General features: G+C 47.2%; 2 pseudogenes across 2 annotated transcripts; one reads left to right on the top strand and one right to left on the bottom strand.

Moving 5' to 3' along the window:
* Positions 1-37118: 37118 nt before the first annotated feature.
* LOC309662254 (nucleoporin p58/p45 pseudogene) lies at positions 37119-40710 on the bottom strand (annotated as a pseudogene). Its single transcript has one exon. The product of its transcript is annotated as a nucleoporin p58/p45 pseudogene (transcript).
* A 154-nt stretch (positions 40711-40864) lies between these two features.
* On the top strand, positions 40865-58966 carry LOC309662253 (nucleoporin p58/p45 pseudogene; annotated as a pseudogene). The gene is made up of 3 exons: positions 40865-40878; positions 47066-47294; positions 55259-58966. The product of its transcript is annotated as a nucleoporin p58/p45 pseudogene (transcript).
* Positions 58967-72089: the final 13123 nt, after the last annotated feature.

Below are 72089 nucleotides of genomic sequence, written 5' to 3'. Positions count from 1 at the left end.
TACTATTCCAACACTTGTCCTTTGGTGCTGACAGAACTTCCTGGCTGGAACACAATCATGGCTGGAACCTTGGCTGGAAAATGGCCCTAAACATCTTTGCACTGTGGACCTCTGATGGCCATAAATTTTTCACTTGAATCCTTGGAATCTAGACAAGCATGCAGGTTTGCTGCTTTTCTTATCAGTAACTGTCCATAACATCATTGAGTTTACAGAGTTATTTCATCATTTCAGTTAAGAAGGAGAACTTAGTGCTTCTAATTAGAAAAATGATGACATACAAGAAAGTCGTTTCAAACCCAGTATGAGGCACATAGGATGCATCTTATAATCAAGGTTCTTATTACAAATAAGCACTAGTTACAGCCTCAGCAAATGGGGTATGGAGCCCCTTTCTGAGCCCCCAATTTAGTATCTTAATGGAGTCAACATTTAGCACCCTGGAGAGTACTTATTTGAGAACCTGCAGTTGACATATTTTTTAAAAACTTAAGTTATTGCCAATAACTCGTCCACGGAGTCAATTATGCAGTATGATCAATCCACTTGGTTCTTCCACTATAATTACGGTGGTTACACACAGGACGGCTGCAAGAACACCTCAAGCAGATGCGCACCTCCTAACCAGCGAGCGCATGGCCGCAAGACTCCAGGCAGTGACAGAACTCCCAGCCTCTTTCTTAAGCACTTGACTTCCGACTACCCCAAGCACGTCTTCCCGGTTTAAGGAAAACTGCTCCGTGACAAAGTACTTTACACAATCAGCACGGAACTTCACATGAAATTTAATTTCAAGATTTTGTGGAAACACCCCAGAATTGTATAACTTGATGGAAGAAGCAACTGTCTCTACATAAGCTTTTTTTTTTTTTTTAAGAAAATCATACAGTCATTAGTACTGCCCTGGTTTAGAAGCATCCTGACACACAGGAATTTATAAAAGCCTTCAACCCATAGTCTCCGAAACATTTCTCTGTTATCCTGAAAAGGACTGCTAGACACACGCCGGTTTTTACTGTCGCTCCCGGGCTTAGGGAGTCTGTGAGGACAAACCCGAAGGGAGGCGGTTCCAGCCGGATTAGTCAATCAGTCGGGGAGCCTCGGCTGCGGTTCCTAAACTGTTTCCAGAACACTCGGTTATGCTGGGGGTGGCGACGCGAAGGCTTCCAAGAACTTTTCGTTTTTGACTGAGCCACATTTCTGTTTTCCCCCAACAGTTAAGTTATTTAGAAGTAAGAGGGTGGAGGGGAGTCGTCTGGGGCAGGGATAAGAAGAGATGTCACACAGACACGCACGCACGAATCGGTATCACGAACTGGGCGTCCAGAGCTGAGCTGTCCCCTAAGTAGCGGGGCGCTCGGCCGGGGGGGCCCCCAGCCCGGGCAGAGGCCCCCCCCAAGACGGAGAGGAGCTCAGGAGGACGCCCGCCGCGGCCCCCGAGGCCAGGAGCCGCTCGCAGGGAGACAGGAGGGGCGAACCCCCAACCCCCAACCCTGGAGAACCTGATTCCCACGGGCCACGGAGCCGCTGCACCTTCACGACGGGGAAAGGCAGACCCTACAAGTTTCCGTCTGGGATGCTGGGCCGGGAGGACGGAGGGTCAGGGGGTCTGCGCCCGCCCGCCCGCCCGCACGAGCCGCCCCGGGAGATGGAGATGGGGACGCAAGAGGGAAGGGGGCGCCGGGTGAGGAGGGGGCGGAGGATGAGGAGGGGGCACGGGGAGGGAAGACGGGTCGCGGAGGAGAGACAGGGGCGCTGAGAAGGGGAGGGCCTGGAGGGAGAAAGGGGTGCAGAGGGGAAGGGGGCGCAGGGAGAGGAGGGGCGCGCGCAGAAAAAACGGCCGGGAGGTCCGGCACTCACCCTCGCGGGCACTAGCAGGCGGCCGGGGCGCCCGCGGGGGGCAGCCGGGGGGAAGGGTCCCTCGGCGCTCATCGCCGCCCACTCGGCGGGACCAACGCTCCGGGCCGCGCGAGCTCAGCGCCGAGGACCCGCGCGAGCCTCCTAGGGCCCCGCGGGCGCCACGTCCACGCCCCTCTGCGCTTCGGCGCCGCTCGGGCTCGGCTCGGGCTCCGCGGGCTGCGGCGGGAGGAGCCGAGCACCGCCCACCGCCCGTGAGCACCGCCCACCGTCCTGAGCACCGCCCACCGCCCGTGACCGCCGCCCGCCGCCCGTGAGCACCGCCCACCGTCCTGAGCACCGCCCACCGCCCGTGACCACCGCCCCCCACCCTGAGCACCGCCCACCGCCCGTGATCACCGCTCGCCGCCCGTGAGCACCGCCCACCGCCCTGAGCACCGCCCACCGCCCGTAACCGCCGCCCACCGCCCGTGACCGCCGCCCGCCGCCCGTGAGCACCGCCCACCGCCCGTGACCGCCGCCCACCGCCCTGAGCACCGCCCACCGCCCGTGACCACCGCCCACCGACCTGAGCACCGCCCACCGCCCGTAACCGCCGCCCGCCGCCCGTGAGCACCGCCCACCGCCCGTGACCGCCGCCCACCGCCCTGAGCACCGCCCACCGCCCGTGACCACCGCCCACCGACCTGAGCACCGCTCGCCGCCCGTAACCGCCGCCCGCCGCCCGTGAGCACCGCCCACCGTCCTGAGCACCGCCCACCGCCCGTGACCACCGCCCCCCGCCCTGAGCACCGCCCACCGCCCGTGACCACCGCCCACCGCCCTGAGCACCGCCCACCGCCCGTGACCACCGCCCACCGCCCTGAGCACCGCCCACCGCCCGTGACCGCCGCCCACGCGACGCGCCCGAGAGGAGGGGCGCGCGGCTGCCGAGGGGCGGGACGCGTCCCGGGCTGCGGCGCTCCGGGGGAGAGCGGGAGAGGTGATAGCCTCTGGGGGCTGCCGCTCCCCCGGGCCGGGGCCGAGCGCTCCTGACGCTCGGCGGCCCCTCCCCGCCCCTGCTCCCCGGTGGATCTGACCTGGGGCGTCCCCCCGTCCGCAGTCGGGTGCCTCCGGGCCTTCCCCTCCCTCGGAGGGTCGCAGGGCAGCTGCCTGCCGGGTCCCTGGGGACCCCTCCGCCGGGGTCTCCCCGTCACGTGGAGCTGGTGCTGGACCCTGGGGACTGTCCAGAAGAGGAAAGGACGCCTCTCGCGCCCGCGCGCCCCACCCGCGCCCCGGGCTGGCGGCTCGGCGGCGCCCGTGTCCTCGCTGCGGACCCGGCGACGCCCCGGGGCGCGGGGCTGGGCGCACCTCCGGGCAGTGGGGCAGCAGCCGGTCGGCGAGTCCCTTGCTCTCTCAGGACAGTATCAGGCTGCGTAGACTCAAGTCATCCTCGTTCAAGCGTAAATGAAAGTTTGGCATAAATCTCAGGAAAACACACACACACCCCCCCCCCCAAGCTACCAACCTTTACGAAGGGCGTGGGTTTTCCTCCCTTTCCACATCCCGCGTCTCCCGGTCCCGCAAACTCTCAGGGGCACAGACGCGCGCGGCCTTTCATCTGCGGAAGCCCTTTCGCTGTCCTTCCGAGGCGGGAAAGCGCGAAGGCCGAGGTGGCAGCACCGGCGTGACCCGTCTCTGCGAGTGGGACGCCTGACGCATGGCGGGCAAGTGGCGGTGGAACAGACACGAGAGACGCTGCTCCTTCTGACGGTAACCTGGTTTTTTCGAGCTTTAGCGGGAAATAATGGATGGATAACAGTGTGTAAATTTAAGGTGTACAGAGTGTTGACTTGATCCACTTATACCGCCGTGTGATTACCACCCTCGGTTAGCTGACCTTCACCAGGTCACATAATTACCATTTCTTTTCAGAAGTGGGAAAATATTCAGAGCAACTTTCAAGTGTATAATACAGTCTTGATAACTAGAATCACCATGCCATACATTAGACCCCCAGAATGTATTCATCTTATAACTGGACAGTTTGTACCCTCTGATCAACACCTTTGCAGACCCCAACTCCCCAGCCCCTGGTACCCACCCACCTACTCTGTTTCTCTGCGTTGGGCTTTCTTAGATTCCATATTGAAGTGAGATCATACAGCATGTGCCTTCCTCTGACTTAACGGAATGCCCTCAAAGTCCATCCATGTGGTTGCAAAACGGCAAGATTTCCTCTTTCTGGTGGCTGAATAATATTCAGTATACGTACATATAATATACATACATATACACATAGGCACATATATATCACATATATACATATATATCTGACATATATCACAATACATATACATACACACAGGCACACACCCCCACGTCTTCCTTATCCATTCATCCGTTGCTGGACACTTGGGTTGTTTCCATGTCTTGGCTATTGTGAATAATGTTGCAATAAACACGGGAGTTCATATACCTTTTCAATACCCTGTTTTCCTTTGGTTATACACCCAGAAGTGGGATTGCTGGGTATAATAATAATTTTATTTATTTTTCGAGGTACTTCCATGCTGCTTTCTCCATCTTCCTATGAGCAGAAAACTAGTGTGTGTTTTTATTTTATTTATTTATTTTTTTTAAACTGAGGGATTTTTTTAAAATTTATTTTATTTATTTATCTTTGGCTGTGTCAGGTCTTCGTTGCAGTGTGTGGGCTTTCTCTAGCTGCGGCGAGCAGGGATACTCTTCATTGTGGCGTGCAGGCTTCTCATTGCGGTGGCCTCTCTTGTTGTGGAGCACGGGTTCTAGGTGTGCGGGCTTCAGTAGTTGCAGGACCTGGGCTCAGTAGTTGTGGCTTGCGTGCTCTAGAGCGCAGGCTCAGTAGTTGTGGCGCACGGGCTTAGTTGCTCCGTGGCATGTGGGATCTTCCCGGACCAGGGCTCGAACCCGTGTCCCCTGCATTGGCAGGTGGATTCTTAACCACTGTGCCACCAGGGAAGCTCCTTGTGTGTGTTTTGAAAACCATATTTACTACAAAAGAAGTGTGTTTGCATACGCCATAATTTCTCGATGTTGTCTAAACTAGAAATTCACTAAAGAGTAAAAAAACTAATAATTATTTAAGAAAAAAGAGCATCACATGATCATTACCATATTTCTATTTTTAAACCTGATATTAATATGAATTACAACTAAAACTTACAAGAACTACATTGTAGAGCAGGTATCACTTTTTCCCAGTCTTCAGATAATAAATTTTACTGCTAAATTCATATTGTTTAGGAAATTTGTTCATATTTGTGTGCTAAGGAGTTGAAGTGAGTACTATTTTTGAGCTTTTTTGGAAAAAGTGACATTTCACTTTAAAAAGGATGGTGTGATATAATCGACACTAATATGCTACTCAAAGAACGGGAAGGGAAGGAGGGAGGGAGGGAGGAAGGGAAGAGAAGAAGGAGAAAGGAGAGAAAGATTCCACAGCAGTGGAGGGGGATTCCTGTAGGAAACCTCGCCCAGGGGAGCCATGGCTGTTGGAGGCCCTTGAGAATCGGCCCATCCTCGGAGGACTCAGAAACTGACCAGGGCTATAGCACCAGGGTCCTGGGGCCTGTGCAACTGCAGGATAACGCAAGGGCTCTTAAGTCACGGTCCAAGAGTGGGTTTTAGGCAGGTGATCAGTGAATGCCTATAACTGTATGTAAATATTTATATCTTTTACCGCTTTTTTTTTTTTTTTTTTTTTAAGATTATGGGCACAGAGCCACCTAGTTCCTAATGTGTTACCTAACACTCTTTTTTTTTTTTTTTTTTAATAAATTTATTTATTTATTTTTGGCTGTGTTGGGTCCTCGTTTCTGTGCGAGGGCTTTCTCCAGTTGCGGCAAGCGGGGGCCACTCCTCATCGCGGTGCGCGGGCCCCTCACTGTCGTGGCCTCTCCCGTTGCGGAGCACAGGCTCCAGACGCGCAGACTCAGTAGTTATGGCTCACGGGCCCAGTCGCTCCGCGGCATGTGGGATCTTCCCTGACCAGGGCTCAAACCCGTGTCCCCTGCATTGGCAGGCAGACTCCCAACCACCGCGCCACCAGGGAAGCCCCCTTTTACCGCTTTTAATAGTCAATATTTTTTTCAATCATTCACACATTCAACAACAATTGATTGCTGACCGATGTCTAGATGCCTTAGTAGATATTGGGGATGTGATGAATGTAAGACCACCAGGTCCTCACGGAGCTCAGAGTCTAGTGGGTCACGGACATAAAATTACTGCCTCCCTTATTTGAGGGATTACAGACATTTTATTACCCATGTAATAAAAATGTCCTTCCCAAATCAGGTTCTTAGCTAACGTGTTAAATATCTTTGAGAATGTATGAGTGAACTCAAAACTGATTATGTCACCGTATCCTTACCTGAGTAAGAATATTTGGAGAAGATATTAAATATATCGAGTAGGCATTGTAATATTCAAATATGTACCTGAATTTTTAGAATGGTCTCCAAATAGAAATAAACCATGAATATATTTAGTTTTGACTCATAACCAAGTCCCAAATCTTATCTTCAGTTATATAAGTGTACAGAGGCTCTGAGGAGAGAATTGGTTTCTGAACACAAAGATACTTTGATTCTCATAGGCTTAAGAAAAATGAATAGAAATTTGAGCAACACGATACGATTCTCCTCAACTTTTGCTGTGACAAAAACAATTATGAGGCTAGTTTCTCATTTAATACTTTCTTTTTCTTAATAAGTACATTAGAAATGTACAAAGTGTATGAATTTTGAAAAGTTTGAACTTCTGATTTATTTACTTTTTCTTGCAGAAAATTGCTTGCAATCTACAGGTTTTGGTTTTCTTTTTTTATAAGAAAGTGCTTTAGTAAAACACCCACCTACAACCAAGAATATGGGATTCTTTTGTTTCATAGTTTAATAAGATAATCATTCAGTTACCTCCTTCCTTATTTATTAAAAAATATGCGCTGGACTTGTGTTATGTATCAGGCTTGTGCTACACGGGACCAACACGATGGTGACACAGACCACATGCTCCGGTCCAGTGTGCAGAATACAACACAGGAAGCGTAAGCAGAAACAGCGGGAGCCAAGGGGTTTGGCATTAGTTGGCAAGTGAGTACGGGATGCCCGAGATTCTGTCCAGTCTCCTCAGTCTCCCCTCCCTCAACGCCATGGTCCTCACCGCCCACATCTGCCCCACCAGCCCCAGGAACCAACCACCTGCAGTCCCACTGTCAGTACCCCTCCCGCCAGCTCATTTCCTCTGCACGTCCCCTGTGTCTCACTCTACACTTACAGCCAAATAATCTGCTGGCAACCACTGGCCCCTCCCTCAAAAATGACTTCAATTTCTTCCTTATTCCATTTAAATTATAAAATCCACCACTGTCCTCAGTCTCTTACAAACATTCCTAACTTCCCCCAGTTTTTCTCGCTGTCATGACTTGCCTCGTGAAACCACAGACCTGGTTAAGCCCAACTATCCACCTGTCCCTTACCTTTCCCCAAACACCTGAACCCCATGAGGGAAAACCACAGAGCCCTGCCGACCGGTCTGTTTCCATCCAGGACCACATCTCAAGCAGGCACGCAGTCACTCCTGTGGTTCGGCCACCCCTCCTGGTGGGCTTGACTTCCAGGCTCTAAAACAACTTCCCTCCTCCCTCCTTCCCATATTCTCTCTCTCTCTCTCTCTCTCTCCCCCTTTCCCTCCACCTCCATTCACTCTGCTGCAGATATTCTCTCTAATTCAAAGAGAAACTAGAAACAATTAGATAGGAGCTACCTCATGTGTCTCCCACCCTATAATCAAATCCGCCCACCTTCTGTTCCCTCCACAGACACTTCCTGCTGCCCGTCTCAGGGGACATGCCCTGCCTTATGGAATAGTCCGCCCCACCCCAATTGCTAAGGAACCTGTCACTTTCCCCTTTTCCTGCAGTATCCCTTCCTCCCCCCCATACCCCCTCCCTCATCCTCCGGAGGAATTGCCCATTTTCAGCTCCCTCCCACACCAGATTCTCAAAGAGCTTTAACTCCCCACCTCAGGCTCTCCTCCATCCTCTCCAGCTGGCTTTATCCACCTGCCACCAGGAGTCAGCCTCCTTCAGGGCTCCCTGACAGCCCCCCTCCACCCAGACATTCAGGGTCCCGCACGGATCTGATCAAACTTGAGTGAATATCAACCTGAAAAATCAATTAATGAAAAATGACGAAGTCTTTGTAGTTACTTGAAGGCCCAGTTACAAGTTGATCCTCAGAAAATGAAAACCAGAGTTCTTTTTCCTGGAAATTTTAAGAAAGGGGCCAACAGTCAGGATTAACCTGGACAAAGGGAAACATATACTTTCAGTTCCATTGCTCCTAAGCCAGGTCAGTGGTGTTTCCCTGCTCCTCTTTGGAGAAGAAGGCCTGGTCTCTGCGTCTTCAGAAGGCACAGCGGCGGAAGAGGCACCGTCCCTATCTGCTCACAGGACAGCTCTGTGGGCAGCCGTGCACTTACCCGGTCATTCCAATAACTTTCAGTGCTGGTATCATAGTCCCAATCTGAGGAAGAAAACCAGGGCTTGAGAGGTTGATATGTAAGCCTTTGACTCAGCAATACCACATGTATGAATTTATCATAGTACGTGATAAAAAGAATTGGGCACACACACACACAGATACAGCACTGCTCATTCCAGCCTTACTAAGACAGAAGAATATCAGAACACCATCTTTATACATAAAAAGGGATTAATTAAATAAAATGTCATCCGTACACATTTTTTATGAAGCTGTTACCAAGAATGAGGTATATTTACATTTATGTCTAGTAGACAGAGTCTACAATATGTTAAGAGAAAACAAAGTTATAAAATGTACATACTGAATAATACACTTTATGAGAAAACGTAGTAGCATTTACGTAATAGAGCATGCATGTAAGTAAGGTGTGCTCTGGGGCAGGCTCAGGAGAACCCCAAGTCCTCCGGGCGAGGAGAGGCGTGTTGGCAGCCTGGCTGCAGTCAGGGTACCAGCGCCTGAGAAGGAGGTGTGTGTACGCGCGTTGGCATCTGTACTCCCATAGACGTGGGGATGGTGGCTGCCTTGGAAATGTATGTGATTATGAAGAATACTTTTATCTCATCCTTCATAAAATTTGTAGTTTTCACTTTTCAAAGAGAAAAACTAGTACCTGTATATCAATACAGTTCTATATGCTATCAGTACCATATAGCTTTATATGTAGTATACATATGGTGAATACTACATGATAAACACTATACAGAAACACGTTTTTTCCTTTGGAAAAAATACATGTGAATTTATATTCAACTGAACTCTACAGCAAGTTTCCAAACATGATTTAGTGTGCATACTGTTTCATTGGGGACTATTACTTACAACTCCTTATGAAATTTTATGTAAAATACAGATTTTTATTTCAAGTCATTTATTTTCTTTGACTTTCATTAAAATATCAGTATTTTGTAAGTCTCTCTCTATACACACACACACACACACACACATATATATATAATATGGGAAAAGTGGCAAGTATTTAACACATCATGAATGTTTTTGCACAGAGAGTGAATATCAATTGGGATTTTCTCCAAAAACAAAGATTTTGGAGCATCTCGGGAAACTCTGAACTCTCTGATCCATGGTGAGTGGCTACAAGATATTGACAAGCTTTGATTCCCCTGTGAACCTCCGAAGGTTAATTTACCCATAGCTCCACCCAACTGAATAAATACTCTTGAGATTGTTTATACAAATCACCACCACAGAAGTAACTCCCACCTCAGACGTGGCCCAGCCGTGATGCTTACTCCCCACCTGGTCCCGGAGCTGGTCCCTCACTTTCCACTTCCCTGGTGAGGTGACCTGGGAAGAAGGATGCAGGTAATTTGCAGAGGTCACCTGGTCTGAGGGCAGGGAGGGAGTCACACCCAGTAGTCACGTTTGGAGCCCCGGCTCTGAAACCCCTCCATATTGACCCTGGAGGACACGCATTTTTCAACACGAGATTGTGAGGTTTAAAAGAGACAATTCCCTTTCTCTTTTAAAAATGACAGTGAGAGTAGATTTATTTTTATTTTAAAAGTCCTTTTGATAAAAATAAAATAATATGTTTTAAAAAGTCATAAAATATATGCCAAATATACCAAATGCAAATACTCAGTTGTTTTACTCTCCCATTAAATTTTTTTAACATCCTTTTTTTCATTTTTTTGGAAGTATAGTTGACATACGATATTATAGTAGTTTCAGATGCACAACAAAGACATTTGACATTTATTTACATTACGAATTGATCACCACTATGTTTAGTAACCATACGTCACCTTGTAAAGTTATTATAATATAACTGACTATATTCCCTGTTCTGTGTATTACATCCCCATGACGTATTCATTTTATAACTGGAAGTTTGTCCTTCTTAATCTCTTTCACCTACTTCACTCATTCCCCCACCCCCATCCCCTCTGGCAACCATCTGTTTGTTCTCTGTGTCTGAGTCTTTTTTCATTTTGTATTGTTTGTTCATTTGTTTTGCTTTAGGCTTTTCTTTCAGATTCCACATATAAGTGAGAACACAACATATTTGTCTTTCTCTGTCTGACTTATTTCCCTAAGCATAATACTCTTTATATCCATCCATCCTGTCACAGATGGTGAGATTTCATTCTTCATTCTTTTTTATAGCTGAGTAATATTCCATTATTAATATTCTGGCATATATAAATATATATATATATATTTCACACCTTCTTTGTCCATTCTTCTGTTTATGGGCACTTAGGTTGCTTCCATATCTTGCCTATTGTAAATAATGCTGTAATGAACACTGGGGTGTGGATATCTATTAGAATTAGAGTTTTCATTTTCTTCAGATAAATACCCAGAAGTGGAATTGCTGGATCCTATAGTAGTTCTATTTTTAATTTTTTGAGGAACCTCCATACTGTTTTCCACAGTGGCTGTACCATTTACATACCCACCGACAACGCACAAAAGTTTCCTTTTCTCCACATTCAATCCTGAGAGATTTACCAGCCTTTATTTACTGACATGTACATCACTACTTGTTTATTATTTTATTTCTACGATTATAATTTTTCTCTAATCTACGTATAGTTCTGTTTCAGTGGGATTTCTAAAAGGATGGAAAATGTGTGAATGATCACCCTGTCATATTCTAGGATTGTTTTTATTGCTTCAGATTTAGGTTGATAGGCTTGAGCTGGTAATACACAACTCCTCTTAAATAATCGACATTGGTTTGTTGAGGGACTTTCTTTATATCACAATAATTCCTCTTCTTTTATCTCCATGCCCATCCCCTATCTTACATGCATATTTATTTATATATGTATTTCTTTAGAATTATGTAGTGGGGGGTGTGTGTGTGTTATTTTGCTATAGAAATCATTCTATTTCTAACATTCTCCACCTTACTATGTTTTTAGAACTATTTTTCTAAACCTAGTAAAATTTTATTTTATTTTTTATTGGAGTATAGTTGCTTTACAATGTTGTGTTAGTTTCTGCTGTACAGCACAATGAATCAGCTATGTGTATATCCCCTCCTTTTTGGATTTCTTTCCCATTTAGTTCACTGCAGAGCATTGAGTAGAGTTCCCCGTGCTATACAGTAGGCTCTCATTAGTTATCTATTTTATACATAGTATCAATAGTGTATATATGTCAATCCCAATCTCCCAGTTCATCCCACCCCCATCCCCCGTGGGTATCCATGCATTTGTTTTCTACATCTGTGTCTCTATTTCTGCTTTGCAAATAAGTTCGTCTATACCATTTTCTAGATTCCACATATATGCAATAATGTACGATATTTGTTTTTCTCTTTCTGATTTACTTCACTCTGTATGGCAGTCTCTAGATCCATCCATATCTCTGCAATGGCACAATTTCATTCATTTTTATGGTTGAGTAATATTCTGTCGTATATATGTACCACATCTTCTTTATCCATTCCTCTGTTGATGGACATTTAGGTTGTTTCCATGACCTGGCCATTGTAAATAGTGCTGCAATGAACATTAGGGTGCATGTGTCATTTTGAATTATGGTTTTCTCCAGGTATATGCCCAGAAGTGGGATTGCTGGGTCGTATGCTAGTTCTATTTTTAGTTTTTTAAGGAACCTCCATACTGTTCTGCATAGTGGCTGTATCAGTTTACATTCCCACCAACAGTGTAAGAGGGTTCCCTTTTCTCCACACCCTCTCCAGCATTTAATGTTTGTAGATTTTTTGATGATGGTCATTCTGACCAGTGTGAGGTGATACCTCATTGTAGTTTTGATTTGCATTTCTCTAATAATTAGTGATGTTGAGCATCTTCTCATATGCCTCTTGGCCATCTGTATGTCTTCTTTGGAGAAATGTCTGTTTAGGTCTTCTGCCCATTTTTTTGATTGGGTTGTTGTTTTTTTTGAGATTGAGCTGCTTTAATATGACATATAAACAATGCATTATCTCAATTACTTCATAAAATTCCACTATTTTACTTATCTAATTGCCAGATAAATAAATGCTAAATCTTTAGTTTATCTATGAATTTTGCTGCTATAGCAACCTTGTGATTAAAATCCCTTTCACTTTGTCTCCTTGTGGATGCCTGAGGAGCGTCTTTGAAACATGTATATCACTTAGTATTAACAAATTACACAGAAAATCCTGTACAAAATTTATCATTGTTGTTCATCCTTCCCACACATTAAAAAAAATCCAAACCCAGCCTTCAAATCTGTCTCATAAACAATCGCTTTGCTTGCCCAGCGATCTTTTTGCCTGTTGCTGCCATTCTTCCAAATTACTATACTTCAGAATTTCAGATAATGGGAACTTTGATTGTAAAATGAGTCAGTGCAACAAATAAAGAACAATGGAAAACTCATTGCAAATTTATTTCTAAAGAAGGAGGACATGAATTTTGAATGTTGAAAGGTGTTTACAGTTTTTGTGAAAAGGCTTCAGAACGTGGAAGCTTAACTCCTTTTCTTAAGTGGTCAATGATTTGAATTAAAAAAGTGGAGCCCGAAATGTTGCACTGCTCTTTCAAAACTTTGCAGAGTGTTAGGTGTGATGCATGATAGTGGTGTGCTGGGGAGGACAGAAATTGTTGCTGCATGGACCTAATGTCACCACCCCACAGAATACCTTCAATGGTAACAATAATTGATTTTAGGGGCAACTAAGGTTCTCCTGAGCTTTCTATACAATGGGCCAGAAGCTAAGTGTCATCTGTGGATGAGCTCACGGTATTTTCTCTGGAGCCCTGTGAGCTCAATGCCAGTCTCATCCCATTTTACAGATGAGGGGTGGAGGCCTGTTTTGGCCCAGGGCTGGTGAGCAGGGGCCTGCGGTTGGAGCACAGTGTGTGGCCTTAGCACGGAGCCCTGCGTGCCGTCTGTGCGCCTGACTAATGAATCGACGTACTTTATTCCTTGAACTTCGATTTCAAAGCCAAAATCCTAACGCCTACTTTGGAGAGTTGTTATAATGACTAATTTGTCAAATGTCTGGTGTCATCTGGAATATAAAAGGAGCTCAGTAAATTTACTCACTACAATTATTACCAATTTCATCAATTGCTATGACAATTAGTCGTATTGTAGACATAATAGCTGCCATCACAGATAGACTGGGAGTCCTGACCTGACTCAGAGAAGTGTCACATCCTCTCCCCTTAAACACAAATGACTTCTCCCTCAGAAAGTGTGCTGTAACGTTAAAAAGAAATCAATCTACAGTGTTGCCCACAATCCTTTGCTTTTAATGGGCTCTTCATTTCATTACGTATTATGATAATTCTGCTAATTCGCCCTTCAGTAAACTACAACGTGAAAACTCAGTAGAAGAAAGTATTGTTTGCCTTAGCAAAAATTAGCCTCTGGCATACAACCAGACACAAAAAACTATCTATTTGGCGTGGGATTTGCAAACAAGTTTTCCTAATAGTAATTCTCAGACTCTGTATTAGAGCCCCTTCTACTTTATGGAAAGTAATTCTGATCTGCTGTGAGTATAACTCCTACTTAGTTGTGGCTGGAGCTCACAAAGGCAGCCTGTTCTGTAAGAGTTGATAAGCTTATAAGCAGAACACCAACCCCCGTAGGATTTTGTTAATTTGGAGATCTTTAATGTTCTTTAATTGCCTGATAATATTTTTTGAACTGATTTTAAGAATTACCTTTTAAAAATCATTTTCCCCCCATTTCCTTGGTTAAGATGGTGGAAAAAATAGAAAGGACTGAGCTATACTTTTCTTGAGCTAGAAATTGCCATCAGCTTGATTTTTCAGATGTTGCATTACTATGAAGCACGGTTATTTCTCAACACGCTTTTTACATGCCGAGTAGGAATGTGTTAAGGTGAGTGTGGAGGAATGCTATTTTACTGCCCTAGAGGGTTTTTGTTGTTGTGGCTTTGTTTCATTTTGTATATTTTTATAATTGCCTAAGTCCAGCTGAAAAAGCATAAGATATATGGTTGTAGATTATAACACGCAGCTCTGTCCTGCAGGCAAATATTGCCCAAAGTACAAATAAATGAGAGGTCTTTTATTAGAAAAAATACATAACTATAAAATGGCTAATACATTTGCTCTGTAAATTGAGAATAGATATTCAGGATAAATTCAGGCAAGAAATCCTCCTCCCAGATACTTCTGTGCTAGCTCTTTCCCTCATTCTGTAGCCATTTGTAAACACCTTTAGGCTGGTACTTATTAAAAATGATCTTGTGTTAGTGTAAATTATGCACACACACTCACACGCACACACACTCACACGCACAGATGCACATACATACACATTCACGTGCCCTGGAAGTGAAGACAGGCCTGGAGGTGAGGACAGACTGGGTCTGGCAGTGTCAACAAAGGTTCGTCCTAAAGGAACCCCGACCACTTCTGCCAACGCTCAGTGTCCACGGTTAGTCCTGTGGCCCCTCCCTGCCCAGGTGGGCACCGGCCCTGTGCCCTGGCCGGCAGGAGCAGTGACCAATTCCAAAGTCACCCAGGTGCGCGGCACAGCTTCCCATGCTTTCACAGGCCGAACGGGCTCCTGCACGTCCCAGGACAGCAGGACGGCCCCTCAGACCCTGGGGATGGAAGCCCGACTTGGCGTCAGGAGGTTTCACGCTGCTGCCTCTCGTTCAGGTCCTGCTGCGGCAGCTCTCGGCCTGCAGACCTGGATCTGCTTCTTACGGAGAAGGTTCCCTTCCCTCCTTTCCTCTCCGTGCAGCCGGACAGGAGCAAACTCACCGCCTTGAGCACCCTCCGGGGAGAAGCGCCCAGGTCAGGGCCCTCCGCCCGGGAGGACGGGTCCTCAGTGAGTCCCCATTTTGTTCCCTGACAGACACTCCCTTTTGCATGCGACCTGCGGCTGCACTTCGGGGACGCCTTTGGTTTTGCATCCTCACCTCTGGCGCGGCCTGTGACCCCCAACCTGCCTCCCCCAAGCCTGCCCCGCTGTGGGAGAGTGATCGAGCATCATTTAAATTCTCTGGCACTCGCAGACCTTCTTCAGGCTCAGGGTTTCCTCTACAATCAACTATTTCAAACTCTTGGCGAGCTTCTTATTTGGGGCTCCTTGCGACAATAGCTACACTCTGGTATTAGGGCCACCCAGCAGGTGTGTGGGAAGCACATCTTTAGCCCATTTCCTGGAGACAGACGTGTAATTGAGGAGACGCCGAGGGTACCATCCCACCATTGAAATTAACCGCCTCCCTGCCAGGCTGTGCATCACAGGTTGGCCGCTAAAATTGTCTACATTCCAACTTCTGTAAGTGATGGTCTTACTAAGTATTCATCACTGCAGAACAATTTCCCGTGGTCGCTGTCACAGACCGCCACAACCTTGGTGGCTTTCATTGGTTCATAAACTGGCCCCATCCCCAAGAGGACAGGGAGAGACCGAAGAAACTGGCAGACCTCCAGACTGGGGGGTGGCAGGTGTAACCAGCGGGGGGCTTACTTATGAGGCTTGCCTTGGACCGCAAGACAAGTGGCTATCTGCACCCACCAGCCAGATTTTAGACGTTTATAGAGGGCTTACCTGGGTTCCATCAGGTTCACTGTCTAGACGGCCTCGACCTCGAGGCTGTGTCTAGGGTGGGGATGGTGCAAACATCCCAAGGTCAGGGGTGAGGAGCCCCAGTTGCCCGGGACCAACTCGTGGGTCCTCTCAATTACTTTCTCCATCAGCTTTGAAACAGTACAGATCTAATTCTTACAGTTCTGCAGGCCAGGGTCCAAGGGGGTTTACAGTCTAACAGCCAGGTGTTGGTGGGCTGCCCTCCTTCCACAGGTGCCAGGGGAAGGTCCAGCTCCCAGGGGCTGCCGTGCTGTCTGCGTCCTGGCCCTCCTCCCACCTGGGCCAGGAGCACTGCCTCACCTGCATCACCTGGACTTTGACATGTTGCCCTCTCATCACATACGTGGACTTGTGATCACACTGCCCGCACCCCCTCCCTGACAGTCCGGGATGACCTCCCTTCTCAAGGTCAGCTGACCACTGGCCACAGTTCCGTCTGCAACCTTCACTTGCTTTGCCACGTTACGCACGTAACCACAGGCCTCGAGCAGGACGTGCATGTGTTTGGGGACCAATTATTCCACCTGCGGCTTGCTTTCTTCCCTCCATGCTTTTAAAATAATTTTTTTGGATCACCCTCAATGGACATCCCACTTGTGGTCCCATTTTTTATTTCAGTCAGGGTAGGTCTACAGTATTAACCACCACCCCCAAATCTGCATCCCTCACACAATGAAGATTTAATTCCTGATCCGGCTGCATGTACACGCGTGTGGGCCTCACCAGAGGAAAAGAGGAAAAGAGCCCTGACACCACTCACACTGGCCCTGAACGGGCATCCTTGCCCAGATCTGGTCATGGGCCCCTCTGCCACCGTCTGATATTGACACTAATGACACCACATCTGGCACCTTGTTTTTGCTAAGACAATATTTTAGTTCTTTAAGCAACCTTTAAAGCTATCATTCTGCTCTTGTTATAGATTGTGTTGTCAGCTTATGCTATGTTATCTTTCTTTTTCATAATATGATTTCAATTAATATACTGATCTCTCTAATCTTCAGATTTCTTATTCTATTTTTTTCAGATATGTTTTCCTTAATCCTTCTTAATTGTAAGGTTCTTAACTCCCGTTTTTAATCTTTAATTCTACCCACTGCTCTCATTTTAATTTTTCTCTCATTAATATTCTAACTATTTAATTATAATATTGTATCATTCATTTACTGAGTTCCTAGGTTTTTATCTTGAAGTTCATTTACTTTAGATCTCGTTATTATTTTTCTTTTACCCAACCGTTAGTCTATTATGCCCTTACTTCTCTTATTTTCAAATTGTACTAATTACCTTTACTTTGAATTTTATTTTAAATAACTCTTTTTTTATGTGTGAATATGGAAAACGTAGTTAACGGATATTACTTCTCTTCATCACAGCTTCTTCTTTCTTTAGGGAAGGAGCTAACCTTTTCCATAAGGTAATTCATGGTCCCTCATACGGTGGTCATGTTGAAACAGTCATTTCTACTGCACGATCCACGGCCTGGTGGGTGGAAGTTTACCCCTCCAGCTTTACAAATTTACATCACAGATGTAAGAAATGAGGAGGAGGAGACCCGTAGAGAGAGAGCAGACATTAAAAATAAAGAATGGAAGTTGTTTACCCAAAATTTTCTTTGGGAACAAGCCCTGGACTGAATCTCTTTCAAGGGTTTTGTGCAATACCTTTTAAAGAAAGCAGAAAACTTCTGCACCCCAGGCTCTGGGAGGGGAAGTTTCGTTAAAAGGCACCTGTTCTAAATGGTTGTCTTCTGCCTTCTGTGTCCTCATGCTGCTTTAACAAAGCACAACACACTGGGCGGCTTAGAACAACAGACCTTAAGGTCTTATAAGTCTGGGGGCTACAAGCCCAAAGTCAAGGTGTAGGCAGGGCCACGCCCCCCTGAGACCAGCCCCTTCCGACCTTCTGGGGACACCTCCTGGGAAGCATAGCTCCAGCTTCACGCGGCTTCTCGTAAGGACACCAGACCTACTGGATTAGGGCCCATGCCGCTCCAGGGTGACTCATCTTAGCTAACAGTACTTCCATTGACCCTGTTTCCAAATAAGGTTGCATCCACGGATATTAGGGGCGAGGACTTCAACATCTCTTATGGAGACACAGATCAATCCACAACATACATCAAGGTGCTGATTTCCAGACACCAGATTAACACCGACATCAAGTCATTTGTGGTGAGGAACACGCTGGCGAGAACTTCATCCTGAAACACAGAAGCTGGCGACTCATCCGTGGCCGAGGCTGGACTCTGCACAGCTGGTGCGAGTTTTTTTTTTTTTTTTTTTGAAGCTTTGGAAGCCATTTTATTTTTCTTTAATCATTCCTTTACCTCAGTTAATTTTAAAATCTTATTTTGCAGAGAGGCAATTTTAGGCTCCTGATAATATTTGGAAGCCTCAAAACACCAGTCAAAACAAGCATTCGATTCAGTTTTGGAAATTTTAGAGCTATGGTTGTCCAATTCAGTTTGGTTTTTTTTTTTTAACATCTTTATTGGAGTATAATTGCTTTACAATGGTGTGTTGGTTTCTGCTGTATAACAAAGGGAATCAGCTATATATATACATATATTCCCATTTCTCCTCCCTCTCGCGTCTCCCTCCCATTCTCCCTACCTGAGTTTTAACTGGTGCCCCTGAGGCTGCTGGTGGGGAAGCAAGCAGAGCGCTGGCCGCGAGCCGTGTGGCCGTGTGGACTCTGAAAACCACAGAGTGCTTCAGATGCACAAATGGGAAGGTCAGCAAAAAGGCCCTGGAATGTGGACAACCCTTCACTTAATCTCATTCTTTACAGCCAAACCCATTTTTTTAATACCTACGTGAGACAGAAAAGTGAATGCATTCATTAGCATGACCCAGAGGTAGAGCCCGTTTACAGCATATAAAAACAAGTGCAAACTGAATTCTATTGTTCCAAGATCTTTGCTTAACTGATGACCTTGACAACTATTTTGAAGGTCACGCACCACAATACATAATTACTCTTGCCATAAAAGTGTATGTCGGAATCATAACTGTATTTAATTAAAAGTGTACATATTTTTTAATCTTAAAGATGATATAGGTGTATTATTAGTTTATCCAGAGTAAATCAGTGTAAGAAATTTAGAAAATTTAAATTATCTAGATTTGTCATGAGAAAACTCAGACCTCATAACAGCTTAAATGAAAAATGATAATATATTGCACAGACTTTTTAAATCAAAATTATCAAACCAAATTGATCTGTCCAAGGCTTATCTTCGTTTGAATCGATTTCTTATAGGAAAAAATACTTCCATGCTAGCAGTTTCTCAAAAGTTTGTTCTTTTTATTTTTTTTCATTGAAGTCTAGTACACTTCAAGTGTTAGCAGTTCCGTTTTTTTTTTTTTTTTTTTTTGTAAATGTTCTTGGAATTCAAGGAATATTAGATTTATGCAAACACTTATTAGTCTAAAACCAGCCGGAGAAGGGCTCCTTTATTTCAAGGGGCCCCATAGTCTAATTTATTGATTACTCTGGAGGCAGGACTATCTCACAGTGGCAGGTGAGGCCTTTTTCTGACTACAGGTGTGCAGACTCGCAGGGCACCTGCAGCGGCTTCGGCTTCTCAAGTTCAGCCTGGGGTGGAGAAACACAGACACACCGCAAGGCACGTCCGTATCCCTCTCTGCCGTGTCCAGACAGTCCTTGTCCAGACACAGACCAGACGGCAGACTCGCAAATCCTCCGCTGTTGCTGCCGACGGACCTCGTCACAAGCCGGCTCCTTGCCCTCCGCTGCCCCCAGCTGAGAACAAGTCATCGAGCACGCCCGACCAGGACCAGCGAGGAAGCCTGGGGAGGGCAGGCCTAGCGTCGCTCAGGCTGTGGCTCTGAAGGCCCTTTGTCCACAACCAGCGGACTTTGAGTGAAGGAGACTTTCCTCCGTAATGTGGGTGGGAGGGCTTGAGAGCAAAAGCTGCGGTCTCCCAAAGAAGAAATTCTCCCTGAAACACCCAATCCCGGCTGCTGGCCTGCCCTCCAGACTCCAGACTGCCTCAGCCATCTCCCTCTTTGTTCCTCTCTCTCAGCACATGTAGGGACCCAAGGTTTCAGCAGGGGAGACAAATCGAATTGACTATCTGACCTTCGCCGCACTTCACACTGCCGACTTTATTCTCACCACGGACTGTACGGTTTATATCTGGTAAGTTGTACGGAGTCGGGCCTGAGTTTGCTTCCTAGGGCTACTGCTTATCAGCTCTGTGCTCTTAATGTATTTCACATCTTCTCCTTTAGTTTTATCACCTGTAAAATGGAGGCGAATCCACTTCCTAGAGATTTTCAAATATTGACATGAAGCAGTGCAGGCAAAGCACTTAGCCATGAAATAAGCATGTCATGGAGCAAGTGCTCAGGAGATGTCAGCAGCCCTCACACCTCCTGCTGCTGTTGGTCTGATTACATGTGCAATATAGACGTATTATTACCACTTGCATCTCTTCCAAAAAGTTGGGATAAATTAAATGTCCAATATTATGTTTTAAAGCCTCACTAGAAAGAATCTGATGGATTTGCTATTCTCTGTTCCCCCAATTTTTGTGACTTTTCTCTCCCTACGTTTTATGATAAAATCACTGATTTGTTTGTTCAGTAATTCTTTGCAAATAAGACTAACAGAAATAGATGTTCTTTCACTGGGCAAAGGGGATCATAGGAAGGAAGTTTATTGATTTTGGCTATTTTGTCTTTGGGGAGGAAAAACGTAATTGTTTCTTGGCAGAGTTTAGTCTGCTTCCGTCCAGGGTCGCTGAGCCTCACTCACCCGAACTCTGAAGCCGGGAAGAGAGGAGACTTAACCCTTCAGAGGTCTTGCTGATACTGAAAAGTGCCGTGATGCTTTGGACAGAGGAAGGCCAGATGTAAGGGCCAGAAGAGAGAGAGAGCCCCTTTGACTCTGCTTTGAGGGTTATCCTGACTTCACTGCATCCTCTGCACTGCTAGGGATTTGCCCTGGAGCGCGGAGCAACTCGCTGGACCATCGTCGGGATCTAGCTGAGATGGGGAATCAGTGTCTCTTCCCATCACGGGGAACAGTGAATAGCGAAGCCTCCTGGAGAAGGGACGGCTGTCTCGGGGGCGTCCTCCGAGGTCCAGGGCGGCAGTGCTGCTGTTGGGTTCTCTTCCTGATTAGTTCTCACTTGGCAGTTCCACTGAAATGTCAGAGTAGAAGCTCCTTTCTGAAATACGGAAACGGCGTGAGCGTGGGTAGACCTTGGTCTCCCCACAGCAGCGTGGACAGTTTTCGGCATCAGAGCTTACAGTGAGCACAAGTCTCCCAATCGCTGGGATGGATTTCCCAGTTCAGTGGTTACAATTTTCCAAATGACTGAATTTGACGTACAGTTTACCCAGAACCGACAATACCTTTCAGGCTTTTTGATAACAAACCTTCTCAGTTTGGGAATATAGTTTACTTTTTCGACACGGATTGTTGAAGGCTGATTTAATTTGTCTTATTTAGTAGCCACAGAAAAAGCCTAAGTCCTGGGCTTGTTTAATTATTATTGCTCAGGTCAGCATTTTAGGGGAGAAATAGGCTTTTTGCTGATGTTTGAAGGAAGATTCTGTTATGCCGCTTCTGTTAACCATGGGACAAGTTAAGGAAATGTCTCTCTTTCACGTTGAGTACCCTTAAGTTTACTTCACTGAAGCTAAATATCCTTCAGAGCAAGGAAGGTCCCTAACCCTTGATTTACTTGCCTGATGTTCTAATATGTGTTTTTTGTTTACATCCTCACAAGCATTTTGACCTTTTCCATTTAACAAACAAGGGCTTTATGTTTTCACTTTAGTTTTCCAACACCAGGTATTTTATGTCAAATTCCTGGGCCTTTGACAGCAGCTGTTACAACCAGTAACTGTTGTAACACTGTTCCCTTTCCAGGAGAGCAAGGAAACTGTGCCAAAAAGATTGATTTGCTGATATTTTGCTGTTATAAGACATAGAGTTAAACTGTTAGGAGAAATTCCCAAAGCCAAAAGGAGTTCTGCAAATATCAGCCAACTGCCCTGAAACGTATCTGGCTTTATTAAAATGCCTACAACTCTCCACCCGCCTAATCTCATGGAAACAGAAGTTTGATCTCCTTACTAAGTATGACTTCACTACAAATGTTTTGCATGGCTTTATTTAAAAAGTATCAACATTTAAATAGAAGAATCAGTGTGAGTTTTTCACTCTGATTTAATGGAAATGTCAAAGAAAAAATAAAACTATCAAATCTGTACTATTGGAAAATGTCAAACTTATGGACACACACACACACAAAACCATTTCATATATCTTATCTCATTATATATTTCCAACAGCTTTCGGATGTAAGTAGAAAGGCAGACAGAAGATATATAGCATGGTAAGAACATGAGCCCTCGGGGATGGAAGACCAGGGCATCTTACCAGCAAACACTGAGTTATAAATTTAACGCGCTTATCACCTCCTGAAGCTCCACCTGAAACAGCGCCACTAACTTCCTTCTTTCTTGTCGGATGCTTTACCAGGTCCAGGTCCGGGTGACTGGAGGTGGTGGTGGATGGGATGCGTCTATCCTCACAGGCACTGGGGCAGGGCTGCCACACGGACACACCTTCTTTAGGAGGCGAGACCAGACCTTCCGTTAGGATGAACTGCAATCTTATCACTCATCTCAGTACTGTTCGCCAATTCCTGGACACAAGCAGAAAACCAACGTGTACAGTTTCTTGAGCAGCCTGAGAACTGAGTAAGAGATTTTGGTTGTGCTGTCATTGTTCATTTATGTGTTGATTTCCTCAGGACACTAAGCCTTTGAAGTATTTTAGCTCTTGAATTCATCTTTATAGACTCATTAATTAGCAGACACCTAGCACAGAAATAAAATCACAGAATATTTGTTAAATAAGTAAACACATAGGATTTTTTTCTTTTTCATACATTAATAAGGCAACTTGTTAGATCTGGACTGGGAGAATTGAAATAAAAGTAAATAAAATGTTTAGAAAATCTAGAACTTAAACAGTAATACTAACAATATATTGTATTAATTGATCACATATTTTTAAAGTAATTACTTTGTGCTGAGAGTGGTTTTCGGTGGTACAGATCCAATGGAAGCAAGATTGATTTGATTTGTGTCCTTACCCTTAGAGAGCTTACGATGTAGCCACACGGCTGTTTTATTAGGATGAGTTATCTTTACCAGATGGAGGTGAGATCAGCACCATAGGAATGAGCAATATATTATTTGCAATGTTTTGGTGCCTTGAGAAGATTCTGTGCCCTTGCGAACTCACACTAGGATATCTTTTCAGCACATTTGGACGCTCAGTAGGAGTTTGGAATATATTTCCTCAGAAATAAACCCTTGACACTGGACTAGTTACAGAGCAGGGTTGTGTACAGAGCAAAGCATAGGAAATTGGTAAAAGGTTCTTCCAGGACACGGTTAATCCTACCGTTGTCTGGACCAAGATCTGGGCTCTGCACCTCTTCCAGCTCCCATTAGGGTCATTAGCAGCTCTCAGGATGACGCCGAGAGGATCTAAAAACTGAAACGTCAGAGCTGGAATGAACTTTAGAAATCATCTGGTCATTTGACAGACCAGGAAACCCCAGAGCCAAGAAAGTTCCTGCCCAGCCCGTGACAGGCCCTCTTGGTCATGGGTTTGGAACTTTCATTCCCAGCCCTGCCCACTGTCTGAGAACTCAGAGTAACAGATGCCAGCGCACGCATTGCTGAGACAGAGCCAGAACAAGTCCCCGTCCCCCCAGCTCTCCATGCCCTCCTGCTCAGAAACAGATAAGGCTGCCAACCCATGACTTCCCTCCCACCCCGGTCTCTAACCAGGGTAGCCTCTCTCCAACCAGGAACTGAGAAGGTGGCTCCAGCCTCCCAGGAAGGGGAAGCCACCCTGGAGGGCATGGGAAGACCCAAGCACTAGAGTCCCCCCATCACCCTTCTCCAGGGGAGCAAAGCAGTGTCATCAGTGCAGGTGAACTCGGAGACCCCAGCCAAGCCAGTGGTCAGAACAGCTGGGGAGTGCAGATAAGGAAAGCAGACAGCAATAACCAGGGCTGGATGCAGCTTCAGAAGCACAGCCCCATCCATCTCCTTTGTGTTTCGTCTTCTCCTACCTTTTCAGTTGAACTTCAAGATGAGAAGGGGGAAAGTCAGACAGATAATTAACAACCCACAGCAGAGAAGGGAGACAAACCCCTCCCTGCGGTGGGCAGGGAAGGAAGAGAACCACTTAGAGTAGCAAGTACTGTGTATTTACTACTGGGTACCAAGGATGTCTGCTCCTCACAAGGGCCCTATGAGGGGCATATCCTTATCCCTACCCTACAGATGAGAAAACTGAAATTCAGAGAAAACCCGATCCAAGGTCCCACAGCAGCCGAACAGCAGAGATAGGTCTGAACCCGGATCTGACGTCTGACTTAGAGTGCCCTTTGCTTTTACACCTGTCTGGAGCAAAAGCCCCTGAAGCCCCCACCAGTCACCTGTGTGAATAGGCCAATACCAACACGTGGGGCCAGCTGAGGTAGTGAAGACCTTTCTCATTGACACCAATTCCTTTTCCCTCGTAGAAAGTCGATCTTTGCCAGAGCCCCGGGTTAGGAGGCAGGGAGCTGAGTTCTTGTCCTGGCTCTGGTCCTGACTCCACTGTGTGAGTCAGGGCTGGCCACCGCACATCTCTGGGCTCAAGTTTTCTCATCCGTAAAGCAAGTGCACTGAACCAAAAGATCAAAGTCCATTCGGACTCTAAGAGTCTCTGCTTTTGAACGAACAGCCTAACAGACCAGAGCAGAAGGCTTCAGGGCGGAATGACTTGCTTCCTAAAGAATCTCCGCCGGATGTGAAACTGGTCTGGACGATGGCTACAGAGGCAGAGGCACAGGGCATGACCTGGGCCTGAGGGTAGCCATAACTCCCTCTCCTCCCAGACTGCCCTCTGGACCCTGCGGCCAGCATCTCCTGGGTCTCACTCACCACAGAGCCTGCAGAGAAACAGCGACACGCTGCAGAAGAGAAAGAGTACGAGGCAGGAAGTCAAGAGATCTGGGTTCAAGTTCTAACTCTGTCACTACCTAGTTGTGGGGGTCCAGGCAAATGACCTCCTTTGGCCTCCTTTTCCCCCAAATCAGCCCACATCGGGGAAAGGAAGAGGGATTAGTTACCCGAACCAGAGAGTGGAAAGCTAGACTCATCCAGCCAGGCATTTCCCAGACTGCTCTAAAGAGCACTGCCCCAAGAGATGTTAATGGATGAGCTCAGAACAGATAAGTCTGAAAAACAACCCATATCCCCTTTTGGAAATTCACAAGGCACAATGGCATAGGAAGCCTCTGAGAAGTTCTGCACTGAGCAAACGTGTTCACCTTTGTTCCTTCAAACATCCTTAAGCCTGGAACATTGTTATCAGGGCACACCTAGTTACCATCCTGTGGCGTGCTGGCCAGGCCACCTTTGATTTACAGATTGACCTCAGGATGATTCATGTCCTAACTCCTCATATCGTAAAACCCCTGTCCTCACCCCCAGCCCCTCAGAATAGTCACATTCAGTACCAGGCATGCCCCCTCACTCTCAGAGCCAGCTCAACGCCCGGATCCTCTGCGAGGGGCCTTCCTCTCCCCTGTCCCCAGAGCCGCTATAATCTCCAAAACGGGACTCACTGCCAAGGGCTGGGGGACATCTCCAGCACAGAGCCAGGAGGCTGCGATCCCCTAACATCGCCTTCATGTAATAGGAAAAAATACCAATCGTTACATATGAGAATAAGGACTCATTCTCATCCTCCTCCCTGACCCTCTAGGTACCTGGCACTGTGGCCTGTGGACTTCTGGGCATCATTTCTACTTTAAAACAAGGCCCAGGTTTTGGCCTAGATCCCCAGAATCAGGGTTGGAAGATTCTGTCAAGGCCATCTCCTCCACAGCATTCCCAACAGAATACTCCAGAAAGCCCACATCAGGGTTAACCATACTGTTAGCAGAGACCTTCTCCCCAAGTTGCTGTATGAGCTTCCACTCTGGCCCTTCCAGTGTGTGTCCCTTGCCTGGGGCTTCTGCTCTTTCTGAAGGGTACAGGGTGACAAGTTTGGGGGATGGAAGTGCTCTTCCAGCTGAGCCATTCCCCTGGGAGGAGGCTGAGCTGAGGTGGCTATTACCCCAGCTCATGAAGTGAGGTTCTCCCCACACCTGAGGGGTACCCTGTCATTACCTCTCTGAGGTGCCTGTTTTTACAGGTGAGGCCCTGAGGTCACGGCACAAGATGACAGGAAGCCAGGGCACTTGACCCCGTGTGGTCCCACCACTACTTTCTAAGTTTGAAACTGGGTCTCGGGGTCCTCATGGCTGGAGAGGTGGGGAGAGCAGGCAGGTGAGGAGGGAGCATGGCTGCCCCCTTGCCCCTGACAAAGCAGCCCCAAGGAAGCACCTGGCTCCTCCTGCCACCACCGGCCAAGCCAAAGGCGCCAGCTTTGAAACCAAAGCTCACCAGTGAGATGAATATTTCAGAGCCCCAGAGAACTGGACACCCGAGGGACCTTCCATGACATCTGCCTCTGACCCTGGTTCCCAGGCCTACCCGCCTCATCCCATGTCCAGGTTCCTCAGGGGGAACCCCAACCCCTGGATACCACACAGAGGCCACCGTGGGGTCAGAAGGGATAGTGACCCCCAGCGGACAAGAGCTGGTGCAGAACCCGCAAGATCAGGGCCGAGCCTCCCAGCAGCCTTCCTCCACTGCCCCTCCCGCTGTCCTCTGTCTCCACGGTTTTCCCCTTTCCCATTTTCCTGTTTGGTTTTTACTCCGACCCAAAGAGGCCATGTGGAGGATAGTATTGATACTTCCGGGTAGCTTTCTGAATCCAGTCTGAGGGCAGTGGCTAGAAGGGGGTGGACTGAGGCAAAGTCGTGGTGACAGAGGTGGCAGGTTCCCCACGCGAAGAATGGGGGCTGCTCATGGCTTCCACCCGGTCCCCAACTCACTCAAATACTCAGTCACCTGTCTACACCAAAGCTGCCACCAGGGCGTGCAGAGCCAAGCCGAGGCCAGGCCAGGCCCTGGGCCGCCTCCCCTCCCCCTCCCACCAGCTTAAGGCCGTGACAGCCTTTATCCCACTCACAGCTGGCCACCCTGGGGCTGGCACTGTGGACACGCCCAGCGACAGATACGCGCCAGGAAGCGGGGGACAGGACACCCTCAGACTCTGGCCCGATTGTGCCCACAACCCGCGGCTCGGCTCCCAAGGCTAAACAGGCGCCACTCGCCCGCCCGGGGCGCACAGGGAAAGAGAAACGCCAAAGGTGAGGGAGACAGAGCCCCATTCTGGCCCGCTGCGCACTCCAAGAAAGTTTGCGACCCCATCCCAGCGCCGCCCCAGCCCTGGCCGGGTCCCCGCCGGCCCGCGGCCCCCCACTCCCGCCGGCCCCGGGCCCCTGGCTTGCCTGCCGCTCCCGACGGTGCGTCCCCGGCCTCCCGGTGTCGCAAGTTGAGTACCCCCTCGCCGGCCTGGACTGGACTGGTGTTCCACGCCCCGCCCCGTCGCGCAGGCCCCAGCCGGGCGCTGGGGTCCGCCCCGGTCCCGCCCGCATCCGCCCCGGTCCCGCCCGCGTCTGCCCTGTTCGCGCTCCTCCCAAGTCCCTGAGAACTTCCTAGTGTCTTTGGATTTTAAGGCATTACGTGATCATTGTTGGAAACTCAAAACTACAGGAAAAGATCACTTCTTCCCACTCCTCCCGACTCCCAGCGGCAAGCGCTTGCTTTTGATGCTTCTTTGCCTATATATATCTACGTATTTGACTTGTTTTATACGATGTTTTGCTTGTCGCTTTTTTTTTTACTTCACATTTTTGCACGAACATTTTTCTTGTCACTAAATATTCTTCAAAAGCATAATTTTAAAGCCACAAAGTATTCTATCACACAGCTATTGCTGATTTATTAAATCGGTTTCCTACTTTTAAGGACATTTAAATTGTTTCCCATTTTTCTCATTATGAAACATAAATCAGTGATGAACATCCTTGACAAGTCTATGCTTTGAAGCCAAATGTACTTTTCAAGTTTTAAACTTCAAACGTCCAAATGCAGAGATAGATGGAACTTAGAACCTCTGCCCCTGGGAACTAAGACATTGCCTGCCTGAAGTTACTTCAACCAGGAAAGCAGGTGTTTTAGAGTCAGAAATCCTGGGGTGTAGATCACTACAATCAGTGCACAACATTGTGTTGGGGGCTTTGCACCTGTAGTCTCAACCCTCACAGCCACTAACGGTAGAATGTACTAGTCATTCCATTTTACAGGCAAGGAAATAGGTTCTGGGAAGTTTTGAAACGTTGCCGGAGTTTACGTAGTTCCAAAGTCCATGGTTTTTTTCCATTACGCCAAGGCTACCGGTAGATGAACGGCTTTGTTTAAAGTGCTTATCTCGTGCTAGTAGCTGCAGATCTGCACTGCACTGAATGTTGTTCACAGCCTGTTGACACTTTTCCTTTTTGAATGGGGAGGGGTGTGACTTGACAAAACACAGCTTGAAATGAATGCGGTTGGACAACCTCGGGATTCCAAACCCATCACTAAGCACTTTTCTTTACATTATTATCTCCAGCGGCCAGTCCTGCTCTTTCACAGAGCAAGGCTTAGGAAGGAGGAACCTGTGGACTCATCTGGAAGCTCATTTGCATACTAAACATAAGTGAAAGCAGTGTGTTTACTACTAGAAAGCATAGTAAGCAAGGTTACCACTTGGACTGTATTGAGACCAATTAAAATAAAGGTGTTGTTTAAATTGCCCCCTCCACACACACTGTGTATGTTTGTTTGTATATAACTTAAGTAGGAGTTACTCAGGGGCACTGGTGGACATTATGGTGGGCTAACTCCCCCAGCCACCCCAACCCTTCAGTGTAAGTTCGGTTTGGGGTCAAAGACCTCACTTTAGGAAGTCCCCTCCCAAAGGGAGCAAGAACGCACCGGGGCAAGTACAGTTCTGCTCAATATCAGTTTACCCCTGGATCACAGGACAGAGCCCTCATGAACTGCAAAGCCCTGCCGCATCTGGCCGCGTCTCCTGACATCCCTTCATGCTGCCTGCACTTGGGCCCCTTCTCCAGAAAGTACGCTCCACTTTCTAGAACTGCTACAATGATTTCAAGCGGATTCATTTTCCAGCCAGCAATCACATCCACCCCCTGGGAAAGTGGTCCGTGGGGATGCACACAGACAAGCCCAACACAAGCCTTGCTCCATGTTCTTTCTCCTGAGCCCATTTTCTGATCATGGAATCAAGATTGTGTTGACTGAAAGAAAAACACACAACGTAAAACTTGTGAGTTAAGTTTTATTCGGGGACCTTACTAAGGACCATAGCCTCTCAGATAGCTCTGAGAAACTGCTCCAAAGAGATTAAGGAGGAGCCGGAATATACAGGATCTTTTTTGCTGGGAAAAACATGTATTCAAGCATAAAAAGGTTACTGCTGATCACAAAGAACAGATATCTCAAGTTGATGATTTTAGTGTTCTATGTATGGGAAGATGCAAGAATCTGGGGTCATTAAAATTTTTTCTTAGATATGCATCTTAACTATCTAAGGACACTGATATCCAAAGCACAGAATGCCTCCTGTTGTTTTTTTTTTTTCCCCCACCCGGAATTCCCCTCAGGGTGCACTGTTGGTGGGTGACTGCAGTGACCAATGGCTTGATCCTGTAGAACTGGAATGGCAAGCAATGTTTTTTTCTTGACAATGATAATCCTAAAAGAACATCAGAAGCCCCAGGCCCAGGGTGACCATTCACAATAGGTAGTCAATAGTGATGTCTCCTTCTCTGGACCCCATTGTATGCCTGGATAAAAGGGATAGGGCCTTATCTGCAGAATCCTTAGCAGATTATTAATTAAGGCCCTACTGTCTGCCAAGCAGACAGGAATTTCCGGTTCTAAAGATGACAAAACTGAAGGACACAGCCCTTGACCTCAAGAAACTCACAATCTAAGGGAGAGAGTAAAAGACCAGATAATTACAATTTTGTCAATTTTACCAGTGCTGGGATAGAGGAGTGTTCACTTGGTTCTGTGGGATCCCAGAAAAAGGAGCATGGTGTGGGAGTGAGGGATGTTTCAAGAAAGACTCTTGAGGGGGAATTCCCTGGCAGTCCAGTGGTTAGGACTCCAGGCTTCCACTGCAGGGGACCCAGATCGATCCCTGGTCGGGGAACTAGGATCCCACAAGCCGCACCACATGGCGGCTGGGGAAAAAAAAAAAAAAGAAAGAAAGACTCTGGAGAGGCAGTAACACCTGATTCCATGTTGGTGGATGTTTAAGAATCAGCCTAGCTCGTGCAGGGGCAGGGAAGCAGGTTCTCCAGGCAGACAGAACAGCATCTGAAGCAAGGAGCTTAGGGCCCCTTGTCCCAGCAATCTTGGATGGGGCGGGTGGAGTGGGGCGAGAGTGGTAAGAAATAGGGCTGGGCAAGGAAGCAGGGGTCCAGGAATTGAAATTTTACCCTAGGGCAACAGGGAGCCAAGAGACTGTCAACAGCCATCTAGAGGGAGGTTGGGAGGACAGGGGAAGCTTGGTGGTACCCCTGGGTAAAGTTGCCAGCTTCAGCAAAGAAAGATGCAGGACGATCAGTTAAATTGAACTTCAGACAAACAACAAATCACTTTTAGCATAAGTATGTCCCATTGCCCCATACAATGTTGGGAAATACTTACACTATTTATTTGTTTCTTATCTGAAGTTCAGATTTAAGTGGGTGTCATGTATTTTTCTGGTGACCCTGCTCTGGGAGGAGAGTCAAGTCAGTGGCCGCAGGAAGGTTGGGGGATGAAAGGCATCAGGCTGATGTTTATTTTAGGGATGGAGTAGCCTAAGCTTAGTGATTGATGACAGGGGGTGGAGTGGTTCCCTGGAGCCCAGATGGACCCCAGGGAGTGGGTGGGAAAACTTGACTGGAGTGGGGGTAAAACCGAGCAAAGGGCTCGCCTGCCCACGGCACGGAAAGCCAAACACTGACAGCTGGAGTTTGCAGCAAAGTAAGGGTTGATTACAGGGCGCCAAGCAAGGGAGTGGAGTGGGAGGCAAGCCTCAAATCCACTCCAACTTGGTCTTTGAGTTAGGGGGCTTTTTAAAGGGGAAGCACAAAGAGACTGGGATTAATCATCATTTTATGACATTTCTGTGACATTTCTTAATCATAGTTTTGGGAGTCGCGATGTCTCTTGTTTACAATTCTCTGCCCAGGTGATCCATGACTCCAGGGTCCATTAGCTCATCATGCCCAGAAGAAACAACCTGAGTTTGTATGTTAATGATGATATCCATAATAACAATTTTAGTATATTAACGATGTTACCGACAACAGCAATTTTAGTCATCTGACTCGATTAGTGTTCGGTTAGCATAGAATTGAAATCAGAGGGGACAAGAAAGGGAATGAAGTTTTGGATAGAGAGGTTAATCATAAAGTCAGTAAGGGAACTCAGTTTTAGGGGGACTTGGTTTCAGAGGATCCAGAGAAACTTCTCTGCTGCCCAACCCCAGGGCTCCACTAACTGGTTCCACACATTCCTCCTGCCATATGCCCTGTTACTTAGAGCTTATGTGTTACTCCACCCAAGAGAGGTCTTTTCATTTATCACTAACTTTCTCAAAGAAGCTGCCCTTTTCCAGAAGGCTTTGTATTACTGAATTGAGGCATTTAACCTGGCCTGGAGTAAATATGCCTCTTTCTCCTTTTGGAAGGCAAGGACAAAGTCTCATTTATCTCTAGGCCTCAGCACAGCCCATCCCCATCATCCATGGAATTTAAGGAATTCTAATGCTCTAAATTGGCATCAGGGCAAGGCTCTCAGGCAGGAATGACAGATATTAGAGTAGGGGGAAGGACATTAGAGTTCTTTCCCCTAAAAATTAGCCTTAATATCCATAAACATTAGTTAGCACTTTCATAAAGAAATAGGGAGTGGGAAGAATGGTGGATTCAATGTCCCAGGAGCAAGAGCATGTCCCAGCTTTGCCAGGAGTGGCTGTGAGGCCTGGGCCCACCTCTTTATCTCTAATGGGTTTAATGGGTCTAATTGTACTGCTCTTTCCTATCTCCTACGACTTTCAATGCCTCAAATGAAATCATCTATGTGAAAGGCATTGAAAATGGCACACAGTGATGTTGTTAGTGACTCTACCAGACTAGACAGAGCTGGAATCAGGTTAGATAAGAACTTCTCCTTCCCAGGAGGAAGGCTGGACTACAGAACCAGCCTGACATTCACCACACCGCGATGGCCAGGCAGGGTGCAGGGTACAATGCTTTCCAATCTTCCCTGACCATCAGAATCACCCGAGGGGCTTGTGAAAATATATAGATTTGCTTGGAGAGTCCTCTTTCTAGATCTCTGAATCAGAATCTTCAGGGAATGTGGAAATGAATCCCCGAAGGAGAAAGTAATTATCAGCCAGCTTTGGTGCTAGACAGACCTGGGTTCTGTTTAAATTGCTTAACAGTGGTTTTGTGACATTGGTCATATTACTTCTCTGAGCCTTGGTATCCTTATCCATATAAAAGGAGGTGATAGTATAGGACGGTAAGGATTTAAAATAGCAGTTTTAAAGTGCTTGGGACCTAGCAGAAACTCAATTGCTATTGTTGTTTGTGAGATAGAAACCCAGTGACTCAGTGATTAACACAACCTCAGTTTGGCCAGCTATATGATTTCGTTTGGAAGACTAAACAGGACGTAGATGGAGGAATTTGCGGTAGCTCAAGAGGCCCAGGTTCCTTCCAGCTGTGTCCTCTCACACCCTGCCCATGGCCGCCCACCGTGGACCTCTGCCTTCTGAGTCATCCCCACCTGTGGGGGGGTTCTCAGCTTTTGCAACCCCCCTCCTGGTCAGATTGAGAAACCCTTCCTCATATTTCACTTGCATTTGTCTAAACAACTCCCCTCTCGAAAAAAACCCAACAGCCATTTCCTCTTATTTCCAGCCCAAGATAATAGCTGCCCTGGAACCTCTCATTACCATTAACTGCATCCGCTATGATCTCAATTTCAAGCGCCCCACGCTCTGACCACCATCTCTCTTTCCAGCTCAAGGACCCTGCCGCCAACAACTCCGTGCCCACATTGGGACTGCCCATCTGTGAACTGTCTTCCCTGTGTCTCCCAGCCTCGATTCCCTCCTTAACCAGCTCAGATCCATCATTAGAATCACTCCATTCCGTTACCCCTCTCTGCCTTGTGGTACTCAGCAGGCAAAACTGCAGCTCTGCACCCACATACTGAAAAGGAGGAGAAAAACACGCAAGGCACTGACTGATCTCACTCTGAGTTCAGAAGACTTAGGTTCCTCTCCTCCATTCATGTTAACATTCCCATCCACACTTTCTCCAGTCTCTTCAAAACTCCAGCACCTGCTCCACAGCCTCACTCTCAGCCTTGACTTTGCTTCCTATGTCACTGAGCAAAGAAAAGAACTGCCACCTGTATCTCCACTTGGCTATCTAATAGCTGACCGCTTCTCAAAATTTATGTGCAAACAGATCACGTGGGGATCTTGTTAAATGCAGATTCTGCTGCAGTAGGGTGGGTGGGGCCTGAGAGTCTGCATTTCTAATGTGTTCCAGGTGATGCTGGGCTGCTGGTGTGGGGACCACTCTCTGAGTGGTGAGGTCATGGGCATCTCAACCTTAATAGGTCCAACATTTAACTCCTAATCCCTACCCCCATCCATAGCCCAGTCTGAATGAGGATTCTCGCGGCTTCCTCCTTCTCCATCAAGGATGCAAGATGCACAGGAGGGGATGGAGGGAGGGATATCAAAAGGAACTCCAGCTTTGTGAGTGCTGTCCAACAGAAATATGGTGTGAGCCACATGAGTAATTTAAAAATTTCCAGTAGCCACACTTAAAAAGTAAAAAGAAACAGGTGAATTTAATTTTAGTAATATATTTATTTAACCCAACATATCTAAAAATGTTATTTCAACATTTAATCAGTATAAAAAATTATTAATGAGATTTTTTTCATGCCAAGTCTTTGAAATCCAGTATGTAGAGTACACTTACAGCACATCTCAATTTGGATGTTCAATTTTCATCAGAAAGATTGAATCTTTATCTAGATTTTATAAAATGTAGAGTTGAAAAAGTGAATTGACATACAAAGTTTGTTCCAAACATATTTGAGTGTTTTCCAGTAACTGGAACAAGTATCGATTTTTATATTTAAATTTAAATGAATTAAAATTAATATTAGATTTCTCAGTTGCACTAGCCATATTTTAAGCATTCAGTGCCTAGTGGCTACCATATTGGACAGCACAGACCTAGAGCAATTACACTGTGGTCATCAGTTGGGAGAAGACTCTTGGGGTCAGGGTCTATGCTGTAATTCATCTCAGAGCCCACCACCTCAGATGCATGGCCTAGGGCCTGCACTCAGTACTTTTTCCTGGAAAGAATTTATTCCCCAGTCAAAAATTGACCTCTAGGAAGACACGATCAGTTTCCAAACATGACCACTAGGGGGCAGGATCTGGCTATCATCCCTTGGCAAGGAAAGGGGGACCCTTAACAATTTTCTAGGTGGAAGATCATTCAGCGCAGCGTTTTTCATGCTGCTGGTCATGACCCATTAGTAACATCAATTAAGTGGGTGATACCTACATTCAAAAAAAGACTAGAAAAAAATGAGAATATAAGCATTGCTATTGTTCTGTGTAACTTTGTTTCAGTTTTATTTATATATGTATTGTGTATGGGTCTCCATGTAAAAAAAAAAAATGTCTTTCTTAACTGTGAGTCACGGTCAAAAAAGTCTTAAAATCACTTTAATCTCCCTTGTCTACAGATAATGCAACCAAAGCCACAAGTTGACCAGTGTTGAAGCTAGAAAATGGGGACATGAGAGCTCCTTCTCTTTTCTCCTCTTTCTTCACATGTTTTACATTCTCCATAATAAAAAGTTAATTTAAGAAGAAACTGAGCTCAGAACAGTGAAATGTCATCTGATGGGCTCACAGTTAGGAATGGCAGAGCCAGGACTCAACCCAACCCTTTAATACTAATTTAGCAGGTATTTCTGAGGGGCAGACTATGTGTCAGGTGCTGTGCTAAACAACGGGGAGACAGGAGTGGATGAAATAAGCACAGCCCCTGCCCGCCTGGAGCTTGCAGACCAGTCGGGAAGATAGACATTAATCACTAACCTCACAAGTAAATGTACTGTTACAAACAATAATACCTGCACTGAAGGACAATGGACTCAGCACCCAAGAGAACAGCACACGGGGACCCCGCTTAGATTGGAGAGGCCAAGGCAGCTGCTCTGAGAAGCTGGCATCGAAGAGCAGCCTGAGTCACACAGGCTGTGTGTGTGTGTGTGTGTGTGTGTGTGTGTGTGTGTGTGTGTGGTATGGGTGTATATATGGTGTGTGTGTGGTATGTGTGCATATACTGTGTGTAAGTGTGTATAGTGTGTGTGTATGGTGTGTGTATGTATGAGTGTGTATGATATGGATGTGTGTATGGTATGTATGTGTGTGTTTGGGAGTGTACATGGGTGGTATATATGTGAATGTGTGTATATGTGTATATATGTACATGTATCATATGGGTGTGTTTATGGTATACGTGTGTATGTGATATGTGGGTATATGTATGAATGGTGTGTGTGTAGGGGTATATGTGTATATAGTGTGTGGGTATAGGTGTATGGTGTGTGTGTGTGTGTGTGTGTGTGTGTGTGTGTGCAGTGACAGGCATGCTGTTATTATTCCCTGAGTGAACAAGCTATGTGAAGGCGGTGGAGGCTACTCGAAAGCTGAAAGAGCTTGGGGTGTTCCAGAAATTTCCAGGAGACTCGTGTGCCTGGAGAGTGGTGAGCACTGGGCATGGCCTAAGAGGAGACGGGGGAGGTGGGCAGGGCCAGATCTGCAGGACCTCCTGGGTCTTGTTAAGGATTTGGGGTTTTACCTTATAGGGAAGCCATTGAATCGTTTTGAATAGGGGAGGGACATGATTTGGGCTGTATTTTAAGAAAACCCTCTGGTTCTGAGTGGAGAATGGGTTGAGGGGTGGAGCATGGGAGCAGGGAGGCCGGTTAGGAGCTGTCTCAGTGAGTGGGTGAAAAGTGGTATCCGGCCTTCACCTCTGAAGGGTCAATACGCCCCCAAACCCACATATCTTCTTTGGCCTCATTTGGCTGCCTACCTTCCATTTGTCCCCAAACCCATCTCCACCCTTCTCCACTGTGCTCAGGGCTGGCCTGGGTGGACACAGCAGGGGGCCCTTTGTCCTCCAGCTTCAGCTGGGTTTGGCCAATGGAGAGCCCCACAGGAGAGGGTCGGCCAGGAGCCAGTGGGGCTGGGGTATTTGTTCGTCTCCCGCCCAAAGGGTCATCCCACAACCAGAGGTCAGAGGTCACAACTGCAGTCAGGTGGCCCTGTCCTCGAAACTCTGTCCCTCCAAGTTCCATAACTGCTCACTCCCCGCACCTGTCAGGACCTAGAGGTGGTGACACAGTCCCACTGTCCCTAGCCCTGGAGAACTGCACTGTCCCTTGTGTTTCCTATCCCCTGCCCATCACCTGTAGAGTAGTCCTTCCATAAAGTTCTCCTCCGGTTACCACTCTAACCGAACCACTTCCTACCCCACTCCCTACTCCACTCCCTACCCCAGCTGGCAAAACAGTTTCAGTGGAAAGAGCCTGGACTCGGGTCAGATAAAACCAGGACTGGACCTGGCTCTGTCATTTACTAGCTCTGTGTGGGGTAGTCACAGCCTCTCTGAGCCAGTGTGTTCATAGTAATGTAAGGACACCATTATCTTAGGACGATGAAATAACACATGCGAGGGCTTGGTGCATGCCTAGGGCGTAACAGACAGTCACACACGCTAGTTCCGTTCTTCTTCCTTGCCCCGCACCGAGCAAACACTTATGCCTCTGTAATGGGTCGGCGCTAGGTGCTGGGGTGACGGGCACACCAGGAAGCACAGGGCACCACTTCTGCCTGCTCGGAGGCCACAGTGGCTCCCCCAGCTCAACTCCTCCTAATTCAAAGTGGAAAGTAGTGAGGGTAACATTTCAAACCATTCATTTCTTTTCTTTTTTTTTTTTTTTTTTTTTAAGATTCAAAGCAACTGACACAGTAAATTTTATTGTTTACATAATGACAGGCTCTGGACAAAGTGGAGACAATGGACACAGTGACGACACATTTAAACTCCTGTCACAAATTGATCTGTTACAAATTCCCAATGGTCAACATATTAAAATGTAAAATATATAAAGAAAAAAACACAAGAAATGTAAATATCCAGATTTTTGCAGCACAATGCAATGTCCTTTTTAAAAAAAGTTTGTTGTAATTGTGTATTTAATTCTGACAGTAATTCAAAACACAAAACCACATGTTTTCCTACCCTTCCCCAAAACCTGGATCTGGGGACCGCAGTATTAGGGAAGTATGCAAAAATAAAAACAACTTTCATGCTCAGAAACAAAGCATTTTCCTTATTTTAATGCATCAAGGCGCAAAAATTTCAATTCCAAAAGCCAATCATCGCTATATGCATATAAATAAAACAGATTTGACAACACTTTTATAATCAAACCCAACTAACGTTATACTAAAATATATGTGTGTGTGTGTGTGTGTGTGTGTGTGTATATATGTAATACCTATTTTAGAAAAAAAGGTGCCTTGGTGAAAATGATTCTGAAAATATTCACTTGATGCACATTATGTACAAAACCTTCTATATAAAAAAATTAAACTATTTTCAATGAAATTCCACGTTCACATCCCATCTGAAAACTGCACTTGAAAGATAAAATAGGTCTACCTAACGGTTTCTGTCTGAAATCATGGCTAAGGCAGTTCTCTTTCCAAGGGCTCTCTTTTTCACCCACTCTCTGTCACTAATACTAACACAAATGACACACAGATGCAACCTGACATGTCTATATATCTTATTACCTGGAGCTCTCTGTTCACTGTTAAAACGGGGGATAGTTTACTGTTGCTACAAAGAATACTTTTTTTCTTAAAATATACTGTTCCTTTATTCCAAATTAAGCACTTACTTAAGACATAGAAGAGGCTGATAAGCGACTCCATTTGGTGTCAACATCAATAGCCCTGTAAGAAAGAACTCTCTATTGGAACAGCGAGAAAAGTTTCCACTGAAATAATAGTCATCCTTCACCTGCATAGAATCAATTTGGCTTAATAGCTCTTTGCCCCCAGAACACCAGTCTGGAGTTCAAATATGCTCTTGAAGGTTCATCTCAGATATGAGGATACATAGGATAATAAAGTTGTTGAAATCGGTTTGATGAGTCTCAGCAGCCCTCATCTGGAGTAGCTGCTAAGATTAACATGGCAACAAAAACGGGCAAGACTGGGGGCAATGAAGTTGAGTTGGTCAATATTTACACCAGTAACCATTTCACTAAGTCTTTAAGCAAATACCTACAATGACTTGGTACCTTTAGCTCCTTGTTCTACAAGCACTGAGGATTTGAAGCATAAAAGGTGAAAAATGGAATACCCTTAGAAAAGGGGAACAGTCTGAGGCAAAAGTTGTAGGTCTGTAAATATATATTCTATATGCACACACAATTGTGTGTATTATCCTGTATATATTTTACATACATATTCACAAGATGCCCTGCAGTGTAGTTCAAAAGGCCTTTTATCAAGGAACAAAGTGATTCTGGTACAGGCCCTAGAGTTCATACCACCTATATAAGAAACAAATGTGCATGTATTCACGTAATGTAAACCTTATCAACAAAAACATTGCTAAAACACTAGGTTAAATAGTAGTAGGATTTACCAATCAGCGATGTAATATTTCTTACACTGAGAATCAAAATAATGAAAAATACACAACTAGGTTTCAAATACACAAGAGAAAAGTTGTTTAGCACGGCAAACAAGAACAGAGTTCAAATTTCAGAAGTAAGGAAAAACTATCAAAACTTCGTAAATCTCCTGGGATGCAATTTAGTTACTGCATCAACTTTAGAAAAATAGACTCAGAGAATGAACGATGCTGCTACGGATTCTCTCAACACATCAACCCATATGTTTATCTTTTTCCTCTTTTGTTTCCAGCTGGAGGTTTCTTCAACTGAAGGAGTTGTCCTCCTGTTTCAAAACCTGCAGAGGCAGGATTGGACACCCCAAATGTCAAACCAGCTGATGCCGTGATGCCAGGGTTGCTGAAGTTAAACCCAGATGTACTTGAGCTGCCAAAGCCTGCACTAAGACTTCCTGAGGGTTTATTTGTTGTTCCAAATCCAAATGTGGAGGCCCCTGTGGTGCTGCATCCAAAACCAGAGCTAGCTCCAAAGCCTCCAAGGTTTGAAGAACCTAGGCCACTTGACTGCAAGCCAGTGCCAATACCTGAGCCGAATGGCGCTCCAAAACTAACTCCCAGAGATGGCTGTGGCCCTGTAGCAGGCTGTTGCTGCTGTGTAAGTGTTGCAGCCATGGCAACGGCTGCTGCGTTTGGCATGTTGCTGAAAGGGGTGGGTCCAGTAGTGACTCTGGGCGCATTCTGCCACTTCTTGGCTTCTGCTCGCCTGGCTTCAAACACATCCACAGCGTCTCCCAAGAACATTTTCCTGTAGCCAAGGTACTGTTCTTTGAGCACCTTCACATTTTCATGAATAGACTGAAGTTGTGCAGCTAAAGCTACAAATGTTTGATAAATTTTCTGCATAGCCATTGACAAATCTTGAGGGGTGATATGTGAATTGTTCGCTTGGGTGGCAAGATGGTTTTCCAGTTCTTCAATCTGTTGTCTGTACTGCTGGAGCTGCACCTCAAACTGCTGAGCCAGGATTCTGAAGTAGTCAGCAGGAGCTGTATTTTCATGTTGGAGTCCAGGTGGTGTTTTCTGGGTTCTTAAAGCTATTTCAGCATTTTTTAACTCCTGAGCAGTTTCTATTTTCAGTTTGTCAATACTGAGAGTGTTCCTCTGCAGCCCACTGGCAGCCAGCGACAGAAGCTGCTTCAGAGCTTTAATAACTTCCTGCACTTTAAGCATCGCTTTTGAAGACATTCTACTAATTTCTTCTTGAACTTGTTTTTGTTCCTTCACAAATTTCTGCAGGCTGTCCACGTCCTGGCAGATGACGGCAGGCAGAGTCTCGTCCTTCAGTGCTTTACTATCCTCTGGTCTTGTTCCTGTTTTATCACTCTTTTTATCCGATGAGCTGCTAAACTCTAACCCTCCAAGGCCTTCGTTGCCTGCAGATGAAGTAGCTGCTGCAGTTCCCAGAGACAGACCTAAAGCATTCTGTCCAAGTCCTGCAGGAGTCGACGTCAGAGCAGACGAGAGCGTGAGACCGCCAGCCGAGGCAGACGTGATGGGCAGCGCAAACGGTGTGGCGGACGCCGCGGGTTTGCTGAAGCCTAAGCTGAAGCCTGCCGTGGACGCAGACGTGGTGGCCGGCGGGCCTGTGTTCGTTCCTCCTAGAGTGAACCCAGTGGCAGGTTTAGATCCAAAGAGCCCGGTTCCAAAACCACCAGAAGGAGCAGATGTTGTCACTGGAGTCGCCGTGCTCCCCAGAGTCCCAAAGCTGAGCCCCACAGAAGGGCTAGACGCCGCGGTCCCGAAGGAGAAACCGCCGCCCCTGCCGCTCCCGCTGGCGGCCACGGTGGAGGAGCCCAGCGTGCTGCTCCCGAAGGAGACCCCCCCCCCGGACATGGCTGCGGGCTCGGCGCGGTCGGCAAGCTAATGGGTCGGTTCGCCGCTCCCGCCTCAAGGCCCAAGCGGGCCGGGCAGCATCGCTCCCGCCCAGCCGCGACCTTGCGCGAACGCGGAGCCCAGCGGCCGCGAAGACCGGCCCGAGGATGTGGAGATGGCGCAACGCAGGTAACCAGCGGCCGCCCGCACGCACCTCCCCATTCATTTCTTTTTGACTACTAGGTGGCAGGCATTTTTCCAGAGTCTGGAGGTAGATTAGTGACCAGGCATTGCAAAGAGTTGTGGTGATCAGAGGGGCTTCAAAGAGGACGTTGCATTTACTTTTAGCTTTAAAGGAACTGTTACTTAAAGGTAGGGGCATATCAGTCTCCCTGGTCCTGAACTTTACCCTCCTTCCTTCCTCCCCCTGGGAGAGCCTGCAAAATTCCCCAGACTGAGAACCTGGGCCTTAATTAGTTACAGTTACTCCTGGAGTGTCTTAGATCATGTGTGCTGGGGTGGAAGGCATCTTGAGAAGTGAGCCTTAAAAGACTTCTCCAGGTGTGGTAAGGCAGGTGTAAGGGGGCAAAAGCACAGGACAGTGACCACTGCAGGCTGACTGAAAGCTGGGGACATGGAAGGGAGAGGTGGGAGCACAAAACACTAGAAAACTGGGTTGAGACCATATTGCTAAACCAAGCCATGTGAATTTAATGCTGCAGATACTGGCTTTGAGCAGGGGGCAGACACAATTCAGAGCTGGGCTTCCAAAGCCTTTGTCTGATAACCTAAGTAAGGTGGACAGGGGCTGGAGGTGCCCACGATGGACCACGTGTTGGGACTCAAGTGCCCAAATTTGGGTGATGGCTGAGCACTCACGAGGACCAGACCTTGAAGTTGCAAGAATGATACATGGTACAATAACATCAGTGAACATTTAGTAAGTACCCGTGATGAACTTGGCACTATGTCCTTTACTTGGGTAATTGTGGTTAATCCTTAGTAAATAGCTCGGTGCAAACTATCAGTCCTTTTTGCAGAGAAGAGTCTAAGCCCCTCACCCCCTACACCTGCCCCACCACCCTTGGAGATGACCAGAAAGAGGATGGGCATTTAGGTTTGGAACTCCAGGGGGAAGCTGGGGTGGACATTTCTCTTTGGGAGTAATGAGTGATATCAAGTGATTGCTGAAGTCAGGGGAAGCAGTGAATGTGAGGGACAGCAGCAGAGGGGGAAGCATCTAGGGATGCGAGAAGAGAACCAGAAGACACTGTCACAGGGAAGGCGAAGAAGAAAGAAGGCTCTGCCCGGAGGTTAAGTGACAAGGACTGAACATTGACAAATGCGTTTGAGGTTCAAGGGGTCAGAGCCAAATTCGGATGGAATGGTGAGGGCAGAGGCTCAGTGGGGTGGCCTGAGAATAGATGGGAAGTGAAAGTAGAGGCAGCAAGGAGGACACTTTCTTTGTTTTAATAAAATAATACTTTTAAAATTAAAATAGTATTACCTTCTCATCATAGACGGTCAGAAAATATCTTTTTATGCAAATGTGATTTTTTTTTAAGTTTTATTTATTTTTGGCTGAGTTGGGTCTTCGTTGCTGCACGTGGGCTTTCTCTAGTTGCGGCAAGTGGGGGCTGCTCTTCATTGCGGCACGCGGGCTTCACATTGCAGTGGCTTCTCTTGTTGCGGAGCACGGGCTCTAGGCGTGCGGGCGTCAGTAGTTGCAGCACACGGGCTCAGTAGTTGCGACATGCAGTCCCTAGAGCACAGGGGCTTCAGTAGTTGCCGCACGTGGGCTCAGCAGTTGTGGTGCACGGGCTTAGTTGCTCTGCGGCAGGTGGGATCTTCCCAGACCAGGGATTGAACCCGTGTCCCCTGCATTGGCAGGTGGATTCTTTTTTTTTTTTTTAGCAGGTGGATTCTTAACCACTGCGCCACCAGGGAAGTCCCCAGAACATATTTTTAAAGTATAAAAAAAATAAAACAAGTGATACCACATGAACCCATCAATTGAAGATCATCACTGATAGCATTTTAGACATTTTTATGCATTTTTGCTTATAGCAGTCGTATCAATTACACAAAATTTATACTGCTTTTCCTCCCACTTTAGATTAAAATGTAAAATTTACCCGCAGTACTAGTTTGGGTGCTTTTGGCTGCAAGTATCAAAAAACCCAACTAAAAGTGGCTTGAACAATAAGGACAATTTTTATCTCACATAACAAGAAGTCCAGGGGCCAATCCAGACTGGTTAAGTTAGGGGCTCAGTTATGTCTTCAAGGACATTAGTTCCATCCCCACTTTTGCTCTGCCATCTTCAGCTGTTGGAATAGCCTCTTAGGCTGCTTACTCACAGTCCTAAGATGCCTGCCATAGTTCCAGGCATCACAGGCAAATGACAGCACCCTGGAGCACGAAAAGAGCATAGCCCTGTATATCCCGTTTTTTTGTTTGTTTTTTTAAAAAATAAACTTATTTATTTATTTATTTTTGGCTGCGTTGGGTCTTCGTTGCTGTGCGCGGGCTTTTCTCTAGTTGCGGTGAGCGGGGACTACTCTTCGTTGTGGTGTGCAGGCTTCTCATTGCGGTGGCTTCTCTTGTTGCAGAGCAAGGGCTCTAGCCACGCAGACTCAGTAGTTGTGGCATGCGGGCTTCAGTAGTTGTGGTGCACGGGCTCAGTAGTTGTGGCACATGGGCTTCGTTGCTCCGCGGCATGTGGGATCTTCCCGGACCAGGGCTTGAACCCGTGTCTCCTGCATTGGCTGGCAGATTCTTAACCACTGCGCCACCAGGGAAGTCCCTATATCCCGTTTAGACAACTAGGAAAGGCCTATTTAGAAGGCCTCCAACCTATTTCCCTCCCCATCTCAACCTGGAGCAAATCACCGTGTGACCTTGTCCATCCGCAGAGGCCAGGCGCTTTCCACTTTCTCAGACATTCTCAAGACATTCCCAGCCTAATTCCCCATTCACCCCCCTCCCCTCCCCACCCCCTGCAGACAGGCTCTGCTCAGGGGCCCTTTCTCTACTCAAACCTCCTCAACTACCACTGAGAAGGCAAAGGGGCAAAAGGGAAACTGAGGCATGAAGCAGGAGGCACACATAGGGGAGCACACACTCCGGATCCCAGCCTCCTCAGGCACACCCTGTTCCTCCTGGGGGAAACTGTCATGCCCTGCCTCCTGCCACTTAGGGTCCCTTTTCACATGCTCCTCTCCCCGACTCCTTGAGAACGGCGACCAGACTCTGCTCATATCAGTGATCCCACAGTCTCGACCCAGGGCAGTTAGGGGGGGGGTCACTGAACGAATGAAGGGATGTGGGATTTCCTGATGGGTACATGGGCAGGATAGACTTGGAAGACAGGAGTAGAAGCATGTAAGGAAGCTCCAAAAAAAAAAAAAAAAAAAAAAGTGAGGGACTTCCCTGGTGGTCCAGTGGTTAAGACTCCATGCCTCGGGCTTCCCTGGCGGTGCAGTGGTTAAGAATCCACCAGCCAATGCAGGAGACACGGGTTCAAGCCCTGGTCCGGGAAGATCCCACATGCCGCGGAGCAATTAAGCCCGTGCGCCACAACTACCGAGCCTGTGTGCCACAACTACTGAGGCTGTGTGCCACAACTACTGAAGTCCGCGCACCCTGGAGCCCATGCTCCGCAACAAGAGAAGCCACCGCAATGAGAGCCCCATGCACCACAACGAAGAGTAGCCCCCAGCTCTCCGCAACTAGAGAAAGCCCGTGCGCAGCAACGAAGACCCAATGCAGCCAAAAATAAATAAACAAGTAAATACATTTATAAAAGAAAAAAAAAGACTCCGTGCCTCCACTGCAGGGGGCACCGGTTCGATCCTTGGTCAGGTAACTAAGATCCCACGTGCCGCATGGTGCAGCCAAAAAAAAAAAAAAAGGAAGTTGACAAGCTATCTGGGCGCCTATTTAAAAAAAAACAAAGGAAGCTCCAGAAGGAGCCATGGCCCACCGCCATGTATCCTCCCTCCCACCCATCCCTCATGCTATAGAATGAGCAATTGCTAACATTTCCTGAGCACTTACTACAAGCCAGGCCCTATGTAGAATTTCATTTGATCCTCACAGGAGCGCTGTGAGATAGGCACTATCACCAGGCCCGTTTACAGATGCAAACAACTGAGGCACAGAGAGGCTGAGTTATTTGTCCAAGGTCACGTGGCTACTAAGGCACAAAAGCTAGGATTCAAAAGCAGATTGTCTGTCCCCACATGCTATATGCTTAACTACTACACGCTGCCTCCCAGGCCCCGCAGAGTCCCAAATGTGTGTGTCTGCCTCAGGCTAGCCCAAATCAACCCTGCATTGCGCCCAGTTATCCCCATCCCAAGACAATGGTGGTTATGTTTGAGGAAAGCCCTTAATAACGCTGTCAAACACCAGTGAGTATTGTTATTAATGATAACATCAACAACGACTCCTCTCCCAGCCATTGCTTCCTATCTCCATCATCCACTTTCCAGCCTCCAGTAGAATCCTCTACTTGTGGTCCTCTCAGCCACACATTTAGGGTGGAGTGTGCCCATTTGCTCTGCCCCTCCCATCATGTCCTGACCCATCCTGTCCCCCTCCCTCTCCATCCTTCCTGGAGGCACCCTCACAGCATTGACACCTGCCCATTTCCCTCAGACCGTTTCCTGCTAACACCCCCTGTCCCTCCCAGCAGCCAGTGGCTTCTCCCCCAAGGGTCTGGACTGATTGTTTCCCAGACCCTGGAGGGGCAGGATCTGGGATTCTGATTCCAGGCACGCCCTTCTGCTCTGCAAATTTGGGGAGTTGGTTCCAAGGCAACCTTGAAATCCAGCCACAGGAAAGCCCACAGAATACTGAATTCCAAAGAAGCTCTCTGAGAATTCCAAGTTTGAGGATTTGGAAACTCCCAGACCCCAAGTTCTAGGAATAGCCAAACCCTCAGGATACTGAGGTGGCGACCTTGGGAATTTTGATCTCAGGACTTCTGATTCCAGTCTCTTGTGGAACCTTTATTTTTCACTTCCTCAGGCCATTTGTGTGATTTCAATGTTACCAATTTTGAAAGCTGGAAGTAGATTTAAAAATCCCTCCCCAAATAGAGCAATAAAATTTCTATAAATGTTGTAAGGAGAAATTTTTTTTTAATCCTAAATATGCAGATATTTGAATATTTGTAAATCTCATTATTTTAATGCAGAGCAGTGGTGACTTAGTCGGAGCATCACTGAGAATGTGACCAATGTTTGGGCTATTAGAGATGCGAATGCCCCAAAAGGCACATGTGCAAGATTCCCCCCCAACCTATGTTTTTCCAGTTTTCCCCCCACTGGGCCCTTATATCTCTTTGTCTTAGAGTGAGTGTGAGCACAATCCTAGGGGTGAAGCTTCTGGGATATCTGGGGTGGTCGGGGAGGAGGGGTGAATTGTACAATGTCTTCTCTGAAACTCAGGAAATTCCCGGCTTAGGTCCTCCCCCGAGCCTGGCCTGGGGCCAGGGCTCCCATAGTTCCCAGGCCCAACATCACTGTCCTTCAACTGGGGCCTGAGGTCCTGCCCCCTGGCCCTGCTGGTAATGGGAAGGGGATAGAGACCCTAGGAAGCCTTCCTCTTGTGGCTCCTTCGCTGCCTCTTAGTGTTTCTGTGGCAGAACAGGGCTGGTCACCAACCTTGCTTGGCCCAGGAAGGAGTCGAAGTAGCTGGAAGGGAAGAATGAGGACTGGGGTGGGAGTGGGGGGTGGTCAGAAAGGAAAAAGTCATTGGAGGTCAGTGAACCAGCAACAAGTCAGGCTGAGTGATTAGGGTCGGATTTCACAGCCTGAGGCTTATGACTGGGGCCAGGATTGGTGGGGGAGGGGACTGAAGGAAAGGGACAGACTGACCTACAGAGTTGGGACTCTCTGTTGGGACAGAAGAGCTTACATTGAATGGTAGGGAATTGAGCGATGGGGAGGGGGACAGGGACACATGGAAGGGGTTAGCGGTTTCACGTGAGACTTGGACGGTCTGAGACATGCCTTCTCACCAGCACCTGCCACTGGAGGAACTTGCGGGGGTGGCGGGAGCCCGGGCTCCTGCACCTGCTCTCTTTTTCCAGCTCCCTTGTCTCCAGCCCCTCATCTGGCTCTTTTCTCCAGATGTCCTCTCAACGCCCCCTTTCTCTGGCTACCCTGGCCTGCTCCCCACACCCCCCCCCCCGCCGCAAACTGCTTTCCCCAGCCCAGCCCAATTTTCCACCCCCAACTTCTCTTCCTCAGTCCCCCCAGATCAGTGGCTTCTCCAGCCTGCCTCTCCGATCGCTCTTCTCTGGCCCTGGATCCCCTAGCCCTAGCCCCGTCAGAACCCCTAAACCCTCCCCCGGCACCCTTCTCAGTCCCCCTTTCCAGCGCGACCGCTTTCCCGAGCCCCGCATCCCGCCGGAGCCCGGCACGAACCCGATTCGGAAGAGCAGCCGCTGGCTACGCGCCGTGAACAGGCTGCGGAGGGTCCGCCGCACTCGGCAGCTGCTGGGGCTCACGAGCAGGACGAGGACCAGGAGCAGCAGCCCGCAGCTGGCGACCCACAGCCACGACGAAGGCCAGCCTTGCCAGGCCATGCTGGGGGTAGGCGCCCGAGGCCGCCCAGGGGGCGGGGCGGGGCGTTGCTAGGCGACGGCTCGGCCCAGGCCCCCACTTGGGGAACCTGAGGGGTTGGGGCCACGCCCCCTGCACCCGCAAGCTGGGGGACTGGGGGCGTTCTGGTCCGGCCCCTCCATTGGCTCGCGTTCGCACCCGCCCGCTCGCCGCCCCTGGCCTGGTGCACGCCCGGAATATCACCCGGCTGCAGGCGGCCTGGCCCCGCCCCCGGCTGGCCGATCGGGAGGCGTGGCCGGAGCCGGCTTCTGCTCTGCGCTAATCCCGGTATAAAATCGCTGGAGTCCGGGGCTCGGCCCCACACCCTCCCACCTTCCCCCAACGGGGAACTCTGAGAGAGGCCCTGGAATGGGCCTCTTGGCGGGAAACCGTAGCCTCATAAACTTTTTCAGCTGGAAGGAACCTGGGAGATCACATGGGTCAGCTGCCATTCATTCTTTTTATTCATTCACTAAATTACTTTTCTGTGTCCTCCTTTGTGCCAGGCACTGTGCCAGGCTCTGAGAATGCAAGGGTCAAAGACACACAATCTCTTCATTCCTGGAGCCTACAATCTAGAATCCAGCAGAGAAACAAACCAAATGAGCAGACAAATATAATTATATATGTATTTATCTATACTTACATATACGTGTATATATACACATACATAGCTACCTGTGTGTGATTACAAATTGTGGTGCTATAAAGAAATCGAACAGAAGGGGCAATGATATGGAGGACAGAGAGGGCCAATTTAGATGGGGGAGGGCCTCCCTGAGCAGGTGACATGTAAGCCATGCCCTGAAGGATAAGAAGAGGCCACAGAGGCTGAGGGAGTGATTCGACCAAGATTATACAGCAATGGATGGCAGAGGCAGGACTAGGACCCAAGGTATCCCAAGACCAGTGGGGTTTCCACCTCATTAACCACCGCCCCTCCACACCATGCTGCCTTACCAATGAGTTCTAGAAGTTGTTAAGGTCAGTGGGTTGGAAGGAATTGTAAAGACAGGTGTGGTGACATCTACAGATTTGGGCAAACCGGAGCTAAGGTTGGGCTCTTTCTGGCTCCAGCTCTAGCCCTAGCCCAGCACAGGGAGGGAAAGAAATCTGCAAACAGTGAAGGTAGCTATCTCCCCAGCGGGGAGATAGTTGGGGAGGGAAGCAGGGGAGGCACTGCTCTTGTTTTCTTCTCTTGCTTTTTGGGCTTCGGCCTGTGCTCTGGCCTGAGAGAGGCTAGATAACCTGACCCCCAAATCACACTTTTTCTCTCCCTCTGATGTACCCTTATTAGATAGCTGAATCTAAAGACTGAGTCCCCAGTGTGGAGAGTATAGAGGTATAGGATCATTACACACAATGAACTGGAGGCCTCATTCCTCCCCCCGCCCCAAAAAAGCCAAGAGGTGGGTTAAATTATCCCCAATGAATTGTAATCCCAACACCGAATCCTGGGTTTCATTCAGTAACCCCAGACATGAAGTTTCTCTTATGTGGATACATCTTAAAGGCCGGAGCTATAGCCTGCTCCCTCCCTGTCTCCTTACCCACAATTCAGCTTCTTCTCAGTGTCTGGCACATAAAAGGCTCTCAATAAACAAAAATCAGATAGAATTGAATTAAACCCCTGTGTATGCCGCAGAAGAGGCGGGAGTGAGAAGACTGACAAGCTAGTTTGTAGAAGGCCCTTCCGGGCCAAGGGAGCTTGCATGTCTCTAAATCCGTGTCTATACATGCAAAGTGAAGAATTACAGAACCTCATCAAAAGTCACTGTGAACACACTTTTCTGCAGGTAAGGCTGTGCCAGGCATTATATTGAGAAATTAAAACACAGTCCCTGTCATCTGAAACAGGAAATGCAGGCTCAAGCATGAGCCTGCAGAGATACAGAGACGACTGAATCCTAAATCTAATCTCATGCTACACACACATTTACAAGATTATAGCTAATCATCCAAGATACATTTTAGGAAATGCAGGGAGCTGGGCAAGGCTGGGGATAAGGAATGAGAGTGGGTGTTTTGGGGGACTCATGCAGGGCTAGGAAGCCACCCTCCCCTCCCCCGGCCTGTTCTGGAAGACTTCCAGAACGAATCTGCTCCAAATCTGCTTTGGTTTCACCTCCTCTCCCATGAGAATCTTCTGCCCCAGCCAGACTGATGCTTCATTATTCACCCCCTCCTACACTTTATACCTGATAATACCTCATTGCTTGCAGACATTTGGCTTGGGGGGCACTGTCAAGGTTAAGGTCTGCCTCTGTTTGGCAGATCTTTTACTTTGCTGAGATCTCCTCTCATTATCCACAGTTGTTATTGGAAACCTCAGGCCCAGCTCCAATTCCTTTGCTTTCAACCAATATGCTTTTTAGGGTAAATAATTTCTGTGCCCACCCACCCCTCTACCCCTTTTCTCAGTCTATATAAGCAAACTCGAGTACCTCCTTGCCTAAAAAACTTCTCTTGGGGCTTCCCTCGTGGTGCAGTGGTTAAGAATCTGCTTGCCAGCGCAGGGGACAAGTGTTCAAGCCCTGGTCCGGGAAAATCCCACATGCCACGGAGTAGCTAGACGCCTGTGCCACAACTACTGAGCCTGCGCTCTAGAACCCGCGAGCCACAACTACTGTGCTCACGTGCCACAGCTACTGAAGCCCACGCACCTAGAGCCCGTGCTCCGCAACAAGAGAAGCCACCGCAATGAGAAGCCCGTGCACCACAACAAAGAGTAGCCCCCGCTCACCGCAACTAGAGAAAGCCCACACGCAACAACGAAGACCCAACGCAGCCAAAAATAAAATAAAGAAATTAAAACAAAACAAACTTCTCTTGACCTTGGGTCCCTATCTAGATTCTGTTCTGCCTTTATCTTAACACAACCTAGTTTCCTGAAAGACTGTTTCCGTGGGTGTGGTAGACTGATTGCATTTCGGTTCTCAATTCTTCATCTCTCCCTGAAAACACACCCTTCACCATGTGACTATGCACCATCTCCATGGAGGTGAAATATTTCTCCCGCACCACTGATGTTGGGCTTGACCTTGTGACTTGCTTTGGCCAATGGAATGATACAAGCAGAGGTCTTAAATGTGCTATTACAGTTGAACTTGGTCTCTGTAGCCATGCCTTTCACCATGAGAACATCCCTCGGGTAGTTAGTTGCTGGTTTAAGGAGAGTGAAAGACACATGGAAGTGACCTGATCCCACTCACAGCTTGGAAGCCAGCCCAGCCTAGATGAGCTGAAACTTAACCTGCCCACAGGGGCACGAATGAGAAGTACATGCTTGTTGTTGTATGCCCCTCAGTTTTGGATTTGCTTGTTATGCGGCATTATTGCAACAATAGCTAACACTGACAGTGGGAAGCAGAAAGATTAGTTATTAGTGGTGCTGAAAGCAAGGTGCTTAGATAACTGATTAGCTATTTGGAAAAGAGCAATTTAGACCCATGCTTCACAGAATACACCAAAATAAATGCCAGGTGAATTAAAGTGCTAAGGACATAAAATTAAAACATAGCAAATTAGAAGAAAATTAAATACATGTCCAATCTCTGGACAGTGGAAGACTTTCTAGGGCTAAAAGCAATATAAGTGTTTTTCTAATTTTCTTTAATAGGCATATGTTACTCTTAAACCCAGACAAAAAGCAACTGAAGACTTAACAAGGGACAGAATTACTCTTCTGGTTCCTTAAAAAAAAATTTAACCTTTATGTTATGAGATAATATGAACAAAAGAAAAAGCCAAAAAAAAAATTTTGTGGAAAATACTTGTCTCAAATTTGTCAAAAAGTTAATCTACTTAATATATGAAGACCTTAAATAAATGAGAGAACACAGACCCCCAATTAATAAAGGGATAAATGGCTAATATATACATGAAAAAATGTTAAACCTCAAAAGAATCAAGGAAATGCAAGCTAAACAATGAGATAAGATTTTCATCTATCAAAATAGCAGAGATTAAAGACAGTAATACAATTCTGAAGGCGTCTAAGAATATGGGAAGATGAGTATTTATACATTACTTCTGGAGGTATCAACTGGCACAGTTTTCTAGAAAGCAATTCCCAACATGCATCAAGGCTTTAAAAATATTCATATCCTTTGACTCAGTAATTCCTTTTTAGCCACCTGCCCAAAAGATCTGCCCCAAATATATCATTTGAAATGTACACAATGGTGACGTTGTAAACAGCCAACAGGTCCGGCAGTAAGGGAAGAGTTAAGGTTCTGCGAACATCTGTGCAGCTTTAAAATGGTGTTTATAGTTAAAACCCAATGTATTGCATGATCCTGGACCAGAAAAAGGACGCTGGGGGACAACTGGTAACATTTGAGTAAAGACGGTAAAGGGATTTTTAGAATTGTATCAATGTTAATTTCCTGGTTTTGATACTAACACTCTAGTTAAAAGTAAGAAGTGAACATTTGGGGAAGCTAGGTGTCAGGTGTATGGGACCTCCTTGTACTTTTTTGCAACTATTTTGTAAGCCTGAAATGACTTCAGAATAAAAAGTTAAAAAAAAACAAAACAGAATACACACATATAGAACAGTGTTCATATGTCGATAAACATTGTTTTTAAAAAACAATACAAGGGACTTCCCTGGTGGTCCAGTGGTTAAGACTCTGCGCTTCCACTGCAGGGCGCATGGGTTCAATCCCAGGTGTGTGTGAGGGGAGGAGATCCCGCAAGCCAGCGAGGCCAATAATTAATTAATTAATTAATTAATTAATGCTTGACATAGTGCCTGGTACAACTAAGCATTCAATAAATTAAAAAAAATAGAGGTGTGGCAGATCCTGTTGGATGATTAATACCCATTCTCCAACTCTCCCTTTTTTCCTTGCTAACCCCTGTTTTGCCTATGAACAGTCATAGCTTCCAAGTGAGCCCCTCCCCAGCCCTGGTGGGTGGATCCTGATTGGTCCAAGCCAACTGGCGCTCTCATTGCCCTGCCAAATGATTGGTTAGACCGAGGAATATGACGCAATTCTTGACATCAGATAATAATAGCAAATATTTTTAGAGCACAAATCATGTGCCAAGCATTGTTCTAAGTGCTTTACACAGATTGTCAGTTCTCATGACAACCTTATGAATCAAACACGGGTATAATTCCCATTGGCAAAGAACACCAAGGCACCAAGAGATCAAGTCAGTTGCTCCAGGTCACACGGTGATTTGCTCCAGGTTGAGATGGGGAGGGAAATAGGTTGGAGGCCTTCTAAATAGGCCTTTCCTAGTTGTCTAAACGGGATATAGGGACTTCCCTGGTGGCGCAGTGGTTAAGAATCTGCCAGCCAATGCAGGAGACACGGGTTCAAGCCCTGGTCCGGGAAGATCCCACATGCCGCGGAGCAACGAAGCCCATGTGCCACAACTACTGAGCCCGTGCACCACAACTACTGAAGCCCGCATGCCACAACTACTGAGTCTGCGTGGCTAGAGCCCTTGCTCTGCAACAAGAGAAGCCACCACAATGAGAAGCCTGCACACCACAACGAAGAGTAGTCCCCGCTCACCGCAACTAGAGAAAAGCCCGCGCACAGCAACGAAGACCCAACGCAGCCAAAAATAAATAAATAAATAAGTTTATTTTTTAAAAAAACAAACAAAAAAACGGGATATACAGGGCTATGCTCTTTTCGTGCTCCAGGGTGCTGTCATTTGCCTGTGATGCCTGGAACTATGGCAGGCATCTTAGGACTGTGAGTAAGCAGCCTAAGAGGCTATTCCAACAGCTGAAGATGGCAGAGCAAAAGTGGGGATGGAACTAATGTCCTTGAAGACATAACTGAGCCCCTAACTTAACCAGTCTGGATTGGCCCCTGGACTTCTTGTTATGTGAGATAAAAATTGTCCTTATTGTTCAAGCCACTTTTAGTTGGGTTTTTTGATACTTGCAGCCAAAAGCACCCAAACTAGTACTGCGGGTAAATTTTACATTTTAATCTAAAGTGGGAGGAAAAGCAGTATAAATTTTGTGTAATTGATACGACTGCTATAAGCAAAAATGCATAAAAATGTCTAAAATGCTATCAGTGATGATCTTCAATTGATGGGTTCATGTGGTATCACTTGTTTTATTTTTTTTATACTTTAAAAATATGTTCTGGGGACTTCCCTGGTGGCGCAGTGGTTAAGAATCCACCTGCTAAAAAAAAAAAAAAGAATCCACCTGCCAATGCAGGGGACACGGGTTCAATCCCTGGTCTGGGAAGATCCCACCTGCCGCAGAGCAACTAAGCCCGTGCACCACAACTGCTGAGCCCACGTGCGGCAACTACTGAAGCCCCTGTGCTCTAGGGACTGCATGTCGCAACTACTGAGCCCGTGTGCTGCAACTACTGACGCCCGCACGCCTAGAGCCCGTGCTCCGCAACAAGAGAAGCCACTGCAATGTGAAGCCCGCGTGCCGCAATGAAGAGCAGCCCCCACTTGCCACAACTAGAGAAAGCCCACGTGCAGCAACGAAGACCCAACTCAGCCAAAAATAAATAAAACTTAAAAAAAAATCACATTTGCATAAAAAGATATTTTCTGACCGTCTATGATGAGAAGGTAATACTATTTTAATTTTAAAAGTATTATTTTATTAAAACAAAGAAAGTGTCCTCCTTGCTGCCTCTACTTTCACTTCCCATCTATTCTCAGGCCACCCCACTGAGCCTCTGCCCTCACCATTCCATCCGAATTTGGCTCTGACCCCTTGAACCTCAAACGCATTTGTCAATGTTCAGTCCTTGTCACTTAACCTCCGGGCAGAGCCTTCTTTCTTCTTCGCCTTCCCTGTGACAGTGTCTTCTGGTTCTCTTCTCGCATCCCTAGATGCTTCCCCCTCTGCTGCTGTCCCTCACATTCACTGCTTCCCCTGACTTCAGCAATCACTTGATATCACTCATTACTCCCAAAGAGAAATGTCCACCCCAGCTTCCCCCTGGAGTTCCAAACCTAAATGCCCATCCTCTTTCTGGTCATCTCCAAGGGTGGTGGGGCAGGTGTAGGGGGTGAGGGGCTTAGACTCTTCTCTGCAAAAAGGACTGATAGTTTGCACCGAGCTATTTACTAAGGATTAACCACAATTACCCAAGTAAAGGACATAGTGCCAAGTTCATCACGGGTACTTACTAAATGTTCACTGATGTTATTGTACCATGTATCATTCTTGCAACTTCAAGGTCTGGTCCTCGTGAGTGCTCAGCCATCACCCAAATTTGGGCACTTGAGTCCCAACACGTGGTCCATCGTGGGCACCTCCAGCCCCTGTCCACCTTACTTAGGTTATCAGACAAAGGCTTTGGAAGCCCAGCTCTGAATTGTGTCTGCCCCCTGCTCAAAGCCAGTATCTGCAGCATTAAATTCACATGGCTTGGTTTAGCAATATGGTCTCAACCCAGTTTTCTAGTGTTTTGTGCTCCCACCTCTCCCTTCCATGTCCCCAGCTTTCAGTCAGCCTGCAGTGGTCACTGTCCTGTGCTTTTGCCCCCTTACACCTGCCTTACCACACCTGGAGAAGTCTTTTAAGGCTCACTTCTCAAGATGCCTTCCACCCCAGCACACATGATCTAAGACACTCCAGGAGTAACTGTAACTAATTAAGGCCCAGGTTCTCAGTCTGGGGAATTTTGCAGGCTCTCCCAGGGGGAGGAAGGAAGGAGGGTAAAGTTCAGGACCAGGGAGACTGATATGCCCCTACCTTTAAGTAACAGTTCCTTTAAAGCTAAAAGTAAATGCAACGTCCTCTTTGAAGCCCCTCTGATCACCACAACTCTTTGCAATGCCTGGTCACTAATCTACCTCCAGACTCTGGAAAAATGCCTGCCACCTAGTAGTCAAAAAGAAATGAATGGGGAGGTGCGTGCGGGCGGCCGCTGGTTACCTGCGTTGCGCCATCTCCACATCCTCGGGCCGGTCTTCGCGGCCGCTGGGCTCCGCGTTCGCGCAAGGTCGCGGCTGGGCGGGAGCGATGCTGCCCGGCCCGCTTGGGCCTTGAGGCGGGAGCGGCGAACCGACCCATTAGCTTGCCGACCGCGCCGAGCCCGCAGCCATGTCCGGGGGGGGGGGTCTCCTTCGGGAGCAGCACGCTGGGCTCCTCCACCGTGGCCGCCAGCGGGAGCGGCAGGGGCGGCGGTTTCTCCTTCGGGACCGCGGCGTCTAGCCCTTCTGTGGGGCTCAGCTTTGGGACTCTGGGGAGCACGGCGACTCCAGTGACAACATCTGCTCCTTCTGGTGGTTTTGGAACCGGGCTCTTTGGATCTAAACCTGCCACTGGGTTCACTCTAGGAGGAACGAACACAGGCCCGCCGGCCACCACGTCTGCGTCCACGGCAGGCTTCAGCTTAGGCTTCAGCAAACCCGCGGCGTCCGCCACACCGTTTGCGCTGCCCATCACGTCTGCCTCGGCTGGCGGTCTCACGCTCTCGTCTGCTCTGACGTCGACTCCTGCAGGACTTGGACAGAATGCTTTAGGTCTGTCTCTGGGAACTGCAGCAGCTACTTCATCTGCAGGCAACGAAGGCCTTGGAGGGTTAGAGTTTAGCAGCTCATCGGATAAAAAGAGTGATAAAACAGGAACAAGACCAGAGGATAGTAAAGCGCTGAAGGACGAGACTCTGCCTGCCGTCATCTGCCAGGACGTGGACAGCCTGCAGAAATTTGTGAAGGAACAAAAACAAGTTCAAGAAGAAATTAGTAGAATGTCTTCAAAAGCGATGCTTAAAGTGCAGGAAGTTATTAAAGCTCTGAAGCAGCTTCTGTCGCTGGCTGCCAGTGGGCTGCAGAGGAACACTCTCAGTATTGACAAACTGAAAATAGAAACTGCTCAGGAGTTAAAAAATGCTGAAATAGCTTTAAGAACCCAGAAAACACCACCTGGACTCCAACATGAAAATACAGCTCCTGCTGACTACTTCAGAATCCTGGCTCAGCAGTTTGAGGTGCAGCTCCAGCAGTACAGACAACAGATTGAAGAACTGGAAAACCATCTTGCCACCCAAGCGAACAATTCACATATCACCCCTCAAGATTTGTCAATGGCTATGCAGAAAATTTATCAAACATTTGTAGCTTTAGCTGCACAACTTCAGTCTATTCATGAAAATGTGAAGGTGCTCAAAGAACAGTACCTTGGCTACAGGAAAATGTTCTTGGGAGACGCTGTGGATGTGTTTGAAGCCAGGCGAGCAGAAGCCAAGAAGTGGCAGAATGCGCCCAGAGTCACTACTGGACCCACCCCTTTCAGCAACATGCCAAACGCAGCAGCCGTTGCCATGGCTGCAACACTTACACAGCAGCAACAGCCTGCTACAGGGCCACAGCCATCTCTGGGAGTTAGTTTTGGAGCGCCATTCGGCTCAGGTATTGGCACTGGCTTGCAGTCAAGTGGCCTAGGTTCTTCAAACCTTGGAGGCTTTGGAGCTAGCTCTGGTTTTGGATGCAGCACCACAGGGGCCTCCACATTTGGATTTGGAACAACAAATAAACCCTCAGGAAGTCTTAGTGCAGGCTTTGGCAGCTCAAGTACATCTGGGTTTAACTTCAGCAACCCTGGCATCACGGCATCAGCTGGTTTGACATTTGGGGTGTCCAATCCTGCCTCTGCAGGTTTTGAAACAGGAGGACAACTCCTTCAGTTGAAGAAACCTCCAGCTGGAAACAAAAGAGGAAAAAGATAAACATATGGGTTGATGTGTTGAGAGAATCCGTAGCAGCATCGTTCATTCTCTGAGTCTATTTTTCTAAAGTTGATGCAGTAACTAAATTGCATCCCAGGAGATTTACGAAGTTTTGATAGTTTTTCCTTACTTCTGAAATTTGAACTCTGTTCTTGTTTGCCATGCTAAACAACTTTTCTCTTGTGTATTTGAAACCTAGTTGTGTATTTTTCATTATTTTGATTCTCAGTGTAAGAAATATTACATCGCTGATTGGTAAATCCTACTACTATTTAACCTAGTGTTTTAGCAATGTTTTTGTTGATAAGGTTTACATTACGTGAATACATGCACATTTGTTTCTTATATAGGTGGTATGAACTCTAGGGCCTGTACCAGAATCACTTTGTTCCTTGATAAAAGGCCTTTTGAACTACACTGCAGGGCATCTTGTGAATATGTATGTAAAATATATACAGGATAATACACACAATTGTGTGTGCATATAGAATATATATTTACAGACCTACAACTTTTGCCTCAGACTGTTCCCCTTTTCTAAGGGTATTCCATTTTTCACCTTTTATGCTTCAAATCCTCAGTGCTTGTAGAACAAGGAGCTAAAGGTACCAAGTCATTGTAGGTATTTGCTTAAAGACTTAGTGAAATGGTTACTGGTGTAAATATTGACCAACTCAACTTCATTGCCCCCAGTCTTGCCCGTTTTTGTTGCCATGTTAATCTTAGCAGCTACTCCAGATGAGGGCTGCTGAGACTCATCAAACCGATTTCAACAACTTTATTATCCTATGTATCCTCATATCTGAGATGAACCTTCAAGAGCATATTTGAACTCCAGACTGGTGTTCTGGGGGCAAAGAGCTATTAAGCCAAATTGATTCTATGCAGGTGAAGGATGACTATTATTTCAGTGGAAACTTTTCTCGCTGTTCCAATAGAGAGTTCTTTCTTACAGGGCTATTGATGTTGACACCAAATGGAGTCGCTTATCAGCCTCTTCTATGTCTTAAGTAAGTGCTTAATTTGGAATAAAGGAACAGTATATTTTAAGAAAAAAAGTATTCTTTGTAGCAACAGTAAACTATCCCCCGTTTTAACAGTGAACAGAGAGCTCCAGGTAATAAGATATATAGACATGTCAGGTTGCATCTGTGTGTCATTTGTGTTAGTATTAGTGACAGAGAGTGGGTGAAAAAGAGAGCCCTTGGAAAGAGAACTGCCTTAGCCATGATTTCAGACAGAAACCGTTAGGTAGACCTATTTTATCTTTCAAGTGCAGTTTTCAGATGGGATGTGAACGTGGAATTTCATTGAAAATAGTTTAATTTTTTTATATAGAAGGTTTTGTACATAATGTGCATCAAGTGAATATTTTCAGAATCATTTTCACCAAGGCACCTTTTTTTCTAAAATAGGTATTACATATACACACACACACACACACACACACACACACACACACACACACACATATATTTTAGTATAACGTTAGTTGGGTTTGATTATAAAAGTGTTGTCAAATCTGTTTTATTTATATGCATATAGCGATGATTGGCTTTTGGAATTGAAATTTTTGCGCCTTGATGCATTAAAATAAGGAAAATGCTTTGTTTCTGAGCATGAAAGTTGTTTTTATTTTTGCATACTTCCCTAATACTGCGGTCCCCAGATCCAGGTTTTGGGGAAGGGTAGGAAAACATGTGGTTTTGTGTTTTGAATTACTGTCAGAATTAAATACACAATTACAACAAACTTTTTTTAAAAAGGACATTGCATTGTGCTGCAAAAATCTGGATATTTACATTTCTTGTGTTTTTTTCTTTATATATTTTACATTTTAATATGTTGACCATTGGGAATTTGTAACAGATCAATTTGTGACAGGAGTTTAAATGTGTCGTCACTGTGTCCATTGTCTCCACTTTGTCCAGAGCCTGTCATTATGTAAACAATAAAATTTACTGTGTCAGTTGCTTTGAATCTTAAAAAAAAAAAAAAAAAAAAAAAAAAGAAATGAATGGTTTGAAATGTTACCCTCACTACTTTCCACTTTGAATTAGGAGGAGTTGAGCTGGGGGAGCCACTGTGGCCTCCGAGCAGGCAGAAGTGGTGCCCTGTGCTTCCTGGTGTGCCCGTCACCCCAGCACCTAGCGCCGACCCATTACAGAGGCATAAGTGTTTGCTCGGTGCGGGGCAAGGAAGAAGAACGGAACTAGCGTGTGTGACTGTCTGTTACGCCCTAGGCATGCACCAAGCCCTCGCATGTGTTATTTCATCGTCCTAAGATAATGGTGTCCTTACATTACTATGAACACACTGGCTCAGAGAGGCTGTGACTACCCCACACAGAGCTAGTAAATGACAGAGCCAGGTCCAGTCCTGGTTTTATCTGACCCGAGTCCAGGCTCTTTCCACTGAAACTGTTTTGCCAGCTGGGGTAGGGAGTGGAGTAGGGAGTGGGGTAGGAAGTGGTTCGGTTAGAGTGGTAACCGGAGGAGAACTTTATGGAAGGACTACTCTACAGGTGATGGGCAGGGGATAGGAAACACAAGGGACAGTGCAGTTCTCCAGGGCTAGGGACAGTGGGACTGTGTCACCACCTCTAGGTCCTGACAGGTGCGGGGAGTGAGCAGTTATGGAACTTGGAAGGACAGAGTTTCGAGGACAGGGCCACCTGACTGCAGTTGTGACCTCTGACCTCTGGTTGTGGGATGACCCTTTGGGCGGGAGACGAACAAATACCCCAGCCCCACTGGCTCCTGGCCGACCCTCTCCTGTGGGGCTCTCCATTGGCCAAACCCAGCTGAAGCTGGAGGACAAAGGGCCCCCTGCTGTGTCCACCCAGGCCAGCCCTGAGCACAGTGGAGAAGGGTGGAGATGGGTTTGGGGACAAATGGAAGGTAGGCAGCCAAATGAGGCCAAAGAAGATATGTGGGTTTGGGGGCGTATTGACCCTTCAGAGGTGAAGGCCGGATACCACTTTTCACCCACTCACTGAGACAGCTCCTAACCGGCCTCCCTGCTCCCATGCTCCACCCCTCAACCCATTCTCCACTCAGAACCAGAGGGTTTTCTTAAAATACAGCCCAAATCATGTCCCTCCCCTATTCAAAACGATTCAATGGCTTCCCTATAAGGTAAAACCCCAAATCCTTAACAAGACCCAGGAGGTCCTGCAGATCTGGCCCTGCCCACCTCCCCCGTCTCCTCTTAGGCCATGCCCAGTGCTCACCACTCTCCAGGCACACGAGTCTCCTGGAAATTTCTGGAACACCCCAAGCTCTTTCAGCTTTCGAGTAGCCTCCACCGCCTTCACATAGCTTGTTCACTCAGGGAATAATAACAGCATGCCTGTCACTGCACACACACACACACACACACACACACACACACACCATACACCTATACCCACACACTATATACACATATACCCCTACACACACACCATTCATACATATACCCACATATCACATACACACGTATACCATAAACACACCCATATGATACATGTACATATATACACATATACACACATTCACATATATACCACCCATGTACACTCCCAAACACACACATACATACCATACACACATCCATATCATACACACTCATACATACACACACCATACACACACACTATACACACTTACACACAGTATATGCACACATACCACACACACACCATATATACACCCATACCACACACACACACACACACACACACACACACACACACACACACAGCCTGTGTGACTCAGGCTGCTCTTCGATGCCAGCTTCTCAGAGCAGCTGCCTTGGCCTCTCCAATCTAAGCGGGGTCCCCGTGTGCTGTTCTCTTGGGTGCTGAGTCCATTGTCCTTCAGTGCAGGTATTATTGTTTGTAACAGTACATTTACTTGTGAGGTTAGTGATTAATGTCTATCTTCCCGACTGGTCTGCAAGCTCCAGGCGGGCAGGGGCTGTGCTTATTTCATCCACTCCTGTCTCCCCGTTGTTTAGCACAGCACCTGACACATAGTCTGCCCCTCAGAAATACCTGCTAAATTAGTATTAAAGGGTTGGGTTGAGTCCTGGCTCTGCCATTCCTAACTGTGAGCCCATCAGATGACATTTCACTGTTCTGAGCTCAGTTTCTTCTTAAATTAACTTTTTATTATGGAGAATGTAAAACATGTGAAGAAAGAGGAGAAAAGAGAAGGAGCTCTCATGTCCCCATTTTCTAGCTTCAACACTGGTCAACTTGTGGCTTTGGTTGCATTATCTGTAGACAAGGGAGATTAAAGTGATTTTAAGACTTTTTTGACCGTGACTCACAGTTAAGAAAGACATTTTTTTTTTTTACATGGAGACCCATACACAATACATATATAAATAAAACTGAAACAAAGTTACACAGAACAATAGCAATGCTTATATTCTCATTTTTTTCTAGTCTTTTTTTGAATGTAGGTATCACCCACTTAATTGATGTTACTAATGGGTCATGACCAGCAGCATGAAAAACGCTGCGCTGAATGATCTTCCACCTAGAAAATTGTTAAGGGTCCCCCTTTCCTTGCCAAGGGATGATAGCCAGATCCTGCCCCCTAGTGGTCATGTTTGGAAACTGATCGTGTCTTCCTAGAGGTCAATTTTTGACTGGGGAATAAATTCTTTCCAGGAAAAAGTACTGAGTGCAGGCCCTAGGCCATGCATCTGAGGTGGTGGGCTCTGAGATGAATTACAGCATAGACCCTGACCCCAAGAGTCTTCTCCCAACTGATGACCACAGTGTAATTGCTCTAGGTCTGTGCTGTCCAATATGGTAGCCACTAGGCACTGAATGCTTAAAATATGGCTAGTGCAACTGAGAAATCTAATATTAATTTTAATTCATTTAAATTTAAATATAAAAATCGATACTTGTTCCAGTTACTGGAAAACACTCAAATATGTTTGGAACAAACTTTGTATGTCAATTCACTTTTTCAACTCTACATTTTATAAAATCTAGATAAAGATTCAATCTTTCTGATGAAAATTGAACATCCAAATTGAGATGTGCTGTAAGTGTACTCTACATACTGGATTTCAAAGACTTGGCATGAAAAAAATCTCATTAATAATTTTTTATACTGATTAAATGTTGAAATAACATTTTTAGATATGTTGGGTTAAATAAATATATTACTAAAATTAAATTCACCTGTTTCTTTTTACTTTTTAAGTGTGGCTACTGGAAATTTTTAAATTACTCATGTGGCTCACACCATATTTCTGTTGGACAGCACTCACAAAGCTGGAGTTCCTTTTGATATCCCTCCCTCCATCCCCTCCTGTGCATCTTGCATCCTTGATGGAGAAGGAGGAAGCCGCGAGAATCCTCATTCAGACTGGGCTATGGATGGGGGTAGGGATTAGGAGTTAAATGTTGGACCTATTAAGGTTGAGATGCCCATGACCTCACCACTCAGAGAGTGGTCCCCACACCAGCAGCCCAGCATCACCTGGAACACATTAGAAATGCAGACTCTCAGGCCCCACCCACCCTACTGCAGCAGAATCTGCATTTAACAAGATCCCCACGTGATCTGTTTGCACATAAATTTTGAGAAGCGGTCAGCTATTAGATAGCCAAGTGGAGATACAGGTGGCAGTTCTTTTCTTTGCTCAGTGACATAGGAAGCAAAGTCAAGGCTGAGAGTGAGGCTGTGGAGCAGGTGCTGGAGTTTTGAAGAGACTGGAGAAAGTGTGGATGGGAATGTTAACATGAATGGAGGAGAGGAACCTAAGTCTTCTGAACTCAGAGTGAGATCAGTCAGTGCCTTGCGTGTTTTTCTCCTCCTTTTCAGTATGTGGGTGCAGAGCTGCAGTTTTGCCTGCTGAGTACCACAAGGCAGAGAGGGGTAACGGAATGGAGTGATTCTAATGATGGATCTGAGCTGGTTAAGGAGGGAATCGAGGCTGGGAGACACAGGGAAGACAGTTCACAGATGGGCAGTCCCAATGTGGGCACGGAGTTGTTGGCGGCAGGGTCCTTGAGCTGGAAAGAGAGATGGTGGTCAGAGCGTGGGGCGCTTGAAATTGAGATCATAGCGGATGCAGTTAATGGTAATGAGAGGTTCCAGGGCAGCTATTATCTTGGGCTGGAAATAAGAGGAAATGGCTGTTGGGTTTTTTTCGAGAGGGGAGTTGTTTAGACAAATGCAAGTGAAATATGAGGAAGGGTTTCTCAATCTGACCAGGAGGGGGGTTGCAAAAGCTGAGAACCCCCCCACAGGTGGGGATGACTCAGAAGGCAGAGGTCCACGGTGGGCGGCCATGGGCAGGGTGTGAGAGGACACAGCTGGAAGGAACCTGGGCCTCTTGAGCTACCGCAAATTCCTCCATCTACGTCCTGTTTAGTCTTCCAAACGAAATCATATAGCTGGCCAAACTGAGGTTGTGTTAATCACTGAGTCACTGGGTTTCTATCTCACAAACAACAATAGCAATTGAGTTTCTGCTAGGTCCCAAGCACTTTAAAACTGCTATTTTAAATCCTTACCGTCCTATACTATCACCTCCTTTTATATGGATAAGGATACCAAGGCTCAGAGAAGTAATATGACCAATGTCACAAAACCACTGTTAAGCAATTTAAACAGAACCCAGGTCTGTCTAGCACCAAAGCTGGCTGATAATTACTTTCTCCTTCGGGGATTCATTTCCACATTCCCTGAAGATTCTGATTCAGAGATCTAGAAAGAGGACTCTCCAAGCAAATCTATATATTTTCACAAGCCCCTCGGGTGATTCTGATGGTCAGGGAAGATTGGAAAGCATTGTACCCTGCACCCTGCCTGGCCATCGCGGTGTGGTGAATGTCAGGCTGGTTCTGTAGTCCAGCCTTCCTCCTGGGAAGGAGAAGTTCTTATCTAACCTGATTCCAGCTCTGTCTAGTCTGGTAGAGTCACTAACAACATCACTGTGTGCCATTTTCAATGCCTTTCACATAGATGATTTCATTTGAGGCATTGAAAGTCGTAGGAGATAGGAAAGAGCAGTACAATTAGACCCATTAAACCCATTAGAGATAAAGAGGTGGGCCCAGGCCTCACAGCCACTCCTGGCAAAGCTGGGACATGCTCTTGCTCCTGGGACATTGAATCCACCATTCTTCCCACTCCCTATTTCTTTATGAAAGTGCTAACTAATGTTTATGGATATTAAGGCTAATTTTTAGGGGAAAGAACTCTAATGTCCTTCCCCCTACTCTAATATCTGTCATTCCTGCCTGAGAGCCTTGCCCTGATGCCAATTTAGAGCATTAGAATTCCTTAAATTCCATGGATGATGGGGATGGGCTGTGCTGAGGCCTAGAGATAAATGAGACTTTGTCCTTGCCTTCCAAAAGGAGAAAGAGGCATATTTACTCCAGGCCAGGTTAAATGCCTCAATTCAGTAATACAAAGCCTTCTGGAAAAGGGCAGCTTCTTTGAGAAAGTTAGTGATAAATGAAAAGACCTCTCTTGGGTGGAGTAACACATAAGCTCTAAGTAACAGGGCATATGGCAGGAGGAATGTGTGGAACCAGTTAGTGGAGCCCTGGGGTTGGGCAGCAGAGAAGTTTCTCTGGATCCTCTGAAACCAAGTCCCCCTAAAACTGAGTTCCCTTACTGACTTTATGATTAACCTCTCTATCCAAAACTTCATTCCCTTTCTTGTCCCCTCTGATTTCAATTCTATGCTAACCGAACACTAATCGAGTCAGATGACTAAAATTGCTGTTGTCGGTAACATCGTTAATATACTAAAATTGTTATTATGGATATCATCATTAACATACAAACTCAGGTTGTTTCTTCTGGGCATGATGAGCTAATGGACCCTGGAGTCATGGATCACCTGGGCAGAGAATTGTAAACAAGAGACATCGCGACTCCCAAAACTATGATTAAGAAATGTCACAGAAATGTCATAAAATGATGATTAATCCCAGTCTCTTTGTGCTTCCCCTTTAAAAAGCCCCCTAACTCAAAGACCAAGTTGGAGTGGATTTGAGGCTTGCCTCCCACTCCACTCCCTTGCTTGGCGCCCTGTAATCAACCCTTACTTTGCTGCAAACTCCAGCTGTCAGTGTTTGGCTTTCCGTGCCGTGGGCAGGCGAGCCCTTTGCTCGGTTTTACCCCCACTCCAGTCAAGTTTTCCCACCCACTCCCTGGGGTCCATCTGGGCTCCAGGGAACCACTCCACCCCCTGTCATCAATCACTAAACTTAGGCTACTCCATCCCTAAAATAAACATCAGCCTGATGCCTTTCATCCCCCAACCTTCCTGCGGCCACTGACTTGACTCTCCTCCCAGAGCAGGGTCACCAGAAAAATACATGACACCCACTTAAATCTGAACTTCAGATAAGAAACAAATAAATAGTGTAAGTATTTCCCAACATTGTATGGGGCAATGGGACATACTTATGCTAAAAGTGATTTGTTGTTTGTCTGAAGTTCAATTTAACTGATCGTCCTGCATCTTTCTTTGCTGAAGCTGGCAACTTTACCCAGGGGTACCACCAAGCTTCCCCTGTCCTCCCAACCTCCCTCTAGATGGCTGTTGACAGTCTCTTGGCTCCCTGTTGCCCTAGGGTAAAATTTCAATTCCTGGACCCCTGCTTCCTTGCCCAGCCCTATTTCTTACCACTCTCGCCCCACTCCACCCGCCCCATCCAAGATTGCTGGGACAAGGGGCCCTAAGCTCCTTGCTTCAGATGCTGTTCTGTCTGCCTGGAGAACCTGCTTCCCTGCCCCTGCACGAGCTAGGCTGATTCTTAAACATCCACCAACATGGAATCAGGTGTTACTGCCTCTCCAGAGTCTTTCTTTCTTTTTTTTTTTTTTCCCCAGCCGCCATGTGGTGCGGCTTGTGGGATCCTAGTTCCCCGACCAGGGATCGATCTGGGTCCCCTGCAGTGGAAGCCTGGAGTCCTAACCACTGGACTGCCAGGGAATTCCCCCTCAAGAGTCTTTCTTGAAACATCCCTCACTCCCACACCATGCTCCTTTTTCTGGGATCCCACAGAACCAAGTGAACACTCCTCTATCCCAGCACTGGTAAAATTGACAAAATTGTAATTATCTGGTCTTTTACTCTCTCCCTTAGATTGTGAGTTTCTTGAGGTCAAGGGCTGTGTCCTTCAGTTTTGTCATCTTTAGAACCGGAAATTCCTGTCTGCTTGGCAGACAGTAGGGCCTTAATTAATAATCTGCTAAGGATTCTGCAGATAAGGCCCTATCCCTTTTATCCAGGCATACAATGGGGTCCAGAGAAGGAGACATCACTATTGACTACCTATTGTGAATGGTCACCCTGGGCCTGGGGCTTCTGATGTTCTTTTAGGATTATCATTGTCAAGAAAAAAACATTGCTTGCCATTCCAGTTCTACAGGATCAAGCCATTGGTCACTGCAGTCACCCACCAACAGTGCACCCTGAGGGGAATTCCGGGTGGGGGAAAAAAAAAAAACAACAGGAGGCATTCTGTGCTTTGGATATCAGTGTCCTTAGATAGTTAAGATGCATATCTAAGAAAAAATTTTAATGACCCCAGATTCTTGCATCTTCCCATACATAGAACACTAAAATCATCAACTTGAGATATCTGTTCTTTGTGATCAGCAGTAACCTTTTTATGCTTGAATACATGTTTTTCCCAGCAAAAAAGATCCTGTATATTCCGGCTCCTCCTTAATCTCTTTGGAGCAGTTTCTCAGAGCTATCTGAGAGGCTATGGTCCTTAGTAAGGTCCCCGAATAAAACTTAACTCACAAGTTTTACGTTGTGTGTTTTTCTTTCAGTCAACACAATCTTGATTCCATGATCAGAAAATGGGCTCAGGAGAAAGAACATGGAGCAAGGCTTGTGTTGGGCTTGTCTGTGTGCATCCCCACGGCCCACTTTCCCAGGGGGTGGATGTGATTGCTGGCTGGAAAATGAATCCGCTTGAAATCATTGTAGCAGTTCTAGAAAGTGGAGCGTACTTTCTGGAGAAGGGGCCCAAGTGCAGGCAGCATGAAGGGATGTCAGGAGACGCGGCCAGATGCGGCAGGGCTTTGCAGTTCATGAGGGCTCTGTCCTGTGATCCAGGGGTAAACTGATATTGAGCAGAACTGTACTTGCCCCGGTGCGTTCTTGCTCCCTTTGGGAGGGGACTTCCTAAAGTGAGGTCTTTGACCCCAAACCGAACTTACACTGAAGGGTTGGGGTGGCTGGGGGAGTTAGCCCACCATAATGTCCACCAGTGCCCCTGAGTAACTCCTACTTAAGTTATATACAAACAAACATACACAGTGTGTGTGGAGGGGGCAATTTAAACAACACCTTTATTTTAATTGGTCTCAATACAGTCCAAGTGGTAACCTTGCTTACTATGCTTTCTAGTAGTAAACACACTGCTTTCACTTATGTTTAGTATGCAAATGAGCTTCCAGATGAGTCCACAGGTTCCTCCTTCCTAAGCCTTGCTCTGTGAAAGAGCAGGACTGGCCGCTGGAGATAATAATGTAAAGAAAAGTGCTTAGTGATGGGTTTGGAATCCCGAGGTTGTCCAACCGCATTCATTTCAAGCTGTGTTTTGTCAAGTCACACCCCTCCCCATTCAAAAAGGAAAAGTGTCAACAGGCTGTGAACAACATTCAGTGCAGTGCAGATCTGCAGCTACTAGCACGAGATAAGCACCTTAAACAAAGCCGTTCATCTACCGGTAGCCTTGGCGTAATGGAAAAAAACCATGGACTTTGGAACTACGTAAACTCCGGCAACGTTTCAAAACTTCCCAGAACCTATTTCCTTGCCTGTAAAATGGAATGACTAGTACATTCTACCGTTAGTGGCTGTGAGGGTTGAGACTACAGGTGCAAAGCCCCCAACACAATGTTGTGCACTGATTGTAGTGATCTACACCCCAGGATTTCTGACTCTAAAACACCTGCTTTCCTGGTTGAAGTAACTTCAGGCAGGCAATGTCTTAGTTCCCAGGGGCAGAGGTTCTAAGTTCCATCTATCTCTGCATTTGGACGTTTGAAGTTTAAAACTTGAAAAGTACATTTGGCTTCAAAGCATAGACTTGTCAAGGATGTTCATCACTGATTTATGTTTCATAATGAGAAAAATGGGAAACAATTTAAATGTCCTTAAAAGTAGGAAACCGATTTAATAAATCAGCAATAGCTGTGTGATAGAATACTTTGTGGCTTTAAAATTATGCTTTTGAAGAATATTTAGTGACAAGAAAAATGTTCGTGCAAAAATGTGAAGTAAAAAAAAAAGCGACAAGCAAAACATCGTATAAAACAAGTCAAATATGTAGATATATATAGGCAAAGAAGCATCAAAAGCAAGCGCTTGCCGCTGGGAGTCGGGAGGAGTGGGAAGAAGTGATCTTTTCCTGTAGTTTTGAGTTTCCAACAATGATCACGTAATGCCTTAAAATCCAAAGACACTAGGAAGTTCTCAGGGACTTGGGAGGAGCGCGAACAGGGCAGACGCGGGCGGGACCGGGGCGGATGCGGGCGGGACCGGGGCGGACCCCAGCGCCCGGCTGGGGCCTGCGCGACGGGGCGGGGCGTGGAACACCAGTCCAGTCCAGGCCGGCGAGGGGGTACTCAACTTGCGACACCGGGAGGCCGGGGACGCACCGTCGGGAGCAGCAGGCAAGCCAGGGGCCCGGGGCCGGGGGGAGTGGGGGGCCGCGGGCCGGCGGGGACCCGGCCAGGGCTGGGGCGGCGCTGGGATGGGGTCGCAAACTTTCTTGGAGTGCGCAGCGGGCCAGAATGGGGCTCTGTCTCCCTCACCTTTGGCGTTTCTCTTTCCCTGTGCGCCCCGGGCGGGCGAGTGGCGCCTGTTTAGCCTTGGGAGCCGAGCCGCGGGTTGTGGGCACAATCGGGCCAGAGTCTGAGGGTGTCCTGTCCCCCGCTTCCTGGCGCGTATCTGTCGCTGGGCGTGTCCACAGTGCCAGCCCCAGGGTGGCCAGCTGTGAGTGGGATAAAGGCTGTCACGGCCTTAAGCTGGTGGGAGGGGGAGGGGAGGCGGCCCAGGGCCTGGCCTGGCCTCGGCTTGGCTCTGCACGCCCTGGTGGCAGCTTTGGTGTAGACAGGTGACTGAGTATTTGAGTGAGTTGGGGACCGGGTGGAAGCCATGAGCAGCCCCCATTCTTCGCGTGGGGAACCTGCCACCTCTGTCACCACGACTTTGCCTCAGTCCACCCCCTTCTAGCCACTGCCCTCAGACTGGATTCAGAAAGCTACCCGGAAGTATCAATACTATCCTCCACATGGCCTCTTTGGGTCGGAGTAAAAAGCAAACAGGAAAATGGGAAAGGGGAAAACCGTGGAGACAGAGGACAGCGGGAGGGGCAGTGGAGGAAGGCTGCTGGGAGGCTCGGCCCTGATCTTGCGGGTTCTGCACCAGCTCTTGTCCGCTGGGGGTCACTATCCCTTCTGACCCCACGGTGGCCTCTGTGTGGTATCCAGGGGTTGGGGTTCCCCCTGAGGAACCTGGACATGGGATGAGGCGGGTAGGCCTGGGAACCAGGGTCAGAGGCAGATGTCATGGAAGGTCCCTCGGGTGTCCAGTTCTCTGGGGCTCTGAAATATTCATCTCACTGGTGAGCTTTGGTTTCAAAGCTGGCGCCTTTGGCTTGGCCGGTGGTGGCAGGAGGAGCCAGGTGCTTCCTTGGGGCTGCTTTGTCAGGGGCAAGGGGGCAGCCATGCTCCCTCCTCACCTGCCTGCTCTCCCCACCTCTCCAGCCATGAGGACCCCGAGACCCAGTTTCAAACTTAGAAAGTAGTGGTGGGACCACACGGGGTCAAGTGCCCTGGCTTCCTGTCATCTTGTGCCGTGACCTCAGGGCCTCACCTGTAAAAACAGGCACCTCAGAGAGGTAATGACAGGGTACCCCTCAGGTGTGGGGAGAACCTCACTTCATGAGCTGGGGTAATAGCCACCTCAGCTCAGCCTCCTCCCAGGGGAATGGCTCAGCTGGAAGAGCACTTCCATCCCCCAAACTTGTCACCCTGTACCCTTCAGAAAGAGCAGAAGCCCCAGGCAAGGGACACACACTGGAAGGGCCAGAGTGGAAGCTCATACAGCAACTTGGGGAGAAGGTCTCTGCTAACAGTATGGTTAACCCTGATGTGGGCTTTCTGGAGTATTCTGTTGGGAATGCTGTGGAGGAGATGGCCTTGACAGAATCTTCCAACCCTGATTCTGGGGATCTAGGCCAAAACCTGGGCCTTGTTTTAAAGTAGAAATGATGCCCAGAAGTCCACAGGCCACAGTGCCAGGTACCTAGAGGGTCAGGGAGGAGGATGAGAATGAGTCCTTATTCTCATATGTAACGATTGGTATTTTTTCCTATTACATGAAGGCGATGTTAGGGGATCGCAGCCTCCTGGCTCTGTGCTGGAGATGTCCCCCAGCCCTTGGCAGTGAGTCCCGTTTTGGAGATTATAGCGGCTCTGGGGACAGGGGAGAGGAAGGCCCCTCGCAGAGGATCCGGGCGTTGAGCTGGCTCTGAGAGTGAGGGGGCATGCCTGGTACTGAATGTGACTATTCTGAGGGGCTGGGGGTGAGGACAGGGGTTTTACGATATGAGGAGTTAGGACATGAATCATCCTGAGGTCAATCTGTAAATCAAAGGTGGCCTGGCCAGCACGCCACAGGATGGTAACTAGGTGTGCCCTGATAACAATGTTCCAGGCTTAAGGATGTTTGAAGGAACAAAGGTGAACACGTTTGCTCAGTGCAGAACTTCTCAGAGGCTTCCTATGCCATTGTGCCTTGTGAATTTCCAAAAGGGGATATGGGTTGTTTTTCAGACTTATCTGTTCTGAGCTCATCCATTAACATCTCTTGGGGCAGTGCTCTTTAGAGCAGTCTGGGAAATGCCTGGCTGGATGAGTCTAGCTTTCCACTCTCTGGTTCGGGTAACTAATCCCTCTTCCTTTCCCCGATGTGGGCTGATTTGGGGGAAAAGGAGGCCAAAGGAGGTCATTTGCCTGGACCCCCACAACTAGGTAGTGACAGAGTTAGAACTTGAACCCAGATCTCTTGACTTCCTGCCTCGTACTCTTTCTCTTCTGCAGCGTGTCGCTGTTTCTCTGCAGGCTCTGTGGTGAGTGAGACCCAGGAGATGCTGGCCGCAGGGTCCAGAGGGCAGTCTGGGAGGAGAGGGAGTTATGGCTACCCTCAGGCCCAGGTCATGCCCTGTGCCTCTGCCTCTGTAGCCATCGTCCAGACCAGTTTCACATCCGGCGGAGATTCTTTAGGAAGCAAGTCATTCCGCCCTGAAGCCTTCTGCTCTGGTCTGTTAGGCTGTTCGTTCAAAAGCAGAGACTCTTAGAGTCCGAATGGACTTTGATCTTTTGGTTCAGTGCACTTGCTTTACGGATGAGAAAACTTGAGCCCAGAGATGTGCGGTGGCCAGCCCTGACTCACACAGTGGAGTCAGGACCAGAGCCAGGACAAGAACTCAGCTCCCTGCCTCCTAACCCGGGGCTCTGGCAAAGATCGACTTTCTACGAGGGAAAAGGAATTGGTGTCAATGAGAAAGGTCTTCACTACCTCAGCTGGCCCCACGTGTTGGTATTGGCCTATTCACACAGGTGACTGGTGGGGGCTTCAGGGGCTTTTGCTCCAGGCAGGTGTAAAAGCAAAGGGCACTCTAAGTCAGACGTCAGATCCGGGTTCAGACCTATCTCTGCTGTTCGGCTGCTGTGGGACCTTGGATCGGGTTTTCTCTGAATTTCAGTTTTCTCATCTGTAGGGTAGGGATAAGGATATGCCCCTCATAGGGCCCTTGTGAGGAGCAGACATCCTTGGTACCCAGTAGTAAATACACAGTACTTGCTACTCTAAGTGGTTCTCTTCCTTCCCTGCCCACCGCAGGGAGGGGTTTGTCTCCCTTCTCTGCTGTGGGTTGTTAATTATCTGTCTGACTTTCCCCCTTCTCATCTTGAAGTTCAACTGAAAAGGTAGGAGAAGACGAAACACAAAGGAGATGGATGGGGCTGTGCTTCTGAAGCTGCATCCAGCCCTGGTTATTGCTGTCTGCTTTCCTTATCTGCACTCCCCAGCTGTTCTGACC

The sequence above is a fragment of the Balaenoptera physalus genome, assembly GCF_965194825.1.
Source record: "Balaenoptera physalus genome assembly, chromosome: 6".
Lineage (NCBI taxonomy): Eukaryota > Metazoa > Chordata > Mammalia > Artiodactyla > Balaenopteridae > Balaenoptera > Balaenoptera physalus.
The sequence above is the reverse complement of the archived record's forward strand: the minus strand, read 5'-3'. Positions and strand labels throughout refer to the sequence as shown.